The sequence below is a fragment of the Anoplopoma fimbria genome, chromosome 5 (genome assembly GCF_027596085.1).
Source record: "Anoplopoma fimbria isolate UVic2021 breed Golden Eagle Sablefish chromosome 5, Afim_UVic_2022, whole genome shotgun sequence".
NCBI lineage: Eukaryota > Metazoa > Chordata > Actinopteri > Perciformes > Anoplopomatidae > Anoplopoma > Anoplopoma fimbria.
The window spans coordinates 15,689,925-15,753,166 of record NC_072453.1 but is presented as its reverse complement, the minus strand read 5'-3'; the positions used below and the strand labels follow the sequence as shown (position 1 = coordinate 15,753,166).

General features: G+C 41.0%; 2 protein-coding genes across 2 annotated transcripts; both read right to left on the bottom strand.

Moving 5' to 3' along the window:
* Positions 1 to 13,054: 13,054 nt before the first annotated feature.
* Positions 13,055 to 47,378, bottom strand: svild (supervillin d). The gene is given in 31 exon segments (XM_054598859.1): positions 13,055 to 13,591; positions 13,983 to 14,138; positions 14,710 to 14,822; positions 15,027 to 15,170; positions 15,861 to 16,016; positions 16,120 to 16,253; positions 16,343 to 16,550; positions 16,711 to 16,813; positions 16,991 to 17,145; positions 17,449 to 17,749; positions 17,997 to 18,132; positions 18,341 to 18,516; positions 18,734 to 18,879; positions 19,135 to 19,149; positions 19,152 to 19,281; positions 19,412 to 19,548; positions 19,827 to 19,988; positions 20,725 to 20,897; positions 21,041 to 21,224; positions 21,535 to 21,621; positions 21,931 to 22,014; positions 22,654 to 22,801; positions 27,241 to 27,284; positions 27,287 to 27,372; positions 27,627 to 28,222; positions 29,508 to 29,607; positions 31,210 to 31,307; positions 33,002 to 33,057; positions 36,737 to 36,771; positions 41,069 to 41,589; positions 47,361 to 47,378. Coding segments are annotated over 30 exon segments (4,521 nt in total). The 5' UTR covers positions 41,440 to 41,589; positions 47,361 to 47,378; the 3' UTR covers positions 13,055 to 13,504.
* An 8,659-nt stretch (positions 47,379 to 56,037) lies between these two features.
* LOC129091452 (glycylpeptide N-tetradecanoyltransferase 1-like) lies at positions 56,038 to 62,678 on the bottom strand. Its single transcript, XM_054599076.1, has 12 exons — positions 62,607 to 62,678; positions 62,423 to 62,525; positions 62,020 to 62,164; positions 60,291 to 60,409; positions 60,075 to 60,166; positions 58,696 to 58,812; positions 58,378 to 58,548; positions 57,610 to 57,718; positions 57,262 to 57,432; positions 56,953 to 57,120; positions 56,640 to 56,777; positions 56,038 to 56,214 (listed from the first exon to the last, which is right to left on the bottom strand). The coding sequence occupies exons 1-12, from the start codon at positions 62,645 to 62,647 to the stop codon at positions 56,191 to 56,193; spliced, it is 1,398 nt and encodes a 465-aa protein (XP_054455051.1). The 5' UTR covers positions 62,648 to 62,678; the 3' UTR covers positions 56,038 to 56,190.
* Between the last annotated feature and the right edge of the window lie 564 nt (positions 62,679 to 63,242).

Genomic DNA, 63,242 nt, shown 5'->3' with positions numbered 1-63,242 from the left:
CGGATGTGTTTTTACAAATGGGAAAAGCCTGTTAAGGAAAATCATTTGAGTTAATTAGAGATAAAGATCATAGATACCCTTTTTTCAAACAAATACATCAATTTCCTCTGGTAAATATTCAGGTCAGTGGGGACACCAATCAATGTCGGATTACCCAAATTCCTTTTTCCCCCTTGGTGCGATGAGGTGTATACAAAAGCCCCTCTGACTCAAATTGCAGATGCGGGCGTTGGCAAACATCTGGAAAATAGCCTTTCCGCTGCTGCAGATTGTTGCAGATTTAAAAGAGATGGAGAAGAGGAGCAGGAGGGAGAGGAGGGAGGGAGAGGAAAAGATACTAACATATTGAGAGCGAGAGAAAGAATGGAAGAAAAGATAGACATGGAGGGAATAAAGGGAGGGGGAGAAAGGCAATGGAGGGAAAATGAGGGAGAAAAAAGGAAAAAAATGTTTTGAAAAGTATACATTTACAAACCTGCTGCAATGCAAAACACCTGCAGTGACACTGAAAGCCATCTGCAAAGAGACTGACTGATAAATATAAATGTATGGTAATGTGTGTGTGTGTGTGTGTGTGTGTGTGTGTGTGTGTGTGTGTGTGTGTGTGTGTGTGTGTGTGTGTGTGTGTGTGTGTGTGTGTGTGTGTGCAGGAAGCATGAGAGGAAAAGGTAAACACACCTATAGAAGCAATTTCACAGCATCTGCGTAGGAGAATGAGTTTGTATAAAACATGAGGCGCACAGATTTTTTTTTGAAGATTGCTGTAACAGCGATAAACTAGGAATACAGCCTTGCAGTTGTATGCCTTCTGCAAACCAGTCAGTTGCATTTTACATCCATGTCTGTCAAAAAGTATATCACTTCCAGATTTTAGCCTATTTGTGTGAAATTGTCAGAATTAGCATATTCATTTTTTAGTTAGGACCAAAAACGTGTTTTGTTTGGTCACATTGACCTTTGACCAACAAATTCTAATCAGTTTATTGACTAGAAGTGAAAGTTTGTGCCAAATTTGAAGTAAGGCGTTCCAGAGATGTGGCTTTCACAAGAATGGGACAGATGTTTAGTCACAGTGACCACTATCTTTGATCTTTGATCTTTAACTAAATAAAATGGTGGACTTTAATGCCACATCTAAATAAATTTCCTCCAGACTTCCCTGAGATATCTTGTTCACGAGAATTGGACAGGACGGATGCACAACGTGAAAAAACATAATGCCTCCAGCCACAGCGATTACCGGTGCAGAAGCATAAAAATAGAACCTGGCCGGATCCTCTGGGGTAAAAACCTGATCTAGTGAAATATATCACAGCTCTGAAGTACAAAACAGATGACTGAAGGCCAAAGCCCCCACCTCACTCTAACAAGCATACACTGTGACAGCTTTACTACACACACACCGCTCACTATCTTCTTTCCCCACTCCCTCCATGTTACTGTGTGTCACTGACCTTGATGAAATCTAGGTCCAGTATGAGCCCCTCATCAAACCCTCAGGTGCAGATTGTTTTTTAGAGAGGTTCAGAGGAATTGGATTTGAAGCGTTTCGATTCAAATGAGATGTGCGCTACTTGTGTTTTCAGTGAAAAAGACTAGAAAAATGTCTGTACAATATATAGACCTGGACAATCGATTGCTTGGTAAGGTTAATAACTATAGAGTCAAATATGAATCCCAAATATTCTGGTATATGTTAAACAATAGTGAACTCAAAGTAGTTTTGGGAAATACACAAATTCACTTTCTTACCAAAAGTTAATCGATTGATGTCATGTTTGTGCACTAAATAGAAGCAACAGCCAGCAGACAGTTTGTTTAGTTTAGCTTAGCACAAAGACTGGAAACAGGGGTAAATCGCTACCTTTGCACTGTCCAAAGGTAAAAACCTCTAAACAGCACATGTGACCAAATATATACCTAAACAACAACATTATAATGTGTTGCACATCATGTGTGAATGCACGCTGTGTATATCTCCTTGATCAAAATCACTACCTTAAAATATGATTGTTTTTTTTCCCAAGTAAAATGCTGCTGTGAAAGTCCCAGCCCAACCGACATCAGCAGTGGAGGTAACCACTCCACCACCTGTCTCCCTCTCCCTGTAAGATGCATAATCCTGATCAGAGGCAATCATTTTGTGTTTGTGTGTGTGTGTGTGTGTGTGTGTGTGTGTGTGTGTGTGTGTGTGTGTGTGTGTGTGTGTGTGTGTGTGTGTGTGTGTGTGTGAGAGACACTGTACATTTAATAACTCAAGACAACCTTGACGGCTAATATCTTCTCTGCTCCAATCTCCAACAGCTGTCTGCTCTGAGCGCATCCACCATCACACTCTCTCTCTCTTTCTCTCTCTCTCTCTCTCTCTCTCTCTCTCTCTCTCTGTCACCTGACCACAACAAACATTAAGCTTCTCTTGTTTACAACGTAATATGTCAACATGATAATTGCACTTAAACCACTTGTGTTTTTTGTCATTTATAAACAAATCATATAAAGATTGAAAATGTAAGTTATACAAGAAATTGCATCATTTCGTTTGATAAATAATCCACTACTTCGACAGTGAAGAAGTATTCATTTGAGGCGGAAATTAAGATAAAAGAGACAAAATAAGCAGAAAGTGAAGGGTAACTGAATGCTAGAGCACTAAGAACTTCCATATAAAATTGCCACAATTTTATAATTTTGAGAATGTTACTACTTCCCACACAGTTTGCTCAAAATTCTTGCTATTGGTCAGTCAGACAATGGTGAAGTTCCATTTTGGAGCAAATCAGTTTATATCAAAAGCATGAGAGAAGGTCATATATGGAGATTGGAGCATCACAATGGTAGGACAGAGACCGTGCCCTCACAGACCTAATTCTGTTTTCCTTGCTACAGAGAAGGTCACACCTTATCAAACAGTGGACAACCCTATTTAATTGCTGCCAAAGAACCCGATGGGCTTACAGCAAGCACAAAAAAGCTGACTGGCTGTAATAAGTACAACCAGAACAGGGTTAGCTGAGTCCCATCACCATACTGAAATCATGAAATGATCTAATTATAAAGTCTTCTCCTCCTGCTAAAATCTTCAAGACACATATAGAAAAAGCAGGTTTCAAGGCTGTAACTGACGCAATAATAATAATAATGATTATATATTTGATTTCAGCGCTTACATAGACGTTTATCATGTTCTGTCCGACTCATTATAAAATAAACCAATATAAAAACATTAACAATGGTGGGAGACTGAATGCTTGGACAACTGAGGTCCCAGTAACTAGAAGATATCAGAATAAAAATGCAGAATTTTGGAACAACAATTAAAATCGTCATTACTAATCTAAATAGATAAATCCTTGGTATAAATACAACAATTTATAAGTGAAATAAATAGCAAAATCAACACAGATAGCCAGCATCGTGAAACATTGTCGCAACCATCATCACTGATATCATAATTATTAACATTGTCACCATCCTCATCATCAAGGACAACACCACCACCAACAACACTCACACAAGAATGGATCAACAATGTTGTGATGGTATATATGAGAGAATATGAAAAAGCTGACGATACAAAAACCTTACCTCTGAAAAGTTTTTCCTCTTTCTTTCTTTATATTCACTCTTTTGGAATCAATCGTCTTTGTTGTCAGTTCTGTCTCTACTTTTATCTTTTGTAAATCAAACATTGAGTTCTACAATGGTTTTTGAAAATGTCTGCCTTTAGAAATGTGTCATGTTTCTTTCTTTTTTAAAGTTTTTTTTTCCAAAAGCATAAAAGACTTTGTTGCAGACTCGTATATAACAAGTGATATTTTCAGGCCACATTGACGTTGATTTATCACCAACCAGTGCAGGTCGATGTTTAAAATCTTTTCTGCAGATTTCTTTTGCATCATACATATTTTGCTCTAAGCTCGAACTCAACTTTCTTTATCAAAACTTTTTCATGACTGACGTATTCCTTTATCCTTATCCTCAAGCCATTCTACAGCTTTGGCCCTGGCATTTCTTTCTAATGGCTGTCTGTACTGGTGATCTTGAGGTCTTAGTCTATTTTGCTGAGGTGCTCAATGTCAGTTTCTCTGGATAAGTGCCATTACATTACATTACATTACAGTCATTTAGCAGACGCTTGCCATCTACCTCTAAAAATGTTCAGCTAACTTTGCAGACAGTTTAGTGATTTCCAGTGTTCCCATTAATGAACTGGACTCTGGCAGCCCGCCATGGTTTCATAATGAACCAAAAACGTTTGAACACTTAATCTCCCTGGCACTCTCTGTGCACATTTCCTCCACAGTGGTGCGCGGCGACCGGCTCTAGTTTGGCCGTGAAAGTGAAGGGGAAAGTGGTTGCGGCTCAGGCCTTGTCAGCCTCACAGCGCCCCTCGCCCTGACCTTGCCCTGTCCCTCCCCTCTCTTCCTTCATGGGAGAGTGACAGGGCCCCCTATGACTGTCGCGATTGATAACCGTGGTGGACTATCCTCAGTGCGAGATCTGAAGAGATGTCAACAATCCACCTGAATGGTCTTAAAACACTGACCCAGTGTTTCAATGCAGTGTCATCACCATTCATATCTATACAACCAAATATTATAAAATATTTACCAGAGCACAGTGTAAAAATACTCGGTCACGAGTCCTGCATTCAAGTTCAAGTACAAAAGTATTAGCATCAAAATATACTTAAAGTACCAGAGGTAAAAGTAGACTCCTTATGCAGAAAAGCCCATTTCAAATGATATATTTGCCGTAGGCCTTCATCAATGGATTATAACTGTTGATGTATTAATGTGTTTATGACTTTAATGATGCAGCCGAACAAATTGGAGCTAATCTAACTACTTCGTATTGATAATTGGCTTTATATACGACTTAATATGACATCATAGTTTATAAGTTGATTTATACAAATAAAATGAATAAATGTATTTTTTATTATTGCATTTGACTTTCTTCAAAATGTACTAAATATTCTTCTGAGGGAGCTTTCCCCCGGACACTGCTAAGGGGTCTGAGGTCCACCAACCGTAGTGTCAAAAAAAAATTGTCAAGAGTTTATTATGTTGTTTGGTACACTGCAATACAGAGCAGACAGAAATAAAGCAAAAAAATATACGCCAAAATATTTATGTAAATAATAAGTGAGTTAAGTAAGGGTACACCATGGACAGGTCGCAAGGCTATCACATGACTGACATATATTGACAGACAACCATTCACACTCACATTCACACCTACAGGCAATTTAGAGTCAATTAACCTCATTTGCATATCTTTGGTATGTGGGTGGAAGCCGGAGAACACAGAAAAAACCCACGCTGACACAGAAAACAAAACACACAAAATTGAGAGGAACTGTGGCAGGTCAGAAAAAAAAAACCTGCCTGTAATTGCAAAACATATTTGCAAAAGGAATGGATTCAAAATCCAAACTTCTAACACCGTCGGCTGAGACTTGAGATTCAATTCTGTGCTTCTCTTAACCTCATTCAGATACAGAACTTTTGGCATTAGATTGTCAAGCAGCTCAACTACCACAATAATGGACGTCTGCTACCCGGGTATTACATTACATTACATTACATTACAGTCATTTAGCAGACGCTATTCAGAAAGACAAGGTCAAGTACATGTTACTTTATGTTAATTCAAGCCAAACAGATTGTGGTCCTCTTGTCCTCTGCATGAGTAGTCATGCCAGAGCCACAGCAATATTTTGTCTAAAAAACCCCTCTGGGTGACTTGATGGCCAGGGTCAGTCTAAATGGTTTTCTCTCTCTCTCTCTCTCTCTCTCTCTCTTTCCAGCAAATGGATTGAATAGCAAGAGGATGATAAACAGGTTGAAATGATGGATGCGTGAGGGAGGAGGATCTTTCAATCAATCTGTCATCCGTAGTTCCCCTCCCATCCGCAGGAAACAGGACTGATGTCATGGTCGATACAGGCAGGCTTTTGTCCCTGGGAGAGATGTGTGTGTGTTTATGCGTGTGGTGTAGGGTACCTGCTTTTGTGGGAACTAAACAAAGTGAATGGGAAGGTTAGGAATCAGTTCTGGTTTGTTTGTTGTTGTTGTTGTTGTTGTGGAGGTGTGTGTGTGTGTGTGTGTGTGTGTGTGTGTGTGTGTGTGTGTGTGTGTGTGTGTGTGTGTGTGTGCGTATGTGTGTGTTTGAATGTGTTGTGCTGAAGTTAAGTGGGCAAACTATCACCATCTGCTGCCTGGAAACAGCCGCTGACATTAAACATCAGACAATATAAATGGTCACTGCGGCTTTCATAATCCAAAACATGTGTTTGCTTGTTTGATCTCATTTTCTTACAACAAGATCACCTCCCAAAAGACTCTTAAGATTCTATCAAGAGAAAAAAAGCACACTTTAAAGTTTCTTTTTTAATTATTTGTCCTTTTTAACAGAAGATATTTTGACATGTCACAGTAGGAGCAGCACAAGTGCACATAATACAATGAATAATGGCTCAATTCTATTTAGCTGCCTCAGTTTCAGGCTCCAGGTGTTGTATTGTTTTGTATTGCCATGACTACCACTTGAATACAACAGAGCCAGAGTTATTGTTATTAGTGACACCGGTGCTCTTCCTACTTAGAAAAGTCAAAATGTCTGCTGTAAAAAACTTCTATTTACATATTTGTCCATTGGGGAAAATATAGTTATAACTAGAGACCATCAGCTAATTGCCCCTTCCCCACTTCCTACCCCTCTACTTCTGGCGTCCTTGCTCAAAGTCGGCCCGGCGTCGGCCATCAGACCTCTGGAGCTCGTCCAGAAAGCTGCAGCACGTCTGGTGTTCAATCGCCCCAAGTTCTCCCACACAACTTCCCTTCTCCGTTCTCTACACTGGCTCCCTGTAAGAGCTCGCATCCAGCTTAAGACTCTGGTGCTAGCCTACAGGGCAGTGAAAGGAACAGCTCCTTCCTATCTCCAGGCCTTGGTCAAGCCCTACACCCCCGCCCGACCACTTCGCTCTGCTGCCTCGGGGGCGATTGGGTCCCTGCGCTGATCCACCCGGTCACAGCTTCTTTCTGTCCTGGCCCCTCAGTGGTGGAATGAACTCCCCACTGACGTCAGGACAGCAGAGTCGCTGCCCATCTTTAGGCGCAGGCTGAAAACTCACCTCTTCAAGAAGTACTACCCTGAGCCTTCCTCGTAGCACTTATTGCACTCGTATTAGTTGTTGCATTACTGTATTCGTATCAGTTCGCTGCACTTATTGAATTTGTATTTGTTTACTGCACTTATCCTATTCGTATTAGTTTGTAGCACTTACTATATTCGAATTAGTCTGTTGCAATTATTGTTTTCGTAGTAATTTGCCTCTGCACTATACTTTTGCTCTGGTTTATGCTTTAAGATGCTTGTTTAAGAAAGGAGATGCACTTATGACTTCTGGTGACTAGTAGTTCTCTTGAATACCTATGTTGAACACACTTCCTGTAAGTCGCTTTGGATAAAAGCGTCTGCTAAATGACTGTAATGTAATGTAATGTAATGTCCTTCATTACGAACTCAACTAGACACCCGTACAGTTTCGTAACTGCATCTGGCCCTGTTACTATGCTGGCATGGCAACAAAATCTCTCCACAAGCATTCAAAACCACTTCTGTGGTAGTTCCTGCTACAGTAAGTGTCTCCAGACACATTTTACCACAATCACAGACACAAACAAACACGTACTCACACACACCCACAAACAAACAAACAAACACACACACAAACACACAAACACACAGACTCACGAGGTGAAACAGTCTGTCTTCCTAAAGTTGTCACCTGTTGCATTAAGAATAAATTAAATAACTTCTAACACTAAAAGCTGCATCTACACCTGTTTGAATATATATTTTTTATTTTCAGATTTATTGACATCAAGCTTGTAAAAATGGCTTTCTTCATATCCAAGGTCATGTTGAAGAACTATTCTGCTGAATGCACCACAAGTGGGAAATCCTACATTTCATTTGGGGATGAGTTGCAGGTCCAGCCTTCAGACTGCTGAATTGAAAACAGCATGTGTGAAAAAAAGAATCCAAACTCAAAGGCTCATGTACTAGCTTTGTAAGAGCTTTCCACCGCTTCTCACGGTCTTTGTCAGAGATATTTGTTATTGTGTGACCACAGTTGTGTCACCCGACACCAGGACATCTGAGCCAGCTTTAGTCACTGATGGAGCATGTCCAAAATCCATATTACATACTAAATCTAAGCAGGTTTTGAGTGTGTAGTGTGTTTACACTAGAAAAGAGTCTATATAAAAGTATACTCAAAGCAAACAGTGTGCATAATTAATACGGTTATTGAATGTACTGTTGACGCAGTCTATTCTCCAACAATGCAATGCACAAAGGAAATGGAGGAGAACATTTCATTTTGGGTGGTTAATGGAAAACATTTTTTTCAAAGTATTTTGAAAATTCAGTATACTAATTGCTAAAACTATGACGATTTGTATTTATGTAGTAAATACAGTGTAGAATTAGCATGTACTATTGGATTTGGGAAACGGTTATGAGATGAGCTGAAGTTGTAAGCCTAGAAAAAGGCACGTCCGTGGATCTTTGAGTTTAAGTTATTTTGTCACACAAAAGAAAACTATTGTCTGGAAACTATAAGTGCCATTTAGGACTGCTGATTGTAAGACAAAATACTTTGTGAATATGGTTCATGGGACAATGATCAGAAACAGCACCAGCCTCAATACAGGAACTGTCACATTAAGTGGTGTTTCTATTTTAAGTCAAAAGCAAAAAAAAGTTTCCCTGATGTGATTCATACCTGATGGATCAGTATATATTCTCAACATGTATTCCATCGCTGTAGCTCGTGAGCAGTTCTGGGAGATGTTGGCGAGCAGGAATCCAGAGCCAGAGTGCTGCTGGGAGGAAAGCAAGAGAGCACCATTGATTAGCAAAATGATCACCTTCGTTCCTACCGATTCAGGACACACAATAGTTAAAATAGTTTTTTCTGTCTGTAAATATTATATTTCTGTTATTGTTGTTTTTCTACTGTTTTTATTGCTTATTTATAATACTGTTTTTATTGTTTTTTTTAATTTTAATTTTTCATTTTTATCTTGTCTTTCTTTACTATGTCTCTTGTGTGCACTTTAACTCTATGCTGCTGTAAGCCTGCACATTTCCCCGCTGCGGGACTAATAAAGGATTATCTTATCTTACAAACACAAATACACAGACATCCAAGGTTATTGCAGGTTTGTTTCACTTCAATATTGGCTGAAACACTCAGAGTGTACTATGAATTGTTCAAGGCCTTAGATTTCCCACATAAAGCCTTTTTCTTCCTCTCCAAGTGAGCCAGGCACTATTGCTTTGAGAGTTTTTGAGTCTGAAGGACTCACTTATCTTCCTCAAATGTTCGTCTCTGCCTCCAGCTAATAAACATCTTGCAGTGAAAGAAAGCTCATAAAGAAAAAAGAAAATTGATCGGCTCTCTCTGAGCTAATCAATGCTCCTAAAATATCTCTATTGGATGTGGCGTTTATTATATATTTATCTTTTATTATCCTGGTGTTTTGTTGATGTATTCTACTCAGCAATTATGACCTCATCACATATTTCGGCATAAAAAAGAAAACACAAACAAAAAAGCATTATACTGGTATTCATGTGTAATGGTTATATGTGTTTTTGTCTATTTCAAAGTTTGGAAATCAGCACAAAGGAGCGCTCCTATTCACCAGGGAATAGGAGCGCTATGACAGTTTTGGCAAAGTTGAACGGCTGAGGTAAAATGCAAAAAACAACAAAAATCTCCTGGCTACTGCTGCCTAGAGTCAAATGTAGCAAACACACGTGACGTTTCATGTTGTAATGGTTGTGTCCAATGAATAAGAAACATTTGCAGAAGTCTCTACCTAATTCACCATTTAAAAAAACTGCTTTTTTAAAGACATTTAAAAAAAGTAGGCTTATTTGCTTTCATGCTGAGAGTTAAATGAAGTCGTATAACATATTTCTCAAAATGTCAAACCAATCATCTGTCTGTTAACAGTGACGGCTGGTTTAACTTTAGTAAAACATGAACCACTTTATCTGAAAAATGCAACCTGTAACTTCAGTTGTACTTGTGTCATTGTACAACATACAAGTTTGTGCCACTTTTGTAGAATTTAGAATGAGAAAATCTTGATTTTTAAATTGGCTTTAGTTTATAAAATATCACTAAGGGATTCAGGCTGAGTTGATGACACCTTCAGGTTCATGCTCAGTCAAAATCTGGACCCTGATCAAAGACTAAACTATTTTTCCCATCCAGGGCTGCCCATTCGGCTCCATCAGTTATTACTCAAGGTGATCTGCCTTGGATTGGCAGCTTCATTGTTTGCCTGCATGTCAGTTGCATTGTGGGCCGCTGTGGCACCTGAGCCAGAAGGCAGAGGGATGCAGATGATGAATGCTCACAGGAAAGAGAGTCGTTAATAAATAAACAAACAAGCCACCCATTCGCTGTTCGAGGAAGCGTCGGCTACCTCCTGCCATCTGTTGTGGAAATAACTCTGCTGCTGCCTGTTTGTTAGCATTAATGTGACAGGAGAATCTACAGTATTAGTGATAGACCATTTTACGTTTGAATATGTGTTTCCTTTATTAATAATGCATAATTAATACACCCTTAATACACACCTATCTCTATGTGTTAACAGTACGTCGGTGACCCTGAGTGTGTGATGCACAGATGTGCTGCATCACATCGTTGAGTCATGAAGAACCTTTTGGATATTATGACTGTTTTTGACATAATTGTTTGAGAATTTTTTTCAAAGACCGCCAAAAAAATGTCTATGTTTGATTTTCTACTCATCACTTATTGATTATGTATGACCCAAAAGGCTGCACAAATATAAAGGGAGAGCTTTACAGAATGGAGAGGACAGACAACGCCGCCTGGTGGTTAAATATGAACACCACTGTCACCGTTTACTTAGTGTAGTAATAATAATAATAATAATAATAATAATAATAATAATAATACTTTAATTTTATATAGCGCTTTTCTAGATACCCAAAGACGCTTTACATAGGGCGAAGACAAACAAAACAAACAAAAAAAAAAGAACACAAAGGAGCAAACAAAACAAACAAACAGAACATTTAAAAAAAAAAAAAGAAGAAAACTGGAGAAGCTGTGCGGAATGAGTCATGTAGTGGAGGGTCGGGAGGGAAAGGGAGCAGGGGTTAGCAGGTGAAGGCGAGTTTGAAGAGGTGGGTTTTGAGGGCTTGTTTGTAGTAGCTTACAAAGAAGCATTACTGAGTCGGCTTCAGAAGGTAATAAGGTAACTTTATGGGCAACAAATGAATAAAGGATTCATTATTTCCCCTAATGTTATTCATGGAAGTGTGGGGGCTTTGAATCAGGATTTAAACTTTCCTGTTAGTAGAATAGAACTTAAAAGGGTACTCAAACTAGTTAGGTGAATGACTAAAATGTCACAGTGGCTATTTGTAGGTGCTACTGGTCACTTCTAGAGACGAACCTATCGAAAATATCACACAAAGCTGTCATGTCAGTTCCCCTCTGTTCGTTTTCATAGTTTTACAACCCCAAAAACTGTAAGCCAGCCCTGTGGTGGGCCTGGAGCTGGACAGTCTGGAGTCAGTGGGTGAGAGGAGGATGAAGGTCAAACTCAGAGCCATCCTGGACCATCCCTCTCACCCTCTCCATGAGGAACTGTGGCAGCCGGGCAGCTCATCGGCTCATTCCACCAAAGAGCAGGACGGTGCCCACTGCCATCAGACTGTACAACCACAGCGGAGAGCACAGTCTGTCATCCTGCTGACCAGGCCAGAAGTTGGTGGAAAGCTGAGCTAAAAGGATACTAAATGACTTACATTTCATAAAGTGGACACAAACGTGGCTCTAAATGACTGCCAATGTTGCTCCGCATCTGCTGGGTGTGTAAATATTGCACGTTTGTTAACAAGTTGCCACCCAATTTGCTAACAAGCTAATTTGTCAGCTTGTCTCCGCTTCTCGTCAAAGTGGCCAACAAAAGCGTATTACAGCTGCTCCATTCTTTTTTTGAATGAAATCCAACACATAGCTTTTAAAGCTTCTAATGAAACTACATTATATCATAAGGAGACATGTTCTCATAGTGGACATGTTGACTTGTCTGACACAGATATTATTGATAACATAAATACTGGTTGTGTTCAGTTCCAGGGCTCTGCTATTGTGCTCACTGGCGGAGCTTTCTGACAACATGCTGTGTAAAAGACAATCGGAAGCAACTTTCTTAAAATATTTTATTTAAAAGGGAATCTTGAGCATTATTATCTCATTTCCCTACCACCAATGTTTACTGTTATGTGCCATGAAATACAAGCTGGCCTGGAAGCTGTTTCCACACGCAATGACGATTTTACGTATCACAAAAAAGGATGCATGCTGCAACAAATTAAAAAACGGTTGTTAAGAAAAACTATTTTGTGAACATCATGCAGAGAATTTCCTTATTCAGACATCACAGGCAGTCATATTAACAGTATAGTTTAGCATTACATCACATTTGCAGCACACACTTTTGGTGTCAGCTCCAGCTATAAAGGCAGTTTATACTCAACAGTTTCTCTCTCTTACATACCCACACACACTTAATACTTTTAAAGTTGAACATTTACACACTCTCGCACACACCGATACATAAAAACATGTATAACAAGACAAACAGATTTGGTCCCTGACAACCAGTTGATCAGAGGGCAGTTATTATTATTAACCATGAAGTTTTCAGTACCAAACTTGAAAAAAAATGTTACGGGCCGGTTTTAATGATGCTGACAACATTCAGTCTCATCAATGTGATGGTTGCAAAGTCACGGTTAACGGTTCATGTTTCAGTTTTCTTTTGGAGTTGATTTTTTCACACCCACATACAAATACATGTACAATTAAAATAAAAACAGAATATATTTGCTGTTCAAACTATACGAGTCAGACGTCTTGGTTTAAGACCACGGTTCTTTTCAATCCTCCACAAATTATAGGGATTGTTCTAAGAACTTCGACTTGTCAATATTTTTGCTGAAGGATTAAATCCCATTACACAGAGCTTTCTTTTCCCATGAAATATAAAAATCAATGAACTACTCCCTCAGTTTTAACACCACAGGCAATTCTCATACAAACGCAGTTTCACATGAAAATTGACACAGTATGGTGTCATACATAAAAACACATTCATTAATAGTATATTACATATTTATAATGCAAGGGTAACTATTTTTTACCATACAAGGAAAACATCTTGCTATCAAAAAGATTAGCAATTGCACATAATGATTGGCAATTTGTTTTGGAAGTTATTCAAAATAGATCAATATTTCAACAAAATTGTATATTTGCTGATCTTATACTTTACAAAATGAGGACATCATTTTCTCTCAAATGTAAGAAAAGCTGCTGAGAACAAAAAAAAAAAAAAAAACAGGCAGATTTGTGTACAAAAAGATGTGTTTTTTAAAACAGGCCCTTGCTTTTCTTCAGATTCTTTTGCTTCCAGTTTGGCAGTGCGTTGAACTCAACTCGACTCATCTCCAGAAGTGTCTGAAAAACATCAAAGTAAGAGGATAACAAATGTTACATGAGGCCTGATATAGTAATAAATATGTGACAGCATTTTGGTCCAGGTGGGCAGAGTGCTGTGAGAAAATGTTTTCAATTGAAAGTGTTTAGCACTATGAAATGTGTACATGTATATTTGCTGTATGATGCATGTATATTCCATACAAACACGTGTGAATGTCTGATATTTTTATCATTTTAACAATTTCACTTTTTTTATTTGATTAAATGATGAGTGCTCAACAGTTTTGTTTGATATCATTTTTAAGTTTGAGTGAATCAAATTTCTCAAAAACTGCAATCAAATAATTTGACCTAACAATGCATCATTTTTAAGCCTTAAATCCTATTTGAGAGCAGCCAGGTGCCCTACCTTGAAGTCCGGGTCGGACAGGTAATCCTCCAGCCGTAGAGGGTCCACTCCCTCTGGTAGCGATTTGCTGGTCAGCTCCTCGATGGAGTACTGCTGCTTACTGAGCTGAGACAGTGCATCCTTTACTAACATCACCTTGTTCTTGGGGCTCTCCGTCTGCGCACACATATCATTTACAGTAAGTAAACAAAAGCAAAACAGAACTTTTGTAAGTTTCCAATGCCTCCATTTGTGTGACACAGAATTATACATGTTACATAACAGATTTAAATAATATTAAAATATAGGCAAATGGATAATCCCAGCAGGAAATAATACGGCGCTGTGGAGTTTACTGAGGCTGGGCTGACACTGGTTTCAATCCAAGATGGAGGATTTATGCCTGCTTGCCACAGACACAAGAATTTAGGCATTTACACTTTACATAACTATTCTTTTCATTTAAAATCTTTGTTTTGCTCTGTTCACTGTCGTCTGTATAATTTCTTCACTTTTTTTCTCTTCACTGACTTTACACTAAACATACATACGAGCTTGAACTAGAACTATCTGGGTCATGACACTATCTGAACAGATCTGGTTGAGTGAGATGATTTGGATTCTTTCTAGTGTCATATACTGTACATGGACAACACTCTCCTGTCTTAGTTGTGAAATACTGGGACAGCTCTCCTAACCCCAACTAAGACATCACAATAAATACAAAAAAAATAAAGAATTATCCCACCTTTGAAGTGATACTGGTGTCCTTCTCCCAGTATGGGAAGATGTTGGTGAAGGTGAGAGGTTCACAACCTGCTAGGACCAGATATGCCAGAGGGGGGCGCCGAGGGTTCTTCTCTATAAATCATAGTTAGGAAAAATATGTTTTTGAGTTCAGTTCAAAACTCAGATATCTACAGTAAGGGGGACGAGTAATGTGTGCTCAAAATACCCATGGCATTAAAACAAAAGCATTAGCAGCATTTTTTTAAGACAAAATGTCCGGATCAATTATTGTATATACAGACTATTTAGCTCCAGTGGTTGTCTGTGAACTCTGACCTTTGCAGTACTGCAGCACAGTCTCCATGGCACACTTCCTCTCGCTGTTCCAGCGGATCTTTGCAGAGCCGGTGCACTCTGTGTCGTCAGGCTGCCAGCCCTGCCACAGGTACACCTCCATACGGTTATCCAGCAGGAACAGGGCTGGAGAAGTGAAGACGACAGAGCACTTACATGTACATCCAGTAGCACTGAGAGGTAACATGGTCCAGGTAATGTTAGGCAGACAGTAAGAACAGAACATATCCACCAACAGAGAAACCTGTGAAAGAGTCTTTGAAACACACAGGCACCTTATTGTTATAGTTTCAGTCCAAGGCCCAAAAGGGAACAATGTGTCACTGAATGTTCCTGTAATTTGTTTGGTTATGCTTCTTTTTGTGCGCCCTTGATGAGAATCCAGCCAAGGCTCTTTCATTTTTATTTTTTTACAAAATATCTCAGATTCACATTAAGGGTGGCTATAAAAAAAAAAAAGAACAAACACTGTATTCTTCAGGAAAAATGACTCCCAAGTGGGCAACACTTCAAACTATGGGAGTTACAGCACAGTCACTGACAACAAACCGAACAAAGAGAATATTCTTTAGAAAATAGGTTTAGGTTGCTGGTAAATACATTCAATTAAGTACATCTTCTTATTCAGGCAAGGACAAAACATCTTTCAGATACATTTCTTTTCGAGAATTGACTTCAACATGCTATTAAATCTCATTAACATCTCAGAAGTGGTTTTATTCCATAAAGAATTTCTAGTTTCATAGAATGCATCAGACAAATAATTAACATATTATTCACTGAAATGTAACATTTCTACAGGTGTGTGTGTGGTACCTGGCTGATGTGCGGAGTAGAGGTTCTCCTGCAGGAAGGGCATCGCCATGACTCCCTCCGTCACTCTGGCTGGATACAGCCGCTCCTCCCCTTCGAACACCCCGGAGCTGGCGCTCAGCCGGAACAGCCGCGGTGTGAAGTTGTACTTCCCTGGATCTGGAGACAACACATACACACATCTTGTCACACATCAGCTCACACACCGAACACAAGCTGCCAATAAAGATCTATTTATCTATTCATTGGTGTGAGGACGCACCTTGCAGCATACAGTCGTAGGCCTTCTTTTCCTGCGGGCCCAGAGCCTTTTTGAACTCCGCGGGTTCAGATCCTTCCTCCACCTCCTCAACATTCAAGCTGCTGGTGCTGCTCAGACCCAACTCTGAGGGATACCTTGAAGACCCAAACACAGAAATACTGTTGGTCCACGACATTATGTCCATCCATAGATCATCTATTAATCCATCTGCCTTTTTTCTTACCTCTGGGTTATTTTGTCCGCAGCTCTTTTTGACACCTGCCTGGCCCCCGCATGTGCTTTACAGCCGTGCCACAAGTAGAGAACGCCATTCTGAGCATTAAGAAGCACCAGGCTAGCTCGAGAGCGCAGACTGGCATGCTGGCAATCTACCTCCACCAGTGAGGCCTCCACCTCTGCCTCACCACGGACACAGAACAACCGCCAGCCAGCTGGAGACGTGAACCAGACATGGTTAATAATTCAGTGTGTTTATTTGGCATTAAGAATTGAAAAGTGATCAACTGTTTGATATAGTATTTTATAAAAGGAACTAGCAGTGATACAGTACATCACTGAAAACAATCAACAACATTTTTTAATTTTTTTTACCTGTGTGGTTGGCATTATCTTCTCTACTGCCCTTGTGGATGATCAAACCTCCCTGGAAGAGCTGCAGGAAGCACGGAGGCTCTTTTCCCTCACTGACCAACACCTGGACAGCCAATCAGATACAACAAATCAGGTTTGATCACACAGCTAGTCATCTTTTTATATAAAGTTAATAGACGAATGGAAGAAACACTAGCTAACTGTGGGTTTTAATTGAGATCTTTACCATTAAAAAGGACATTTTATTGAATGTACGTAGCTGTGATGAACTGATACCCACTTGTGACCCCCTGTGGCTGCCCAGCTCCACTGTCATCAAAGCAGATGTTCCTTTCTCGCTGATGCTGGAGTGTCTGCCTTGCCAGAAAAAACAGGCAGTCCTCTCTCTCCCCGGAGCACCGGCACTTAGCTCCCCGGGTTTCTGTCGCTTACCCACTGTCAGAACAAAACAGGAGTTAACCCAGTGCATACAAATCAGGATTTCTGCTTCCTTCAATGTAAAGCTAAAGAATTTCTTCTTTCAAACCTTGTTAACCACACTTAAATGTGCTTCTTCCCTCTAAGCACAAACGCTGTTCTTTAGTTGCACTCCATCACGACTAAAAAGTGAAGTCAGGCAGATCGATGCCGTTAATCTTCTCACCAGGTCTTACTACTTTGTCACCATATTAAAACCTCCTCTTTAACACGTCTGCTGTTTGTTCTTTAGGCTACCTCTGTGCCAAAGACACGACTCACCCAGTGTGGTGATGGAGTACTTCCAGCGGATGATGTAGGTGTCACACTCGTGCAGTTGGCCCACGCTCTCAACAGGCAGCTCCTCCTCCCCGTGCTCTTTGATGTGCCAGGCGTCTACAGCGACCGTAGCCAGCTCCGCCTGCCGCCCGTCATCCGCCCTCACCAGGCCGTGGCCCCGCTGGACGTTCACGCCCTCCAGAGCCGTCTTCACGGGCTGCGGCTCGTTGTTAAGCAGGGCCTTGGCGTCACACGGCTGCAGTTCCAAGTCCAGTGAGGGGCGTTCAATGGAGTGGACTGGGCTCTGAGCAGACAAAAACATTCTTAGTTGGTTTCCAATGTGTTGCATTTGTCAGGATATTAATGAATTTAACAGCAACAGAAGAAGTGTTTCTTATATATTCCTTTAAAACTGATTGTCAGATACCTGCAGATCAGCAGCCAACAAGAAAATAAGACATGCAGATGAATGAAAGCTGTCACTGATTCACATATAACATGAACGCAGAGTCACCGCTAATTTAAAAATCCCAATTCCTTATCTCTTCTACCTTGATTTCATCTGCTTGTGCCGCTTCCTCCTTCTTCCTCTCGGCCCAATCCAGGAACTTCTCTCTGAACAGGGCGGTCTCATTGTGCTCTGACAGCCGGCCAAACAGAGTCCAGCTCGGACGACCTTCCCCCTGCCTGGAAATCACACAAAAAAACGTCTCCTCTATGCAGCTGTACCGGCAAGATAAAACCACTAGGGGCTACAATAACACAACAAATCATTTTACAACTTTGCTCTCCGATAAGGCTCACTTTATAATCAGATAAAACTGCATTTATTAAGTAAAAAGCTAGACAGATAGATTAGATAGATTCAGACAATACAAAAACATGTGACACTCACTGAGGCACATCCGAATTTGCGAAGGAGGCATCTAGAGGGTTGACCCTGCAGCTGCTGTAGTCGAAGCTGCCGCTGTAAAGCTGTTTGCCCAGTTTCACTGCAACTTTTCTGTCACCCAGAGGCACGTCTTTCCCGTGCCATACGTACACTTCGCCGCCAAAGTCAAACACTAAGACCTGGTGTGGGGTGTTGGCAGCAAGGGGAAGAGAGAGAGGAGACGGATGGCAGGTATTACTACATGCAAAAACTGATACAATGTGTATTCAAATGTCTGTCTGGACTATCATTTCTACCTTCTATTTCCACACTTTCTAAACAAGTCCCAGACTTTTCCAGGTTTAAAACTAATCAAAATTTCACATGAAGTCCCATTACTGCGAGTAGGCATGTTACCTCTTTAGAGTCGAGCAAGGTGACACTTGGAATGGAGGCCCAGGCTTCTTCATGAGGCACCAGTTTCTCTCCGTGGAGTCTGTACACCCCATTAGAGTCCAAGACACCGCATTCATACAGTTCATCCTCCTCTGGCTCCCCGGCCCCTATAACACACACAGACAGCACAAAAAGCAGAGTAAGCATATGTGTAGGGCATCAGGGTTAAGAAATGAAATCCTTCAAATGCTGAGGTGTTCTAAAGTAAAACAATAGCATTATAATATCAACACGTATTATAAGACAAGGGCTGCAGTTTAAAATACGTTAATTACTCATTTTGTGGTAATATGTTTGTGCCTGAGCTAAATAAAAACAGCTTGTCATGATGTTGGAGAGACAGATTATGTTCGAGTATGAACCTCTGTACTGGGTTTTCCTCCCAGCAGGCTCCAGAACTCTTTGGCCCATCTGCTGTCAGTGTTGATGCCCTCCTCCAGCACCGTCACCTGGGAGGCCTTACAGCCGAGGTCCCTCTTGGCCTGGACATACGCTGCCATCTCCGACGCCTGGCCACACAAAGCGTATTGCACATGTCACATCTGTATTCTAGTGGAGAGTTCATCGTTCTGCGTCATCACCTGTGTGAATATTCTAATCCAACAACTGGTTCTGGATTCTGTATGCAGGGTTCTCTACCTTCGCTTTCTCGATCACGTTGGCAAACTCTCCGCTCCACATATAGCAGTGCTTCGGTGTTATGAGGAGGAAGCAGTCGCCGCTGTTTAAAGAGTGGGCTGTTGGCTCCACCAGGCGCACCTGGACGTGCCTCCGACCTACAGACAATGACAAGGCAGTTTATACTTCCAGACCTCAGTAGCTTTAATCTGAAACATAAATCGCCGGCATAGATCTTTGCCATCTTTGCTATCATTTGTTTGAGGTTCATTAACTTCACATTCTGAAGGAATAACACTTTAACAGCAGTTTTAAGTGTTATGCAATGTGCTTTTCATCATAAATGGTTATGGCTGATATAGCATCATACATCATACCCCCTTCAACAGATATTTACAGGAAACAAACATGTTATTTGCATGTGTTGCTGGCTGACCTTTGATGCGAATGAGCATGAGCTTGTTGAAAGGCAGCGTGCTGTTGTTGGTCACAACATCGGTGGATTTCACGCTGCGCAGGTTGACCTTGCGGAAGTTCTCCTTGCTTGCGAGGCCGGCCAACGCCACATCAGCCAGGTTTGTTTTGGAGTGTTTTGCCACTTTGAGGAAGAGAAAGGAAGAGGACGGTGACTTTGAGAAAGAATCACAGTTGAATTGACACACTGATCTTTACTATTCCTTGATCTATCTGACAATCTAGCTATTTTATAACAAATAAAGACCAAATTTAAAGCATAGATAATAAGAGCTGGAACCTGTTTTTTTATTACTTCTTTTATGTGAGCAGTACTAGACAGCTTCCTCTTCTTTATCATGTAACCTGTAAAAGGTTCACTGAGGCCAGACTGGTCTGTGAATACTATCTATTGAGAGGTACTAAATACAGGAAATACGCAAGTAGTAGAGTAAACTGAAATTTGAATATCAGTTCTAGAGTACAGCTTATTTGCATCCAGCTTCATATTTTGCTTTCATGCATTGAGTTCACTGATAATAAACAACATGAGCTGTGTTTTAGGGGACAGGAGACAAAGTTTTTTGTTTGCAATTGAACTGAATGTAAAATGTAAGTCACATTAATGTCTGAGAGATGTTTTACCACTGAAACTAGTGAGTATTTTTGGTAAAAAATACACAATAGTTTTTGCTATTGTTTTAGCCTTTATGTTATTGGACTTTCAGACACCAGCAGAGCACACTGCATACTTCATAAACCAAGTTTTGTCGTGGGTTAAACTTTTGGTGATGCTTGAAAGCTGTCGAGCCAAATAAGAGTCTTAAGTCTCGCTTTGGTGAGAACATTCATAGCGCCAGAGTCAGTATGAGCAGTCTTACTCCTCTCCACTTGGATCCTCTTGGTCTCCAGTGAGGCCACGTTAAGCCTCTGCTCAGTGTAGACCTGGCGGATGTCGTTGCGGGCGGCCAGAGCCCGAAGAGGATTCCTGGAGCCCTGGTTCCTTCTGTTTGGTCGTACTGCTCGCTTGTGTTCTGCTACAGCTGAGGTGAGTCTAAAGAGATACAAACACAAAACAGTGGTCATTTTACATTCAAACGACCAAGGACCTGAGAATGACTCCTGAAAAAAGTAAGGAGTCATTCAAATTGTCAAAAATAATGTAATTCATTATTTTAATGATTTTTATAAACTAACTTTGGTGAGTCGGCCTGAATCAGGCTAAAGTCCTCCTCCGTCAAAACCAAACTGGAGTCATGGAGTGTGGATGGTGACATAGATTTGTAGAAATTGCCAAACGTCTCATCATCATCCAAGGTCATCACTTCTTTTTCCGTCTCTGCCGTCACCTCCACGGTGGAAGTCCTGCTTTTGCTCACACCTGACCCACCCATCATGGCAGGAAGCAGGAAGGATGGAAGGTGACAAGGTGATAAGGTGACTCAGACATGTGCAAAATGTTTTGGATATCCTGTCCTGTGAGTTGACGGACTCACGTGCGTAGGCTCATCTATAAAATGCTTATGTACACACTATGTCTATGCGGCAGTAAAAGAGAGTTAAGATTGGATTTAACAAATATGGATCCACACATTTGTAGACAGACATGTATAATAGATACTCCACAATAATGCAATGTATAAACAAATATCATCTTCTGTGGAAAACAACAACAAACAGGGGTATTGTACCTTTGTTGTGGAGCTTGTCGAGGAAAGACTCGAGCTTGTCGAGCCTTTTATCTCCTTCCACCTTGACATCAGTTCTACTGGATATTTCTGTCCATCAATAACAAACAGAGGTTTATCATAGTTAGGAACACTAGTGTTAAAATGCAAATACTTTGCCATTAATACTGTTTTAAAAGGCCTCACATGCCTTTAAAATTACTAGAAAGATTTCATTTAAATATGTCATCTGGACTAAGCAGCACCTTATGACACACACGGCCAAAGGAACAGTTCAAGTAAAAATATGTTTTAATATTCACAACATCTGCTGTAACAACAGATGTTAGGGTTCATATGTTTATTGATTAACTGAATGACTCACACACTGATCGTGAGTTGAAGGGGAATGTTTCCTACCTTCAAGTGGCTTCACAGGCGTGGCATTAGACTTCTTGAGGGAGATAGGAGGTAACTCTTCCTTTCCGGTGTCTGTCACAAGACCTGGAGGAAGACGAGGGGAAGATTTAGGGCTGCAACTCATAATCATTTTCATTATCAATTTATCTGCTGGTTAATTGTTTTATCTGACAAACAGTCCAAAGTGCAAAGATAATCAGTATACTTTCAAGTATGAAAAAGACAAGCATAAAATTCTCACATTAAAAAAAATCTAAAAATCTATAAAAAACAAAAAAGGCATTTTGCCAGAAAAATAACTGAAACTATGTGAGATTCAAATTTGTCTTGTTTTTTTTATGTTCATCGATGAATCGTCATTGAAGAATCATTTTTAGGTCCCGTCTTCATGGGACCCCCATATACAGGATCAAATGTGATGCAGCAAAAGTGGCATATATGCAGTTATAACACAAAATCACATTGGTTAGTGTGTTATAGATTTATTTTTAAACTTTGTGTCAACTTTGTCAGTTCCATTAAAAAAAAAAAAAAAAAAAAAAAAAAAAAAAAAATATATATATATATATATATATACACTTTTGTAAAGCAAAGTGAAGACCTGAAAGATGCATTTGTCATGAAGCAGCACGGATAGTTTGCAAGACTGACTGACACAGCAGGATAATAAGCATTCTCAACTTGTGTTAGGGGCCACCCTGAGTAAACACACTGCAGGTTCACCTTTCTTGGCCATGCGCCCAGCCACAGTGAACTGGACCGAGTCGTTGGCTGCTCCTTTGCCTCTGCTCTTCCACTGCTCCTCCTTGTCTTTAAGCACCTTCATCCGGTCTGCCAGTGACATCTTAGGCCCCAAATCTACATTGGATTTCTGTTGGAACATTAATTCAAATACAACTTTAGATTTTGCATTAGGACTTTTTTCTGTTTTTAAAGGGGACGTCGGTCTTGATCTATACTGTCAATTCATTTCACACAGGAACAGAGAGTTATGAGGACACAGTGAGGTAATCATGGGTGAGCAAGAAAGGTTGCATGAGGCTACAAGTGATGGTGAAGAAAGATAGTGAAGCAACCAGACATTCATTTAAAATGGAATTATGAAAGATACCATTACTTTCTTATTATTTCTGGGTGAGCGTGTCTTCTCCCAATAAGAACTACCTCCACAAGTTCTTGCTTACAACTAAAAAAACACAAAGAATTTGAGCTCCTGACAATAAAAAAACCCAAACTGTAGTGAGGCCATCCATAACCAGCTATTCATTAGAGCTTTCTTTACGTGATTTACTCCTGCTGCCATTTCTGCACCTGAACTCCACCATTAAAAATGAATTAGCAGAGGTTTACTGCCCCCCCTGGTCTCACTGGACTCCAGGAGCTGTTTCAAAGTAATTAATGATATTCCACTCCTACATATTTGAAGCGTTTTACTGCCCTGCCTGAGTTTTTACTGGCTGCCACCCCTTATTCCCTCGCTAATAATGAGCAATTCACTGCGTGTAATGTACCATGAGTTGCACACAGGATAGTCTCACAAAGGCAGACCTATCTCCAGTCCACAGTTTGACTGCACAGGAGAAAAATACCGAGCGGATTAACAGCATGAAGAAAAGTTATTGTCCAAAGCTTTCAAAGTTTATTTTCTATAAATTATCTCCAGGCCTGTATTGGTTGTTTACATAGTATTACAGTTTTCTGTGTTTCTTGTTCAAGACAACAAGTTAAAATCTCTGAACGATTGGTTTGAATTTTTAAAAGAAAACTGCAAGTAAACTGCACGTGTTTTGGCACATGAAGGACAATTGTCTACAATTTGGGCTTGTTGATGAGTTGTTTTTCAGTGAAATTTCCTTGTCTTCACAATATCTAAATATTCTTTCCTATGAGCCATCAAATGCAAAATGAACCATTCAATCATCAGAATATGTCAGACATACATGTATATTCCATAAATATATATGACATGGTGCAATGTAATGCGAGGAGGTGCAATTGGTTTGTTTTCCTGAACTACCGCTGTTTCATTTCTAGATTCATAAGGGCAGGCAGTGATGTGTGAGGGAAGCAGAGTATCTATTTGGGTCTTTAAAACCGACAGTGGCATAACACATATTTACAGCCTACTTTATTGTTTTCTCGTTTTTTGTATTTTTATGTTTTTTCTCATTTATTTGGGAAGGTGTTTTTTTTTTTAACAATCGGAGGAGGGCCTTAAGTTACAAAAGGGTTGACAACCCCTGCACTGGCATGTAACAAAAAGAATAATAATACAAAAAAAATGTGTGCCTGTGGAGTCCCATGTGCTATTTGTCCTGACTTAATGTGACACATGCTACAACAAGAGAGAAACCTCAAACCTCCTTCTGCACACACAGTTGTTTGTACTTTAATCCTAAACATGGTGCACAGATTGGTCAAATATTAGCCTGACATGAGACAAAAGTTCAAAGAAATGCGTTTAATCACACTGGCATGCACACAGAGACGACACACTGGGTCCAAACATCAAAGCCAACTCTTGCTGATTTCACAACATAATGATAGGAAACACCTTCTGACATACTGAGCCCATTCTGCACATGTCTTAACCAAATTAGACAAACTGGGACTGAAAAATTCCTCTTTTAGTACTTTACACTATTAATACTCAAAAGAAATGCTATTCACATTAGTCCCTTAGTATAATAATCCTATACAATACAATATCTGTGATCTCCCACAGTCCTAAAGTATTCTCAAACACTTACAGACTGACACAGCCCCTCCAGCTAGCAGCTCATCTCTGGAGTCAATCAGAGAGGGGAAATACCTTTGCCTGACAGGACCCTTGAGAGAAGGCGAGGAGGAGGAACGGACCGGGGCCTCAAACCCCCACAGGAAACCATTTTTTACTGTACAGTGCAGGCAGCACCTCAGCCAAACCACTGACACAGATATCGACTGACTGACCGGCCATCCACATTCATGCACCAACAGCAAGGGTGTTGACAGCTCTGATTTATCAGCTGGGGATTCTCAGAGAGTGTGTGAGAAGTTGTCCAGAGCACAGGTAGAGAAATAAGGGCCACAATAGCATTGAGATAAAGTCCATGCAAAGAGGCACTACACACACACACACTCACCTGAAAGGGCTGGGAAAGGTTGACAAGTAGGTGGCAAAGTCAAAGAAAGGGGTAGAGTCCACAGGTGAGGACAGAGGAAAAACTGGAAAGAAGGGTTAAAGGAGGAGGAGGAGGAGTAGCAAGAGGAGAAAAAAGGAAAGGGAAAATGATCAGAGGAGAATGGAGGAGAAAGAGCACAGCAGGGCAACGTTAGACTGCAACAGCTGGAGAGGGCGGGTTGTGTGGGTCATTTAAAGTCAAGCACAAAGTTTAGGAGGGAAATAGAAAAGGGAAATAGAGAGGGCAGGTACCAAATGTTGAAAGCAATGAATTGGTATGAAACCAGCCTTATGGTTTAGTAGTAATCACGTGAAAATGTCTCATACTGTTGATACAATGTATTACCTTGTGTTTTAAATGACATATTTTAAGGACATCCTTCAAACCACTCACAAGTATTGAACATAGTACACTCATCTTCAGTGGATTATCTGAATATAGATGAACAAAGCAGCAGTTTTCTGTAAATTGATTAATGATGTTGTTATGATTAACAATCATTATTTAAGAAAAGACAGACCCTCTTTAAATTTAATTCACAACAAGGCCTAACTTTACAACACAGCTGTGATGTAGGGAACAGCTTAGCAAGGCTTAACAGGAAACATCTGGAGCTGGTCGAATACGACCATGGTGTGTACCATGGCGTGTTACATTCCCTGGTCTCCCACATATCAACTAAACAGCAACAACATCTGCTCCAGATTGGCAGCGTATGAGGTAAAATGACAAACCTAAACATGAAAACCAACGGCCTTTCCTCGAGAGAGAGAGAGTAATGCAACAGGAATAGACGCATGAAAGGAAAGGCCCCATAGCTGATGTTGAAATGGCATCAATGCCAATCATTTTTCCAAAGCATGTATTATCTACAGCTTTGATGTGAGTTAGTTTCACAGAGCTCCACTGTAGCAGCCAACCAGCTCGGCAGGTTCCAGACCGATTCACAGGCAGAAAGCCTCAGATAGAAATGAAAAGAAGAAATCCGCAGACGTTTTGGACACCAGTCTGGCCCTCTTTCATGCCTGTGACTGTTGAGGATGCAGTTTGGACTTTGTGTTGACTTATCGTAATGAAGACAGACCATAAAATGACATCAGTTTTCAGTGTTTAATTGAGTGGGGATTTCTTCAAATTGCTGGCTGTCTGTACGTACTTATTAAGTGTCTTTTTCCAGACTAAGTGTGGATTTATTTGAAAGGTTAGCTCATCCTTGGATGAAGGATGAGCCCAAAACCAGAAATACCCCCCCCCAAGAGGATCATTGATCTGGACCGACATCAAACCAAGAGATGCTCCGTAGAAATAAACATGACATCACCTCAAACTCAGGGTCCAGTATTGACTGTTTTGGGGATATCCATGTGGCATTCATTGGGTTTTTCCACTGCTGTTAAGTTCTTTACTTATCCAGGGAATGGTTATCATGTTGTTTTTCCACTTTAAAACTCAGCAAGGGTGGTCTTGTTTGAACAGGAGAAAAGCATGTAGAAACCTGCATGCACTTCTTTCAACACTTCAAAAATATGTCAGTTATCTTAGCATGTGTTAAACATTAAACCCCTCGAAGCTGACCCGTGTTAAACTGTATGACATCGATGTTTATGTACATTTGTGGGACATGGAAGTCTATAAAGAAGAAAAAGCTTGCTCATGGAGGGAACTGTTTGTTTTTTTTGTACTTTGCAGACAGGGGAATAGAGCAGAGAGCAGAGAGCAACAAAAGGAAGCAGACCTAAGCTTGGAGGGTTTACAGGTGCTTGGTCATGGTGTAGGATTGTATTTTCACAAGAGGGGAGGGGCGTGTCTCTCTTTCTCTTTGGGAGGCCAGCTAAGCCCTGGATCTCTGGGCTTTTGGCGTCACCACACCCAAATCTGCTGCACCCCTCCCCTCCCACCCACACCCTCCTAACCTCACATCCTTATGGCAACAAATCGGGGAAATAAGCTGATTCAGCAGAGGAAGAAATGTGTCCGCAGCCAAATCCTTCTTTCCCTGCACACAAAGCTGAGGGGAAGCCTCGATCTGTGGCAGTGAAAACAATGCGCTCCAACTCAAAGTCCTGTAAACGCATTATTCATACTAACTAACCAACTACCAAAGATCCCAACAACAAAAGAGTCTGCTCTATCAGTAAAAGCCTACCTTTTTCTGCCAGGCATTTTCAGCATCTTGGAGCTGGCCGAAGCGTCGGCCAGTGACGTGCGGATCGACTCGGATGGTTTGGACTTCTTCAGTCTATCCTTCTTCTCCCCTTCACTACTGAACTCCGCCAGTCTGATGAATGGCAAAAGATTAAAAAGTTATTCTCCCGTTAAAATAAACTGTCTAACTTACTTTTGCCATGCATTTCAGAAAGACCTTAATGGAGCCTTAAGTCTAAGTATTAAAGATATTTGAAGTCGGCTTTTGCATATGCAAAGTCCATTTAATATATGGAAAGTTCTCTTTTCTTTGCATAGAAACAAATATGCTCATTTGGGCCTTATAATCAATCATAATGCCTGTTGTGTTTGTGTACATCCAATGACCTCTGTTTGAGTGAGGAGCCCTGGCTTCCATCCAAACTGCTCTCGAGGTCCTCCACATCCTCCGACACTGTGGATGTTTTCTCCAGGCTCTCGTCAGGCGAGGGACTCCGCATCTCCTCAAAGCTCCCTCCACTGCTGCTTCCCTCTTCCTGCTGTCTGTCGATGCTGAAGCACCCTGCATCTGTGATGTCATCTGTCAATGACTCATCCTCTCTGTCGTTTTCCCCATTGACCTCTTCCTCAATCTCCTCTTCCTCAATCTCCTCCTCCTCCTCCTCAATCTCCTCCTCCTCCTCCTCCTCCTCTTCTTCTTTCTCCTCCTCCTCCTTCTCCTCCTCCTCCTCCTCCTCCTCCTCCTCGCTCTCGGGGTGGCTGAGGGTGACACTGGTTTGTCGGGCTGTGGCGCAATCCGGCGCCGAGCCCTCGCTGTGGTCCGACTCCATGCTTGTGGATCGGCTTTTCTTTAGGATTCCCTTGATGCCACGAGACCCAGAGTCTTGGCGCTGCAGCGAGGCGAGCTGGCAGGGAGGAGAGGGGGGGGACGAGTCTCTGTTCTTGCTGAGGGGGAGAGCTCTGTCGGAGAGGAGACTGGAAGGCTGATGTGGAGAGGGAGAAAGAGAGAGAGAGAGAGAGAGCTTTTTTTTATTACCAGCCATAATATTTATAAGAGCTGGAAAAGCGGATTAGAGTTGCAAGACTACTTGCAGTGAATTCTGTGGTCCTTGATTATGGCGTGTAACTCGCTCTGACCAGAATGACTTTTTCCAATGTCAGCTCCTTTGCAGTTTCCACACAAACAGTGGAAACCCTTTTCTTTCCTTTTTTTTTTTTTTTTTTTTTTTTACATACACAAACACATCTGGACGTAAGTAATAAGAAAAGAAGAAGACTGGAGAAACAAAATAATTGTTATAAGAAAAACGGATAAATTGAATTGTCAATAAATCTGGGATGTCACTCATGTTTGCTGTTTTCTTAAGAAAAGAAAAAAAACCTTCACAAGAAGCACATGCTGTGTCAAGTCAAGTTATAATTTTGAGCTTTTTTTTTTTTTTATTAACAGTTTTAAGGATGTGACCATGCGTTTAAAATACATTGAGTACCGTAAAGCTATTTAAAGAGTAATAGTTTCAAAATGCAATAAAGACACACAAACATGCAAACATGAACATGAAATGACTCATCTAAACACACCCTTTTGTGTGTGTGTGTGTGTGTGTGTGTGTGTGTGTGTGTGTGTGTGTGTGTGTGTGTGTGTGTGTGTGTGTGTGTGGTGTAATATGCTACTTAGAAGATACAACAGCAGCTGGAGCAACAGCAGACGTCCTACTGACAACAGGTCAAAGGTTATGAGGGAGTGCTGATTTAGGAGGAGATGACGGAAGAAGCAGTTTGTGAGCCAGCTGGGTGTAGAAGTGCAATGAAACCAGGTGGTCTTTTTAAATAAAAACACCAGAGTGTATAATGCATGGGGGGCATTAGTGATTGGTACAAAATACATACATACATACTTGTGAAAATTTGAATGACGAAATCGCATTATATCCAGTGTAAAAGTCAAAATGTGTGTGTGTGTGTGTGTGTGTGTTTGCATTCAAACTGTACCTGAGTGACATGAAATAAAAATCTACAAGTCAACTTGAAAAAAAAAAAAATCTAATCTAAACCAGACGGCGAGGTAAAGAGAGCCAGCGTTAAGGTGAGTAAGAGTTTTGGAATTGGATCGCATGCGGCGCAAAAGCCATGTTCAAAAATATAATCTTTCCAAAATACAATCCAGAGGGATGACTTTTATATTTCAGCCTACTGAGTTATGGAAACCATGTGGCAATTTAAAAAAATATAAGACGTAATGTATAAAATGGAAAAAAGAAAACTGACCTTTTCTTCCACAGTGGAAGCATTTTCATGCTGCTCCTTCCACGCAGGCTCGTCTATGGCTTCCTTCTCTTCCATTAACTTGCTTTCAGTTTTGGGAGGGCTGAAATATGAGCGCAAAAAAATAAAAGATGAAGATGATGGAAACAGAGAGAAAGAGAAAAAAAACCCCAATATTTTTTTAATATGTTTGATGTAAAAACGACTCAGCCATTACATAATGGAATTGCAGGAAAGAGCTGGCTGCAAGGTGACTTCCTACCACAAACATGTGTAACACTCATTAGTCTGCTGTCCCACCACAACATCTTCTTTCTATTATGAATATATCACTATTGGTTCGGGACAAAACCGAGTATCATTTGTATTTATTAGGTTATACAATAAATGTGCTAAGAATACAACAGTTGACAGCCACCCTGAACTAAATGTTACTTGTAGCACTTATTATATTCGTATTAGTCTGTTGCAATTATTGTTTTCGTAGTAATTTGCCTCTGCACTATACTTTTGCTCTGGTTTATGCTTTAAGATGCTTGTTTAAGAAAGGAGATGCACTTATGACTTCTGGTGACTAGTAGTTCTCTTGAATACCTATGTTGAATACACTTCCTGTAAGTCGCTTTGGATAAAAGCGTCTGCTAAATGACTGTAATGTAATGTAATGTACTAAATCTATCTGAGTAAAGTTTGTGCCAAAAGGTGACTTCTACACAACTGCAGAAGATTTCGTTTCCCTTGATCTTTACTAACACAAAGGGCGTTGCCAAAATCAAGAAACACCACTGATTTTGTCACTTTGTAATTCATATAGGGACTGGGCATAATGATAAAGACACTGAACTTAGAATTTGATAAGACATCACTGAGCTCACTGATCTTTTGAACCCTTGAAAAGCAGGGATGCTCCGCTGCGTTCACTTTTGCTTTGAGGCTACTTGTCGTCTCCTCAGCAATGCCTTTTTTTGTGCATTCATTAGATCATATCTTCTTGTCCTAGGCTTCACTATCTATATGAAAATGTTTGGTTTGTTGCATGCAGGTCAATGGAGCTTTGCTGAAAAGGTCATCTACATCTCTACATCAAAAAGGTTCAGTTACAATGAGTCAAATGTACTGATATCACTTCTGACTTAGGAGGAAACTGAAAGCAGTTTATGGGTCAGTTCAAACTCCATGTGGACAGAAATGAACTTATTGTACATCAATCTTGCACGCACACACACACACACGCGTAAACAAACATGGGAGACATTTCTCATAGATTGATAATACAGATACACACACTCTCCGGCTCAGTCCAGTCTCCAGTGGTTACAGTGCTAAGTACAGTTTGGCTCTCACTGCTGCAGCTATTAAGTTCAGTCTGGTTTGGTTTGCATCACCATGGCTACCTCACAGCCCTGTTGTGTGTTCATGCGTGTGTGTGTGTGTGCGCACAAGAGAGAGAGAGAGAGAGTGTGCTATTAAAGGCTAGCTCTGCAGGTTTATCTGGTTTATCTCTGCAGCTGTTTACAATCTGTGACAGCCTTTCAATCGGTCTGTAATTACCTCTGTGCTCCGCTCTGTGTGTGTGTTTAAGTTGATTTAAAATCGGTTTGTTCCATCTGCTCGTGTTGTGGCATATGTATTGTACCGCAGGCCACAACATCCATGACCCCCCGATATGTGAGAAAGAAGACTCCATTCAAAGTTCAGATCCTACCTGGTGGAGGACTCCTCTTCGTCGCTGCTCATCAGCTGACTCTTCACCCTGTCGTCGGCCCGTCGGCCACTGCTTCCATCCTCAGACCCCTCCTGGTCCTACAGGCAGAAGGAAGGGTGGCCGCAGCCTAAAGGTTAGGATTGTGTTCGCAAGAAATTCCTGCTTACGTCCTACACTAGCTGTAAAAAAAACAAACCTTGATAAGGGGAGTGAATGAATGAATGAGGCTCCACCCAGACACCTAAGCAAAGCAGTTAACCCTTCAAATGGGCAGTGGAGCATTCCCTCAAGGGTTTGTTCGAACTTTTTCTGTCACCATCTTTAAAAGGTTAAAGATCCCTTCCATACATATTATATGACGTGTAAAAATATGCTGCTTTATGTACACAATTTGTGTCTGGTATAGTTTAACAACAGTAAACTCCAACTTACCTGGTTAGCAATTCTTGAAATGACATCTCCTCCTCCCTTATTGAAAAATCTTTTAACTATGCACATGTGTGAACGTTCAAAAGTTTGAATGTGTCCTACTTCACGGAAAAGTCCGTTCTCAGCGTATGTGCGCTGGAGGCTTTCAACATCACACCTGTGTAAATTGCATATTGCACTTTATCAAACATGTGGCGTACAGTGCAAACTATCCAGCTGTGCTAGACGTGTGTCAGTAAATACTTCTCTTCAGGCCCTGGTGGGACCTGAAGAGAAGTAGATCTCCAGCTGTTAGCCAAGCAACGGAAATCAAGTGCTCTTTTCTCACAGAAATCACATAGCAAAGCTTACAATATTAGAGGCCTCTTTCAAACTGACTGATGCTCACTGATTATAAAGAAGGAACTCATTTTCCACCCAGCATGAAGGCATTGCCTTCTGAAAAAACACATTTTTCCTCTGGAACTTTAAGACATAAATGAGCTGCATCTTTCCCCAGAAGTCAACATGCACACATTTTTATTGCCTCCATCCGTGCTGGAGAGCAGACATACTTTAAACTAACTCCTACTCTGTCTCTGCTGCTGGAGACACTGACTCACTGGCTCTCAACGGGGATTGTGGAGGAGAAATGCATGATAAGGGAAAAGTGAAGACAGCGAAGGGCTATCTGTCACTGCTGATGACTTTCAAGTGAGACATGTGAAAATAACAAAGATCTAGATCAGAACAAAGAACACAGAGACCAGAAAAAAAAAAAAAGAGAAAACAAAAAGTAGTGTAAGGGTGAGATAGCTTCTTTGTGGGAACTTGTTTTCCCAGCAGGTTTTGCTGCCATCTGGGTTCACTTGGCCAACTTTGGCACTGCTGCTGGCCTGAGAAGGCCAACTTAGATCAGCCGTTTACATCAAATATCATGAAACCTAACCACTTCTGAAACTTAAGCAGCCTGGGAAAGACGGATTCATTTTTAAGCACACGTGTATATCTCCCGTAGGATTTTTAAGCTTTTGTTCCTGAATGGATCTTTTCAATCTCCAGACGTCATCTTCCAGCCATTGCTCAAACTATGTGTGTGAAGTCATGACTTTGGCCAAGTGTGCATCCAGGTGCGGGACAGCTCTGTGCTGTACTGAATAGCTCAATTTGTTATTAATGGAGCAGAGATCCAGTGGGATTGAAGGGAACACCAGCTGCGGTGGAAAGAACTGGGAGTAAATCAGCAAGGAGACTGAAAAGATTTAACCCTAGACTGTAGAAAAATATCACTCATTAGTTTTAATACACGCACACACAATCAATCCATCAACAATATGAAACATTTGGATGAAGGGAATTAGAAGACAAACCTAAAATACCATACCTTAAAAAGAGACATCTTGGAAGTCCTCTTGGCTGAGTCCACAGGCTTCTCGTCAACTAGAAAGAACACACGCACACACAAAACACATATACGGACAATGAATACAACAGTGAGAGGACATTTCTAATTGCTTCCTGCCAGTGTAGTATCATGTGATCAGTCAGGGCGTCACCAGAATGAGTGTTTAAGGCGGACAGCGTGTGTTTGTAATAATAATAATAATTAAGCCTTTATTAGTCCCACAATGGGGAAATTATTTCTCTGCATTTAACCCATCCCGGAGGAGCAGTGGGCTGCAATGAAGCGCCCGGGGAGCAACTTGGGGTTAGGTGTCTTGCTCAAGGACACCTCGGCATGTTGCCAATAGAGGGGTACCTCATGTGCCACAGCCGCCCCGTTATGGTATCCATAACATAACACGTTGTTGATGGACTGGGAGACGGCGAGGTCATAGACGGTCAACAATATGCTCGCTTTTTGTAAATATAGGATTCAATTGCACGCAAAGACAAAGCTGAGCAAAGACATAAACACATCAGAGTCTTTCCAGGACAAGTGGAAGTTTTCCTCACTGGGGATATCAGCTTGAAAAATGTAGACAGGAAAACGGAGATGATGTAATCTCATTGGCTTCCCCAGTGCTCCCCAGGTGTCTCTGCATCAGACAAAAAAAGGAATGTTCCAGTGATATTTCCCGCGCCTCACGATGAGTGCATTCAGAAATATAGTGAAGGCAAAATCATCATCATCGTCGTCAGTGAAGAGTTAAAAGAAAAAATAATGTTTTTAGATAAAGGAAAACCCATTACCATGTGGGGCATTGGCTGCAAGAAATAACTTATTTTTTTATGTGAGTGGTCTAATCAAAAACAGCCCAGGGAATATTATCTTCTAATACGCAGAAAAAAGAAAACCATTAAATTTAATGATATTCCAAAACAACACAAATTTCTTAAGTCAGCCCAGTCGTTTTTTTTTATTACAATGAGACATTTCTAGCTTAAATTGTTCCACCTCCAAAGAAAACAAATGAAAAAACTAATCCAAAAGTGATCCCTGGCAAACTCCCCATTTCCAATAAAAAAAAAAAAAAAAAAAAAAAAGGCTGCTCTGTTGAGGCCTTATACTCTAGATGTATGTTCCCAAGCTCCTTCTGCTGTGGAGAATTTAACATGATTTAGTTCAGATGATGACACATCACACAATGCAGACCGGTGGTTCCTCGCAGACTGTACTCTCTTAGTTTTGAATCCGGTCCAATCTTTTCTCACATCAGCATCCATCAATCGTCCAAGAGAGACAGAGAAAAAAAGAAAAACTCAAGAGATGGGGAAAAAAACTCCACTTTAAGTGCACTGACTTTTCCATAAGTGTTTTCATCCATCTCATTAGACTGCGTAGTCATAGCTGCTGAGAGCTTATTGGATGGCATTTGACCTCGTAATGGCCGAAGGCGTCTGCACATAGTGAGTATGAGCCAAGAGACTTCATCAAATCTGCATAATGTTTGACAGCAGAGTTAACTTCCCCCACTTGTGCAGTGGAAACACACTTCTAACTGAAGGCTTCTACAATGTGTTCACTTTAAACCAGTTGAATATTTAAACGTTGGTTTGAGCTGAGTCATCGGGGAGACCCTTGATGTCACCACACGAGGCGTTCTGGCTGAGAGCCCAGAATCCTCTGCCAGCTCGGACAGGAAGCTCCTCCGCCGTGTGAGTGTGAGAGCAACGCCAATGCTCTCACACACTCTTGCTTTCACACACACACACACACACACACACACACACACACACACGCACGCACACGCACGCATATCTCAATTACAGATGAACACTGACTGGTCTTTGTTCCTCTTTTTTGCATCTTTGGTTCTTACAAGTTCATTTTTAACTTGAGAAACAAATCGGCCATGTTGAGAGATATTTAGTCATTCACAGAAAAGGAGATCATCAGTATTCTGTATTATTTTGTTTCCAAATTAGTCAGGTCATTACATATTCTCTAATTGAGAACATTCTCCCCCCCCAAAAAAAAAACAGTAGAAAACCATTAAACTCAATGAGGTTTACGTGGGTTTAATTTTTTTGCAATGTCATTTTAAATACTTGATCAAAAACATTGTCCTATTTCTGTTAACAGGAAAGGCTAAAAACAAATACATCAGTGAGCAGATCATAAGTAGCCACTGCCTGTCTTCATGTTGCGTTTTATATTTCATATTCTCTCATCATAGATCAGACCCAGTTTACTGAGAAGAAGGTAGAACCTGTGCTGATGTAGCTCTGCCATCTACTATGAATGCTTACTGTGCACATGTACACGGAGAAAGTCTCTGTTTAAAATGCAACATTGTATTAATGATTGGACTGAAAAACTAGTAAATACAAGAGACCGGACAGCAGATCTGCTTCACCTTGGTTTAACTTTCGTGTTCTTCTGCATGATTAAATATCAGTTTTGATCAAACGTGAGAACCACTAAGACCTGGTCTACCACACTTCCTGATTTACTTCGTAGGTAAAGTTCACATTGTTTACACGACACTGCGTCACACGTTCTGAGATTCTGAAACCTGCGACCTTCCCATCACCTCTCTCCGTCACTTTCTCTCTGTCTCCCGTGCAGTAGAGCGCACACACGCACACACACACACACACACACACACACACACACACACACACACACACACACACACACACACACACACACACACACCTTTCAGCGCGGAAGTTTTCATCTCTTGTTCACATGTGATCTTGTAAAAATGTATTATTGTAAGAAACCTGAATACATCCAGGTGTTTGAAGGAGATTCTTCACAACAGCATAAATAGATGATGCAGATTAATTATGACCAGATTACAAAACTTCTAAACATTTTATAATACATCATTAAAACTACTAATGACAAGATTTGTTTTAATCCATAAAAATACAATATTTTATTTCCTTATCATTTGAATTACGTCTTTCTTATATATAAAAAAACACACTATGGATAACTTAAACAAAGTAAAAGGATACCATTTATTTTTTGGGATGGTGGCCAAAAAAATGAATAATTGTCTGGAGCCTTGTAGACCAGCTGCTATAATCAGACAACAAAGTGATCTGTATCTACCAATATGGATCATCAATGATCGTTAATTAGTATCGGATCAGGGATCTCTAAAAAGGCATGAGGCCACTGACAGACAGACTCCGGATTTGGGCTCAGGTGGCTGAATTACAGTGGGAGAAGCAGCCAGCGGGCCATGTGTAAACTTAGCTGTTTTCTCTTCCCCGCTCTAAAATTAGCTGACATTGCTAGCTGGCACAAACAGGCCTCCAGTGCACTTGCATATGATCTCACATTTGCACAGAAAGAGTGTCAGCGCACAACCACTAAGTCACGTTCTTTTAACAAAACTCGGCAGACACGTGCCGAACATTTCCTCCCTTTATTTTTGGTAAAAGAAAACCATCGCTTGGGGCAAAACATTCTCTTTATATTATAAAGTGAACAAAACAGAGCCAGAGACATCAGTCAATCTGTTTTCTTTTACTCCTCCTCGGTGGCAGCGTATTAAACAGCCAGCAACTATAAACCAGGTAGGTGATCTGTCATCAGCAGTGAGCTCAGTATCCCTTTAACGCTGAGTAATAGGGAGAACTTGAATGAGTTCAGGGATAAAAAGCAGTCTGTGGAACGAAAGAGGATCTGAGTGGAGTGAATGTGAGGAGTTCGTCTTACCCTTTGGCTCCTCTGTAGTATCGGTTTCCAGCAGACTAGGAGAGAGAGAGAGAGAGAGAGAGAGAGAGATATGAGGTCACTCTCTAACACACTGACATGATGACAGAAATTATGTGTCGGGTAAAACTGAGGTTTGCAAACTAGACAGAAAAATGAGAATATTAAGTCTTACTTACACAACGATAATCCAAAAATATACACTCAAGCCACATAAGAAGGTGTTATATAAACCAAACTGTCATTGGAGCTGCTCGCGGACACTCACTGTGCTGCGTTTGATATGCATCTTACAACAATTACTCATGCCGCTCGTCCAGTCCCTTGTTGACAATGATATAACAGCGCTGCCTGCGTAGCCTCCAAAGATGTCCATTCATCTCTAAGTAATGGGCGTAAAATATGGATGGGGACAGCAGCTGCCTGTGGGGTAGCAGCGATGATGTAACAGGAGGAGGGGGAGAGGACCGCTTTTAACACAATGGAGACTCCTGGTGGACATCTGGGAGGGGTCAGAGGTCACTGAAGACGAGGAGCTGGACCCAAGCTAATCTGCTGGTACAGAGTTCGGACTAGAGCTTGGTCGGTTTCTGGTTTTACCGGTCCGGTCTGCTGTACAAGTTTAGACCGATTTGATTTTATGCAAACCGGCTCAACGGTCATTTTGTCATTATTGTACTTTCTGGCAAATACTGGGGTCGCTACACTCATTTCTCAGTTCCACTCAGGAGCGGCTTGATATCAAACTGGTTTGGAAATTTTAACCCAGCCCAATCCTACCGGCCCAACACTATTTTGGACCAATGTAGCGTTTTTTAAAGGCTCTGTATTGACTAAATACAGTGGTATCTATTTCTGATCGGTGTAGACCCAACTGTACTCTGTTAAATTGCAAACACGCAGCTTTGTGAGCTATGGATTATGGATTGTAGTATTTTGAAAATACTACAAAACATAAACTATTACAGTAAAGATCAATGAAAGCTGTGATGCAGTTTTCATTTCTCGATGCGGAGTTATTCATCAGAGAGACATATTAAACATATGATTTAATAACTTTTTGTATATAGGCATATTGTAGAGTTAGGGCTGGGCTATATGCTAAGAAGGAGCGAGCTCATATGACCTGTTTACCGACCTCTTAGCCGGAAGGCCAAAGTGTTTGTACCTGTTATGTTTAATACAAACATTACAAAGGCTTGGTTTCTAAAAAAGTCTGTTTTTAAACCACGGCTATCTCAATGACTGATGACACCTAGTTCTCAAACGCAAGCTCTTATGCTGCATTCACAGAAGATCATGCGACAAAAAACATGCAACCTCACAGAATCCATGTAGTCAGCTGGTCCACAAACGCCTGGGAAGTGTTCTTTACCGTCATACTTTTATAAAACTTTCTTATACCCGAGTTGTTTTCATCCCCTTCCCGTCCATTCTGCTTTAACTTTTGCGCTGCCTTTTTCTAATCTACATTTTGTGTCACAACGCAAACGCACACGCACTACCCTCACTAAATTGAATAGAAGGACTAGCATTTTCCCAACACTGCCTGACCTGATGTGAATGCAGCCTAACTCCCTCCTCTGCAACCACAGGGCTCAGGAATACTTAATCATCCACTCCCACACTTTGACTTCCGGATAAAGGGGAAGAGCTGCACACGCCGGTCCTACGCTGCCATAAAAACTAACCAGAGGAGAGGACAAGAAGAGCAACAGCAAAACAGAAAGGATTTCTGGGAGAAGTTAAAGAGAGGAAAAATTAAAGACACATTCAAATCTAGACCGGGGAGTCATTTAGCAAACACAGTAAGCTTCCTCACTCTTGATCTACTAAATTATATCATACACACAAAGCATTAAGTGAAACAGGAAGAGAAGAGGATGAAGTAAGAGTACAGAAGGGATACAATCAGGGTTGTGGCATTGTTAAAAGATTTCATTTTGATGTCTCTAATTTGCGAGCTTAAATGTTGGGAAGCTCAGTTCTTCGAATGGCACATTCTGAAATGTGTAATGGTTCAGCCATGTAAACTATAATTAGTCCAAATCTCATTCAGTCCTGAGTATAATCTAAGGTGTTTAGCTCACCCAAATGTGCCAGGAGCACAATTACTGGTGTTTAGTACACATAATACCACATACTCTTCACCCTCTGGGGGAAAAAATCTTCTACGAATCAACTGCATTTTTGTATCCTATATGTAACATGCATTGATGTAAAAACTGTTTTATGTTTTTACATCAATGCATGTTACATATAGGATACAAAAATGCTTTTATCTGGTAATATGTCCCCTGTCCCACAATGTTACAGTTGGTTATAATAAAACTGTGATGTGTGCACAGTACCTTTAGAAAAGAATCACATTGGCCTATGTACCTAACATTAACTACCAAATCCAGGAACCTGATGTTACTGTGTTGTCTCTGAAATGAGATCAAGGCGGCAAAAAGATGAGATTACGTGAGAAGGTAACAAGTGAGGTGGATAGTAGAGAATCTGTACTTTCTTAAATTACTAAAGGGGATTTTCCAGTAACAGATAATTGTAAATGTTTGTGAATGTCACCCTTCCACTGTAACTTCACGAGGAGAGGAATCTTGTGTGTGGCAGATTAACCGGTTGACAGACAGTTTCTATCATCGCGGGAACAGCTGAGTTCCAGTTTCCTTTGTGCTATTCCTGTGACAGAAACAGGCCAACATGTTGCCTACAAAAAGGTGGTGAAAATGTGAGAAGTTATAGTCATAAAGCGCTCGCATGTCAACCAGGAATCTTTAAAATATTGTTTCATATACAATTCATGATTATCTGTAAGGATGCTTAATGAAACCCAAAACAACTCCAATTACCCCCTAGAATTTAAGGTGAAAAATAAAAAACAAAAAAACTTACAAGTTATGGTTAATAACAACAGCTTCTATATAGCGTTCTCTGTTCAACTCTATATGTCGCATAAGAATGCCTACAAGCAAGAGGGCCCAGCTGGACGGTGAAGTGCAGCGAACATCATAACGAAGCCGACAAGATTAATAGCTGGCGTGACAGGCATGCGAGGCAAACACGTCAGCGTGTCAGCCCGCTTCCACGCTCTCTGTAATTACGAATCTTGTCCATAACTCTGTGTGTGACTGTATTTTGCCAAATATTCTTTCTTGTTTGGTAAGCCGAAAACAATTTATTTCACATTGCATAATGTGCCATAAAAAAAATGAAAAAAAAATCCTCCACACCCACAATTAGAAACAAAACTCACTGAATTTCAAGACAAACTTTTTGCACTAGACACATGTTTGACATAAGCAGGGTCATTAAACATGCACATAAAAAGCTTTGCCATCAGGAGACGATCAAGCAGAACCCTTGATGGCTGAGATTTGCTGAAACATGCATTTATTTTGGAAGCCTATTGCAACACATGTCTTTCCCAATCTTAAAAAAATAATTGGTCCATAACACCTAACAGGCCATCACTCACAGATATCTCCATGTCTTGCTTCATTAAGCACAGGGCATGAAAACTTGGCAGAGACTAATAACCCCCCCCTACAAGCCCAAATCTCTGACATTATCTTAGCACTCTGTCCATCTCACTGCTTCTCTCTCCATCGTCAAACCCCCAGGCTGTTTTTTTTTTTTTTTTTTACAAAAACAGACATGTCTGGCTGTTTGCAGCAGAATCCCCCGGCTTGATTGACTGTAATGTAATGTAATGTTGATTACAGCTCAAACATGTTTAACTCCATCCATGCACAAAATTCTTAGAAGAACATTCCTGGCAACCAATGAGAAAAACTCCAAAAGTCTTTCAGGTCACCCTGACAATAACGGTTTGTTACTCTCAGACATTCTAAACATGTGAGATCCCCCAAATGACTGTTTAGTGAACCAAAACAAGCAGCTTGCATTTCATAACGGCAAAACATGTCAAAATAAATGAGGCAGTTCTCTGCTCTGCACACATGGCCAATTTTGGAAATGTTAGCTGCCATGTTTACTTCAAACATGAGATCGAAAGTGTTCTCGAAATGTGCCGACTTGTTGCCTCCTCTTCTCTCATTATGAGAAAGGAGCTACTGTACTTCATTCAACTCAATTTTGCTGGGATCAAAACAGAATGTTCCAAGTTTAAGCTTGTTTACTTGATTATTTATTGAAAACTAGCCTTGGTTCTACTTCTACTGGCCTCCTGAGTCTCTATGCCTGGACGGCTTTGTGTTTCATGTATCACGGCCAAGTTTATGTCCCGTTGAGAACGACTCGATTGCTGGTCTAGCACAAACAACAGAAGTGTGCAATGTCTTTATTTTGTCAAAATGTGGATAAACTCACCTCAGATGAGAGGACACCTTTACGGAGGAGACGGCTTCGGATTTGGAGGATAGAATAGTGTCTGATTTGAGGTCAGCGGGCTCATGGTGAGTCTGCTCCTCCACAGGTTCTACTACTTTGTTCCTGAAGCCCCTCCTGGTATAAGTTTGCTCTGATCCATTATCCTCATATTTTTCCTTCTCTTTGGGTTCTGAAGACACCGTTTCGGACGTATCTCCAATTTTCCTGTCCCTACGGACGTATTTGGAGGTGAATTCGTCTGTGTTGCCATAGCGCTCGGCGAGCTCCCTCCTCCTCTCTGCCTTGTATCGAGCAATCCGCTCAGCCTTGGTCTCTGGGGCCGAACTCTGCAAGGTGTCTATTCCATCCATTTTTGAAGTTCAATTCAGTTCAGGGGTTCGAAACGCAGGTTAGAAGATTCCAGGTTGCTGCTTCAGTCGTCCTTAACCAGATACGTGGACCTGCTTTCTTGTAGATCTCCCTTGACAGCAGTGTCTCACTCCGTTAAAATCATCCCAGTGCTGCAAACAAGAGAGGCAGAGAGGAAGGCATCATTAGTGCGTCATGATCTAAGAGAACAATATCAAATGACAGGCACTCTTAACCTGTGTAGAACTGTGTGCCAAGCCAGGCTTACACTGCTCCAGCGTTCATAGGAAACTGGCTCAGCTGTAGAGCTGCGAACCAAGCTCTGCCCTGCCCCATCTAACACCAACCCCCACCCACACCACACACACACATACACACACACACACACACACACACCACCCCCTTTGTGAGAAATGATGTCAGCCAGCTCCGCTCAAAGAAAGCCGACCACCGCAGCGAGACTCTCATATAACCTCTGTTCCATCGACTCACTTGGAGCCAGTTGGAAAGAGGGAGGAAGAAAAAAAAAGTGAAAAACAAACATCAAATAACAACTTCATCCCATTTTATTCTTTACCTAGTGGAGGATTTGTGCCAGGGCCAATCACCTCTTCAACATTATCCCACCTCACACGGATTCTGTATTTACTACAAACAAAAGCACGAGAAACTCTAAATTGAGTGTGGATGTGTTTGTATGACTATGTTTGTATGATTTGCAACCTATGAGTGTACCAGTTTATTCGCAACCAGTGCATGCTGGGACAGGCCTCATGCTTCAGCTTCCCTGGAAAAGATAATGCGTTTCACATCTCCTGTTCACATCTAGCCCAATAAAAAAAAGTGAACTTTTTAAATAACTTAAATTTAGGAGGTGAAAAATCAGGTTCAAGTTGAGTTGAGCTCATTTTTCTTTCATTAAGTTTTCACACAGAGCAGAAAACCACACATATGGCTCGGATGCAGAGGTTTAAAAAAAACTGCCCTCACATGAATGCATCATCAGCTGACAACAGCAATAATAAAATATGAGTGCACCGTCTCTGATTGCACCAAACCAAACACAGAGGCTTTTCCACTGACGTCTCTAACAACGCAAGTGCACGTACGATGCTTTGGAGCTTCTGTTCAAGGACAGCCAAGGAGAACAGAAATTATTTTTTTAAAAAAAGGAGGTATATTTATATTAGAGAGGGGCAAACGTTTGAAGTAGCCCCTGGTATCCCTCAAATTTCAGGCCATTCGGCACATTGGTTTTCACATTACAGCCAGGAACAGGGGTAGAGGGAAGAATAAAAAATGAAAAAGTGCTGTGTCTGGACAACGTTAGCAATGAGAGAAGAAATAGGGAAGGTGAAGAATGGGGCAAGACAAGAGGGAATAGAAAAGTGAGTTTGGTCATAAGGTGGAATAAATGAGCTGCCTTCTCTGTAATGATGACAAACTTGAACCAATCTCAAGTGCACCCCCTCTGACCCCGGGCCCCGACCACCTGCTGGGCCATAAAACGAACCCAGAACCAGGACTCTCCGTCCTCTTTAAAAAATATGGCTTTGAAATATTACACAGGAAATAAGTGTATATGTCAGGGGATGTGTGTGTGTGTGTGTGTGTGTGTGTGTGTGTGTGTGTGTGTGCGTGTCTCCACGTTGCCCTCTACTATCCCTCCTCCACCTATCATAATAGTGCTTGGCTAAAAACAAGCCTCCCTTGTGTAGATTTAAATTTAGTCTGACCATAAAATGTAACTCTGCAGGACGATTACACGCCGTCTTCCCCTCGTTTGAGACCATGTCCAAAACACCTGCACTCTGGGAAATGTATGCTCTGCGCTATGTTGCCATAAATTCACCATCTGTTTGTTAAATTAACATTACATTACATTACAGTCATTTATCGGCACCAAGCACTTGTCGCAGTGCAGCGACAAGTACCCACAGCCAATTAAACTCAGCCAGAACACGTACTAGAATATATTCTAGGGAATGAATCCAGGATCAGATGCAAAAGCTTTTAGACGGATGTTACTTTATAATATGAAAACCGAATGGCCCTATCAAATATGCAGGCAGAACCAATCGGTAGCGGTAAAATCCACTTCTACCCGGCCTCAAGCCTTCAAGAGCTCCACGGCCCAAAAGGAAAATGATGTTGCTGGAATTGTATTACATTTCTGCTCTCGGGTTAAAAAGCTTAGCATTTCAAGATAAGGTTTGCTTTGGCTGTGTAGTCCATGAAATATATAATGATAACAATATCTAACATATCTAAAATAGAGGCAGCAGCCGTTTTCCTCATCTAAATTGAATGCAGATGTGTTTAACTTGCTTTGTTTTGGGGGGGTTTAAACTGAATGTCACTCCAAAGCCTGCGGGTTGCCTTATGAAGGCAAAATGGTCCTGAGGTAGGATGTTGATTACAGGTCTGTGCACACGCTTACATAATTCACTGAGGTCACTACCTATAAAAGGAGTGCTAAACAGAACGCTAAAGCTATGTCCGTGGAGACCCAGAACACCGAGGCTGCTTTGTTTGGAAGCTGCTGCTGTTATTTTAAGCAACAAATGGAGGGGGGGGAGAGAGAGAGAGAACTGAAAACACAGTTGTTAGTAACACAAGAAAAATTATCATCCCCAATCAGAAAATGTGAACTCGCTCAGGAATTTGTTTTGGTTAGGCGTTTTTTTACACTGCCAAAACACCCCGGGGTGTCTTTAACTACGTGTGGTTATTTCTTCAGAAATACGCAGCAGTGGAGCGAGCAGAGACGTGCAGCCGGACACAAACACACAACAAGACGGCTCTGAATACGCTCCAACGTGCTAGTATTGATTCTAGAAATTGATAATGAAGGTTGAGGGGAAGAACACTGACTGCACTCAGCGTCACGGGGTCGTTGATGAAGAGAATGGGAAATAGATTTCGAAGCACTTGCTTTTGTTTCCCTAACACAGTGTGTATGTCTTAGCTCAGTGAGTAGTTCTACTATAGTCCTTCCTGCTAATTCATACAGGCAATATATGCTTTCTGCTCTTTTAGGGCATACAAACAAACCCAATCCTCAGTTAATAAACACTGAGGTTTTCTCTGACCCTTTTGTTTACCGCTGGGAGTCGTTCCTGGCGACGAGAGGAAGACCTGTCTCAACAAAGGCCAAATGTGTCACTTCCTGACCTACATCCTCCTTCATTAATACGCGAATAATCAGGAAATGTTGCTCATGAACTTGGCCAAGATGTCCAAAACTCTTGAGGGAAGGGATGGGTGAGGAGCAGTGAGGAAACTTATAATGGGTTTCAACAGCCAGACATCCCATTTGCTTCCAACAGTATATCATCAGTATCACGATTCAGTGTCATCATTTCCCCTCATAAGTCTAACTCTATGATGGCCCCGTTTTTAAATATTTACTTCTCTGCAAAGACCTCCAGTTGATATATGCAGTTACTTTAGATTACATAATAGTACTGTTCGAGGAGAACGACAAATGCAATAAACCACAAAGGCAGAAGTTGCAAACATTTGTTCAAAGACGATTTAAAACGTGTGAAGAGGATTGTTGACCTTTTTTCTATTTCAGGTCAATAAACCCCCCACAGACCAGTCCAAATGTGTTCAATTGAATTCATTTTAACTAAATACATTTTTTGATGTGATTAAAAAGTATTAATTATGCAAACAAGAGTGTATTCATACACTTGAAATGTCAATGTTTAGATCGATTTGGTTAAGTTTGCAGTTGCACTTAAGAGTAGCGGGATCTGGACATTTCAAATGTTAATCCATTATTTGTAGCTAAGTATTGCAACTCTTTAGACAATAAACTGTTCAACTGTTTATCCCTTTGTTTTATCCTTTGAGCTAAGGGTTTAAACCTCTCTGCAATTCTGGGTTTTTTCAGAATGTCTCACTGTAGTTTAACAGTCTGTTGGTGTCCTGTCATGTGTCACTGTCTGGTGCTTTAATTCATAAGAACACCTTAAAAGGTGAGTCAACTAAAAAAAAACGTCAGATGTCATTACGTCATTGTTACTCAGAGCCCACTGATGTCATGGTCTATCATCCATAGGGAGCACGTACACATTAGCTCACTGATTCATTCCGAGACAAGAGCCGGACAGAAAGCTAACCTCAGAGGCAAAAGCTGGCCTGTGTCTCTTTTCAGAATTCACATATCCACACAGGAGGACGGAGCAGGAATGCAGTCTACACCCTACTCATGAGCAGTGGATTTGCATTGAAAGCAAAACAAATTCAGGGGCTTTCTCTTCGGGAGAAGCTTGAATAAACAAAGCAATGACCAGTCACCTCATTGGCCCAGACCAAAGGAATGTGTTACATGTCAAGATTTCAAAAATGTTTCAGTTTAACTCCACTTAATTACCCAATGATTCCATTATCTTCATCTTTTCCTTTCTCTTACCTTGAAACTCTGAGTACTCACCACAGAGATTCACACCTGGAACTGCTTGCATCTTGACAGTTATGTTTAAAATATACGCCTCACGAGGTATCTGTGCAGCAGCAAAGCTTCCTATGAAGACATGTTGCCACTGTAAACTCTCAGGACTCCTCGTAAAGTTACTGCAAACATCAGCAGGGCTTTCCTTCCACACAAAGCGAGGAGGCGGTTAAAGACACAGCCAACTCCTGACAAAACACATTCATTTGAAGGGAAAGAGAGTGGAGAGTGGAAACTCTGCTCCACTGAGAAAACCAAGTGCCAGTGTGTGGATTGCAAAGACAGCAGTCACAAACAGACTGGCGGGCCGTTTATTGGGGGAAAAGTTTTGTCAACTGGTGCAGCTCTGGGGAATTTTCAGACAAGGTCAGGGACCGTAACGGAGCGAAACAAAAGGTGGAACTGTCTTCAATGCCGAGGAAATCTGAATGACTTTGGAAAGTGTTGTTTCCTTGTTTTGTGGTTTGCTCACACAATATGTTTCAATATCCCACATGTTAGCACGGATGTTGGAGTGTATAGAAAGCCACTATGAAAATGTTATTCAGGGTTGCAGGAAAATCTTTCCAGACAAGTAACAGACCAGACTACTTTTAACTAATAATCTAAATATTGCCAGGAAGCATAAAAAGACATGTGCCCTTATGATGTGTACAGTCTACAGTATGTTGCATGTGTGTGTGCATGGATGTGTATGGCTGCAAACAGGTCATGTGACCGACCATTGACAGCAGACAGGTCACCTGAGTACGGGTCATCAGTCACTAATCCGATAACTCTGGCTCCTAACCGATCTATCCAACCGGACAAATGCATCAGAAATACAGCCGGGGAGGGGCCACCCTCATACAACAATCTACCACATACTGAGTGGCCAGTGTGTTTCTCATTAAAAAGCAATCATTCAGCACAAGGCGGTTTAAGTACTTTGCCTTAAAAAACACTGGCAGAGTGAAGTCTTAATTGCGATTGTAGAGGCTCTTTATCCAGTTGGAACGGGCCTCCACTAATAGAGAGCTTCAAAGGTCGATTCTGACAGAAGGGCCGTGTTTGTCTAACAGCCCTCATTCACATGACTCAACTCTACCCTGACTTTGAACTGAAAGAAAAATTACAAAGGGCAGAAAAGGGGATGTTGCGATACAGTCATCATTCCCAAGAGGCTGAGTCGCAGGATATTATGCAGTACACATTTGAGCCACATGAGGGAGCCTGAATGATCGTATTGTTCCGATAGTTGAAGCCTTCTTATAACATTGAGTCTTCTATGAAAGGCTAGCTTACCTTTTATTTGTTTTACTGATAAGAGTTTTAAATGAACGAGAGTCTGTTAACTCCGCCTAAATGCATGTATTTGTTCTCATTTATCAAGAATTCAAAACGTGTATGATTTCAATAACGCATGCAAAACACAACGCTTTGATTTATCAAACGTATGTCGGTTCAAAATGACTGGCTTACCTGTTCAAGTTCATTTAGGGTGATGCAGAAATTGCTATAAAAATGGTCAAGAAATTCACTCTATTTAGGACGCAGAGAGAAGGCCGACTGTGAATTGTGTTGCAATGTTTTTCACTCAGAAAAGAAAGTTATGGAAACACTGCGTTAGAGGATGCAGGGGTGGAGAAGGATGTACGACCAAAAAGAAAGGAAGGAAAGAGAAGGGTGGATACAACAAAGAGAATGAAGAGAACTGCAGTGATCAGAGGACGGGGAGAAGAGGAAAGAAGATGGAAAGGACTGAGGAGAGAGGGGGCTTTTTTTGTGGGGGTGGATGTGATGGCTTTGTGGGGCATGTGTCTCCAGGGTGCCAAGGGGCCCCAGTCTGGTGGTAAGTGGGTGGAGGGAGGACAAGATCTGCTGCTGCTGAGGAGGAGGAGGAGGAGGAGGAGGAGGATGGGGCAAATGCCTGGGCCAGAGACTAATCCATCTCTCCCTCCCTCCCCTCTCTCCCCTGTCTTTCTCACACAGACACAAACTCCCCTTAAATCCCTTTTACCAGAAGTCCTGCTGACTGTAGCCAGTCACCCGAGAGGCAGTTGACATAACAACCCCCTGGGTACTCATGCCTGCCCTGCACTCTGCTTTGCCTAAGTAACTGACACTGTAAAAACTGTACTGACCTGCTTGAGGCGGAGCTACCATTGTCCTCGCCAGGCAAAGAAAGTGTGCGCTCGCTTTCCCTACTTGAGATCTTTGTCAAATTGGGACAACTAGCACGTGTCGATAAAGCTCAATACATCTATGACATTTAACACAGAGAAGCATCTGTGTTTTCCTCTATTATTATTATTTTTTTTAACAGGCTAGCTCTTTGTCCAAGCCTTTCCGCCTTTCTGTTTGCCACTTTCAAAGGAGCCATTAAATGTGACGTATGGGAAGGCAAACAAGTAAACTCACACAGCGCAGTGCACACCGACACTCAACTGGAGAATCACAATAACAGAGAGGGACAGGAACACACACACACACACACACAACAACGCTGCAATCATGGAAGCTGGAGAGGGAAGGGTGGGGTTTATGGGGCTTTATCTTGCTCGGGGATCGTATGCGTGCATGCTCACACATACAAACCACACTGTGCTATGTTGGATTCCTTTCAGGAGTAAATACGGGCCAGAAACTTACACCCACACAGTGTTTTTACGGGATGGATGCACTGTAACTAGCACCTAACCTCACACCTATTGCTACCCTTTGTTTCACTATCACATATCCAAAGCATTGCCTCACTTAAGCAACACTGCCAGGGCATTCCATTTGCCGATTTTTGACGGAAAGAGTGAAAAATGTGCAAACTAACCTGGACATCAATCAGCACACTCAATCAAAGCTTCTTTGAGTAGAACTGATGTTTTGTTCAATGCATTATTCCTCTTCTATGTGTACTTCTAGCATTTATTTGACTAGTTCCTGAATAAGAATGCATGACAACAATTATTCCACTCACGATAACGTGCATCTTATTTACATACATGTTGTGATGGTGGTTCTACTTCTGTGTCAGGTCGCTATGGAGAGACTACAGACCCGTCGCTATGGAGAGACTACAGGTCGCTACGGAGAGACTACAGACCCGTCGCTATGGAGAGACTACAGACCCGTCGCTATGGAGAGACTACAGACCCGTCTCTCCGTAGAAACCCTCCCATGTGATTTTCCTGCTGGTCAACAACTTATCAACATGGACTTCATCCCCAGAGCGGCCGCCTGCAGGATACAAACAAGACTGAACAGAGAGGGCGACATTAGGGGCGGGGTAAGGGAGGGTGAGGGGGGGGGGCAGTTTGGGTGGAATGTCTCATCCTGTGAATCCTGCTGGTGGGTTTTCTCTCTCTCTCTCTCTGCTCTCTGGTGTCCACTGTGCAGAGCAGACACCATCTGGCCAGCTGGAATGCCCCTGAGCAGGGGGGTTGAGGGGTTAAATGGGTCCTTGCAGGGGGGGATGGGTCTCCATGGGCTGAGAGATGGAGTATTAGTAGTAGTGGTATTAACCATGTAATGGCAACTAAAAGGAGGCCATCGGAGGACGGAATCATTAGCTCCCACCCAGCAGTGTTCTACACATTCTACAGTACTTTAATACATCTTACAGTATTTAACTGTTCATGGAGATTACAGTAGGGACACTAAAATAACAGCATAATGGTTTTTCTATCCAGCACAGTACTGTTTTCCTTTTTACAGCATTAAACTGTTGTTGTAGATTATAGTAGGTATACTGTAGATAACAGTTGAATGCTGGAAGCTGTAGCTGCCAGCAGTTTACTGTAATTTAACAGGGAAATGAGTTATAGTGTATATGGTGCTATGGCAAGAAACCAGTTTGAAATCATAGTACAATACACAGACTTGTGCACACAATCTACTGGGAGAATAAGATGAACCAGGGCAGAATTATTGAAATACTTTTTGCAACTTTGTCCTTTAAAGATAAACTCATGGCAAACGTTGGTAGATTGCATTAAAAGGCTGCTGCGTTTAAACATAATGCTTTGACTATGTCCCTTCATAAGGTTTAAAAAGATAAATGTGCTGTGTATGTTTTATTAATGGATGTTACATAGCAACATCTGTCACTAACGAACACAAAAACAATAAAAAACCCAGTTTGCCATGCACAGAAAAGGTTGCCCATAAACTCGCTTGTTTTGATCGTAGATTCAAAACACTCTCTCGTATTTTTTCCGAAGGATTTATTTTCAGTCGACGATGGTGTCAGATGAAATTCTGCTCTGGCACGGAGCTAAAACAAAGTGAAATGTAGCGTGGAGAGAAGCCCGGTGCTGCCCCTACACATGGAAACTATTATGCGAGCGTAAATCAAACGACGGTCTGAAGTATAACCATATGTTTTTGTGCGATGCAAATATTACTCTGGTTAAAGACGTCATTGAATAGGGCCTCGGCTGTGCAGTCGCTGACCAAATACTGTTAGCGTCTTGGTGACGGAGCTGGAAGCGGTCCACCGTAACTGCCAGCTCGGTTTATAAATATGTCTTAGTGGAGATTAGCCTGAGGGTAACCCTCTAGCACTCTTTTGTGGAGTTCCTATTGCTCACTTTGTCACTTCCCCTCGGCTTTATATAAATATTTGTACTGCTGAAACTTTTTGGCTGTGCAGCCGACACCAAACCCTTCTGAGAGCTGAGGAGAGCCCATGGGTCAGACTGGGGAGACGAGGGGAGAGAGAAAGGCTTGAGTGGGAGGAACTTGTGCAGTTTAGTTATTTAACTGTCAAGTGACACATGCAGGTGAAGCTTAAGACTCAAAATGCTATCTTACTAAACCATGTGGAACAATATCTCCTCCAACAAACGCATGCTTCACTTACTTGTGCAAGACATCTTCATAGTTTACGGAGAGCCTTTAAATGAGGGCCACTGTTCCTGAGATCCACTGTGCCACCATCACAAACATTGGGCCACAAATAGAAAAATGCAAAATAAAACATTGAGAAACCTTGTGCTCCTTCACTTCTGTTTGAATCAGAAATAAAAAAATCTGCTTTATTGACCAAGCACGCGTGCATATATAAGGAATTTTTGTTTTTTGCATCTCAATTAAGGTACTACAGAAATAGAATTTACAGCTAGGGGGAAGGACAACAAAGCAAGACACCATAAAAGGTAAATAATAGAGAAAAAAAAGTGGTGTATAATGGCAGCAGTGGATATTTTGGTGATAGGATGTTTTTGACAGTGTATGACTATTCTTGTGTCTGGTTGTTTTGGTGTACAGAGTTCTGTAGCAATAGTTGCAAGCGCAGAAATGTATGAGAGGAGAAGTTTCAATAAACTAACAAGAGGGACATTTTCTATATGTAGGAAAGCAATCAAAGCATCACACTGCCAATACAAAAATAGATATACAAGTAAAACCTCACTCATTTGGAACCAAACTGAGGCAATCTGAGCACACAAGTGTACTATTTTGTGTCTTTCCCGCTTAAATACTTGTTAAAAAAAAAAGGTAATTATCCATTTAAATCTAATTTACAATCCTAATTTAACAAGAGGGTTGTTTACATCGCTTCAATTACTTTTCAGCGAAGCAACACTCTGTGGGAGGAACAAAAACATTCTTTACCTTACACCTTCATGACAGAAGGTTGGCAAAGCAGCAGCAGAACCTACCAAAATAAAAGCCCTGTGAAAGACCATGAACAGACGGTATAGTCCTAACAGAAGCCAAAAAACCACAACACAATCATTCAAACCCCTGCATTCCCTGCTAAAGCTTTCTTGTTATATTAGCCATTCAGGAATTGAAAGTGGATAGTTTCACTCTTGTGCTAAAGAATAACAGAATAACAACAGCTTGATGTTTGAGTGCAGAACAAGACAGGTTTCTGCAGCAGGAGCCCTCATCCACATGGCTCTTCTCCATCCTCCAAAAGCCCTCTTTCCAATGTTGCGTAACAAGATCCCTGCATGGGAAACACAACGCCGCCCCTAGACTGACATGAGGCGTTCAGGTGAATGCTAACAATTACCATAACCACATAACACAGACACACTTCTGCTTAACAACAATGGAGGATCTGTCTCTTTGTGTGGGGTCTTTACATGGTCCACGGAGGAGGCAGGATTATATAAGACATAAGCATGACAGGAGCCACGCCCTGCTCCGACAAGTTCTCCTTCAGGCGCTTAAGTATGCACAGGCTGGTTATTAACTTTCTGTTACTTCTCAGCAAAACATCCGTTACACAAAGCAGCATTCTCTGTTAATAATGAGTGAAGAAATACCACAAACATGTGCAGTCTGGCTCATTACCTGACACACACACACACACACTGTATCTCTTATCAAGGCATGCATACTTTTCCTCTATCTTGATCAACACCAGCTGCCTGAGGAAGGTCTTGGTAAACCTGTTGTGACACATGCCACGGAGATGGCGTACAGCGAGAAAATGACTATCTGGCAAGCTTCAAATTCCATAGCCGTCGGATATGAGGCTTGAATTGGTTTCATTGTATTCACAATTCAAATTAAAAAAAAAAAAAACTGTTTAAATGATTGATAGCACTTATACATAGTGCATTTTGAAGATACGGTTTAATGAACGTCAGGTGATCTCATTTCTATCACTTAAATGACATTATTTTGATCATAAAACCTCTGAATTCACAGACTGAAGACAAGTAATGAGAGGCAGGCCCAGTTAAAGTCACAGGGGGAGGAAAAAAAAGAACATGCTGTTTGAAATTCACACTGAATAAACAAAGGTTACACCTCACAAAGGGTACAGCCGCCATATCTGGAAGGAAATCAAACAGGTCTCATCCATCTCAGAGTACACACACACAGAGACGTTACCCAAGCAGCTTGCAAGTATTTGCATAGCCATGGCAGATTGACACAGATAAACATGACTTTGATTTATTTTTTTTTTTTTTTTTATATAAATGTTGTGCCAAATGACATAATCTTGTCTGCAATGGCATCACTATGAGCCTTCTCACTGCAGAAGAGGTTAAAAAAAAGGTGACAGTCACTTCAGCACTCATACTTTCTTCTCACAGGTGTTTTTTTTTGTTTTTTTTAGCAGAACTCAACACTATATGCTCACTGCACTCTGTCACTGTTGGCTCAATGAGTCTCTGTCCAAAAGTGGGACATTCATTGGGTGAAAGGATTAAAAAAAAGAAAAAGAAAAACCAGCCTGCATTCAATATACTGAGGTGTATGTCATGCAAAAGGCACAAGGCTTAACAAAACGGTACAAATAGAAAGTAAGGGATGCCATGTGCAGTATTAAAGAGTAATAAATCAAATAAAAACTATTTCCTCATGCCTCTATTGTCAACGTGAGAACCAGGCTGATTGTTTAAGGAAGGGAAACTACCCTGACAAATGCAATGGCAGCTGTGGAGATGGTGACACAAAACTATGCATCACATCCTTGAATTGTAACATTTTGTAGCGTTTAGATGTGACAGTCACAGATGTGCATTTCCTGAATGACTTAAACATCGCTTAGAGGAAGCTTGCAATTTTTGCGGTAATGCCCAATGTTGCAACAAATGAACTCATTACAAAGTTGCAACTTAAACTGCGGTACATACCTGCGATCATGCATCAAACGACGGAGATCTCTCCTTTGAAAGACAGCTGTTCAAACTAAACACCAAACTATTTCTGCAGCATTCAGTGCGGTGTTTTTGGAAAAAAAAAAAAAGTTGCAGACAATGGAAAACAATAACTAGACCTGCACAGTTTAACCAGCAGGACCGAGTCATCGACGCAAATGAAAGTAAAATAGAGATTTAAAAAAAAAAATTCTTTGTGCTTCCTCTACTCATCCTCCAGGGTGTGGGGGGGGAGACGAGGCTCTGTCCTGCCCGGGCAGGGTGCACAGGCGGCAGTGAAGGTTGCTGACAGGTCCAGTCACTTACTTCAAACTTGAAATGCCTTCTTTCTCTGATTGGTCCAAACTCAACACTGTGCTGCTTTCAAGGACCTCTGGTAAATGCCAGGGGCTCAAAAAAATGCTTCACTGAAGAAGTATTTCTTATTTCAGTAAATGCTTCACTGAAGAACATTTTTTACAATAGTACTTTTTTATTTCATCTACTTCAAACCTAAAATAAAATGTGCTTTTTTTTTTTCTCAATTTACCAAATAATATAATTTGCATAATGAGAGGGGCCCAAAAAGAAAAAAAAACTATCCAATATTTCTGACATAAAATGCATGGATGAGAAAAAAAAATCCCCAATTTATTTGTTATCTCTCTTTGCTGTTTCAATAATCATCTTTTGACAACCTTTAACTAATCATGTGACATTTGGGAGAGGACCAATTTGGGAACAACTAGCCCACATCAGTAGATTAGTAGCAGCAGCTACATTAATGCTTCTTCTACACTGACAATACTTTAACAGACAGAAACAGGACCTATACTTTCTTATGTTCTTCCATTACCTATAACTGTGTTACTTGGACTATTTCCCATTGTAATATCCCTCTTACTTTTACTTTTTCTGTAAACGTGTTATTGCTTCAACAGGACTTGAAGGCATCACATAGCTGGGTTTTAAAGCATGTTATCAATCCCTCTGCATGTCTTTGTCTTTAGGTTTGACACTGGCCAAGAAAACACACATTTGATTTATGTTTGTGTTTTGTTACGCATTCAACAATGAAATGCAAAGCAGGTGAAAGTTGCTCACAATAAAAGGCTCACTGTAATGTAAATGCTGCAGTGCCCCCTTCTGTTCATATCTAGTATAGCAAGTTATCAGTGGATGCTGTGTGGTCCAAAACAGGGGCGTTTTTAGGACTTAAGGACATTGGGGGCTTTATCCTGCAAGGACCCTCCTGCTCCTGCTACCTTTAACTTATTGCATCCGTATTAGTTGTTGCACTTATTGTATTCGTATCAGTTCGCTGCACTTATTGAATTCGTATTCGTTTACTGCACTTATCCTATTCGTAGTAGTTTGTAGCACTTATTATATTCGTATTAGTCTGTTGCAATTATTGTTTTCGTAGTATTTTGCCTCTGCACTATACTTTTGCTCTGGTTTATGATTTAAGATGCTTGTTTAAGAAAGGAGATGCACTTATGACTTCTGGTGACTAGTAGTTCTCTTGAATACCTATGTTGAATACACTTCCTGTAAGTCGCTTTGGATAAAAGCGTCTGCTAAATGACTGTAATGTAATGTAATGTAATGTAATGTAACTAAGCAAACAATATTAATACTTCTTCTTTTAACCCTGTCGATAATTTATAACAATATTGTTACATGTACTTGGCAATAAACCGTTTCTAATTTCTAATTTCTGACGTCCAGATCAGGAACAAACACGAAATCTTACAGATAAAATATAACCCTTACACAACACCTTGGCAATGTTAGCCTCCAGGGTTTATAGATATCAGTCTCTGAGATTTTGTTGCTTTAATTTCATTTTTTTTTTTTTAAGAGTGCTCTTTTTCAAACTAATGTTGATCATACGGGTTAAGTCTCTGAGGGTTCAGGGTTCAGGGTGGACATGAGAATCAGATCTTGAGATTTGGGTCTGGCAATACTGGTGAAACAACACAGATTTATATGGAGCCCGAAAGCTACCACCACAAGTCCACCATGTGCATGCAGCTCACAGCACCACTGTGTCTCCGTACAGCCTCCCAGAGCTGCTAGTGGGCTTTGTAGACTGGTGTCTTTATATGATAGATAGGCCTGCAAGTGCCAGGGTTTATAGATATCAGTCTCTGAGATTTTGTTGCTTTAATTTCATTTTTGCTGCTTGAATAAATGTTTGACTCGACAGCAACTTGCCTCTGTGAAGAAAATGTCCCTATACAATAGATACTCCATCTAATGTCACCAGAGGTTGAGGTGTGAAATTGCCTGTTGAAATACCCAAAGACAAACAGACATCCTCTCTCTCTCTCACACACACACACACACACACACACACACACACACACACACACACACACACACACACACACACACACACACACACACACACACACACACACTCACACTCACACACACACACACAGGGTTACTCAGTTTTCCATCTTGCCAAAAACAATAATTTCCTGCATGAAACGCTGAATGAAAGAAGTGACACCCAGATGATGAATGTATTTACAAATACAATTCTCTTTATTTTCTTTCATTGATTTGTGAGTTTTCTGTTTTACGGATTGTCAGTTGTTGTCGTTTTATCTTAATGCATGCTGGTGGCGGTGCAGTTTGATGCCCACTGTGCTGCCAACCACTACAGTCTTCCCATCTTTACCACTCCAGCACTTCTTAAGTTAGTTGGGGAACAACAGGCCCACCTGTAAAACATACAGCCATTACTGCTAAGAACTATGACACAAACCTTTATTTCCCACTGCTGTGCTTTGTATTTCAGCATTTTACCCAAAGTGTTACAGTTCTAGTGAAGGTCACAATTAGCTGCTAATGCAGAGTGATCTTTCTGCTATATGACATCATTTCCACCAGCTTTATTGTGTGGCAATAAAAGAAAATGTAAATCATGAATCTGGTCACATACAAACTTCAAGATATTACACTTAAATGAACTGTTGGAATGACAATTGATTACATGAGTATACATATTAATAATCAAGAGTTTCAATCATTTTCTAAGATACTATATGATAAACTTAAGATCTTGATTGCCATTTTCAGCAGAGAGGAATGGTGCAGAGGACTTTGAGCTTTGAATACACAGAATAAGAGTGACAGTATTAATTACCTTGTCTGGGCTCATATTAGGACACATCCAGTTGTACAGGTAGCAATGAAGACTCTTGTCAATGACGCCGAACTTGAGGTTTTCCAGGAAACTGTTGTTGTCCATCACGTTGAGAGCGGAGAAGACGTCAAAACCTTTCTGTCAGTGAGGAAAAGGAAGCATTTATTTTGTTATAAAATCAACATATAACCCTGCACATTTTGTTCTCTGGTTCATTTTTAGACATTGATTATTAAACTGCAAGTATGTAGTTTGGAGGAAAGGGTCTTAAGTCAAACACCTTTAGGCATATTTTTTATTCTAACGCACTCACAGACTTAGCCAAGACCAGTGTGTCCTCCATTAGGTCGACCGGGTCTGTGGCGGCACCGGCAACATAAAGGAGATGAGCTGCTCTCAGGCCAGTGTGGACTGGGTGATTCAGCACCCTGGAGGAGACGCTGTAGAAACTCACCACGTCTGTCAGTGTGCCAGCATCACCCTGCGTGTCAGGAGGGGAATAAACTCTTAACTACTGCAGCATAATAAGCTTACATTGTACACTGAATGGTGAGGACTGCTCTTCCCTCTCCAAAGAAATAAAAAAAAATTGAATAAACATTAACAAATTGTAAGGCCAAACCTCTACTACATAGGTGTCAATCAAATTCTCTCTGGGTAACAGCCAGTGCTCTACTTCCTGCAAAGACCACATGGAGCTGAGGTGAAACTTGCGGAGGTTTGCCTGCAGCAGTGAGTGTATCCCCACCACATCTTCTTTAGTCGCAGGGCGCAGACCTGGAGTCTTTGTCACCTGGGAGAAATATGGAGGAAAAAACACTTTCAGTTAGCACTATGGAGTCGCCTGCATCTTTAAATATTGTGTATACACTCTTTTGGTCAGTCAGTTGAATACTCAGTGACGTCAGGGCAATGTCAGACTATATTGACACTAAAGGGGTTAAGCCTCTAGGTGGCAGCATAAACTAACCTCAGGTAGACGGTAGAATTTGAGAGCTCTCTGCAGGTTCATGTTCTGCCTCAGACCCGGGAAGGTCAGCTCTGTCAGCTTTCGGGAATTCAGAGGGCGATGCCAGTACCTAAAATATTAACTTTGTTAATTTGGTAGGGACACTGTAGATGGAACGCTGCTTCATAAGAGATAAACCACAGATGAGCTATACAGGGTACATAACTGAAGCTTATTTGTAGTCCTCATTGTAACATACTCGTTTGGAAGAATTAGCATGAGAACTGAACTGAGAACAAAGACAGCATGTTTGCTAATTAGAGGAACGAGAGTGAAACCCATAACCAGATCAAGAAGTTTCATGTTTAATTTAAATCTTCACGGTGTTAAAGACCCTGAACGTGTATTTCTCCATTACATGACACGTTTTTGACTAAATAAGCCATTAAGACTTAGTTTCACACCCAGAAACCCAGCTAATCTGCTTCACCAGGACTGGGTGGGTGTGGTTTGATCAGATTTGATTAAGTGTGACTTGGCATCTCTCTCACCTTTCTCCAAATGCAATCTGCTGCTTCAAAGTAAGTAAACAAAGCAAAGACAAAAAAAGAAATCTGCCATGTCAAATGACCAAAATTCTTGTGACTTTGGCAGAACATTTTGTGTTCAAGTCAGAACCACTCTCATATTACAGCAAGAAGCGTATCGAGATTTACTAAGGGCTTTAAAAGTTCTAACTGTGGCTTCGCTTTGCCTTTAAATCAAATGTGAATCAACCCTGTCTACTACCTGCAGGAGCTCAGTGGTGTGGGCAGCACTATGCCAGCGGTGTAGACAGCCTGGTAGATGCCCTGCTGGTTGACCCGTCTGGTGAGCTCTCGGATCAGAACTGGAGTCATCCGCTTGAGGCGCAGCTTCTTATGAACACACAGGAATTTGACCTGTGCCATCCGTTTCTCCCTGCAGGAGAGCACGTTTTGAGCATTTGCTTTGAGACACTTGAAAGTGAAATTGCTACAGTTTTGTCTGCAGGTGCTCTGAATACTAATATAGCTCGTCAGATTTGACAGAACACACATCCCTGCATACATTTTATGAGCTACTCACGTCTCATAGATGCGGACATCTGCAGGAAGAGCGGCAATGAAGCCGACTAACTTGTTATTGGTGTGTACTCGCACACCACAGTTCCACTGGGCCAGCCAGTTAGGAGGTTGTAAAGCCCTTAAGAGGGAAGAGAGGGAAATTGTCTGCAATATGGCTCTGTGAATGCATGCATGGGTAGTTCAATAATGTCTGATTAAGGACAATTTATAATAAAAGTATTGAGCATGAGATGACTCAGCTGAATAAATAAACCAGCTTTCTTTAACCTCAGGGCCAGAGACCTGTGCCAGTTCCTGGAATGCTAATGTTAATTATTCGTATCAAGTACAATTTTTTTATGTTTTTCCCCCGAATTATACCGTTTATGCAGATCACAAAGGAAAAAGGAGGTAAAGTGAAGTGATGAGATTAGAGTAGCCGCCTTGTAACTGATAACGGTTTCTCAGAGGGTCAGGCTGGAAAGTCGTCTGGGAAAAACGATGTCATCCTTTTTAGACTATCAATGTCATCATTCCTTAATTGCAACCTGTAGGCTTAATTTATGTGTTGCAGTTTTAATGTGAGTTAATGTAAGAACAGAGGTGAACATGTTTTAATGTGAGTTAATGTAAGAACAGAGGTGAACATGTTTTAATGTGAGTTAATGTAAGAACAGAGGTGAACATGTTTTAATGTGAGTTAATGTAAGAACAGAGGTGAACATGTTTTAATGTGAGTTAATGTAAGAACAGAGGTGAACATGTTTTAATGTTTTAATGAGTTAATGTAAGAACAGAGGTGAACATGTGTGAGTTAATGTAAGAACAGAGAACATGTTTTAATGTGAGTTAATGTAAGAACAGAGGTGAACATGTTTTAATGTGAGTTAATGTAAGAACAGAGGTGAACATGTTTTAATGTGAGTAAGAACAGAGGTGAACATGTTTTAATGTGAGTTAATGTAAGAACAGAGGTGAACATGTTTTAATGTGAGTTAATGTAAGAACAGAGGTGAACATGTTTTAATGTGAGTTAATGTAAGAACAGAGGTGAACATGTTTTAATGTGAGTTAATGTAAGAACAGAGGTGAACATGTTTTAATGTGAGTTAATGTAAGAACAGAGGTGAACATGTTTTAATGTGAGTTAATGTAAGAACAGAGGTGAACATGTTTTAATGTGAGTTAATGTAAGAACAGAGGTGAACATGTTTTAATGTGAGTTAATGTAAGAACAGAGGTGAACATGTTTTAAACAAAGTTTGCTGATTCAATATCTAGAAAACAGAGGTGAACATGTTTTAAAAAGTGACTAAATGTTCATGAACATGTTTTAAACAAAGTTTGCTGATTCAATATCTAGAAAACAAAAGTGACTAAATGTTCATGCCTGAAGCTTACCATTGCAGATACTCCATCGAGAACTCACATCTGATGGTGTTGTCATCCTCGTCCATGTAGTTCTCGTTGAGCAGAGTGCAAAGCTCTGTCATCTGCAGTGACAGATGGAAACGTGTTGTGAGTCAACTTTTTTCTTAGATTCCCACTAATAAAAGTACTTGGATTGGATCCAGTTTTTAACTATGTACACAGAGTAACCTACAGTAAGTAACTTACCACAGAAGGGCTGCTCAGGTCCAGAGTGTCCCAGGAGAAACCTGAAGGCAGAGAGTAGGGCTCCTTACGGACACTGGCTTCACCCTCTACTATCGGGCCATGAGTCAAACAACTGTCACCTGAGGACACAAACATAAGGAATTAAATGAGATAACTTTATTCTCAATGTTGTAATTATTTTGAATAATTATATGAATGCTCTGTAATAATGACAATACTAAATAGGATAAAAGGGCTTCTTCTTCTTCTTACCATTTATAAGCACACATAAAATGGGAATTGAACATTACCGTCTATGCGACTGAGAAGTGCGTCTCTATCTATTTACAATCCATGAAATCAGTTAAGTGGCATAGAGGCTATAATCACCAGTGGATTCAGAGGTATCTGGAGCAATGTTTTGATGAGCATCTATTTTTTGTGTCGTGTTCTCTGCCAGCGTATTCCCTCAGGTGCCATATACACATACGCAACCAGGAGGAATATAACCACACATCTGCCCACATATCTTGTTTGTAATGTGCTGTAAAATGTCAGAGCGTGCCAATAAAATGAAAGAAGTAGTTTGAATGTTGATGTGAACAATGAAGATTTTAAAATGATCAAAGGGAGGATTTGCAGCAGGCTTGACTTTCTGCACAGGGAGTATGACATGTTTTTATATTTAAAGGAACTGTTTAGTATTTTGGTAAATATGCATTCATGCTTTAGGCAGAAGAGTTAGATGAGAGGATTCATACCATTCTCGAACAGCGTGCCTGTTCAAGGTAACACAATCAACCTACCAGCACCTCTAAAGCTCACTAAATAGCATGTGATAACTCGTAGAAAAAGCCAAGTGTAAAAATGACAATTTGCCATTTTACAGTGAGAAACTTGAAGCTGCTGCAGGTTGCCTGGAAACTGCTCAGAGCTATGAAATAATCCTGTACATTATATCCCCAAAACAATAAAATCATCATATTCTCACTCCCATCTTCTCACGTGGCGATGCCCCCTTGGCATCGGAGATCAGCGCACCAGGTACCCCTCTACAGTTAGTTTTTTCAACTTCAGTCAGGAAAAGAGTCTGGTTGACGTTAACTTGACTGACAAAGGACTCATGACATTAGTGAGTCACAAACAAGTCTACTCACTAGTGACTAAAGGGACAGATGACCCGTCAACGATTCATTTCAGTCTCAGATGAGACAGAACAGAACGTCCTGTTTCTATCTCACACCACCCTTACCATCCACCTGTCCTAAGTAGTCTATCAGGGAGTTTATACTAAGTCACATGATCTTACTGTACACCATAGACTGTATTTCAATTTACAATTTCCGATGCCGAGGGACTATCAACAAATGTTTTTGATGAGTACGCTGTAGTTTTTGTACTGATTAAACTAACAAGACATAATGTGTTAACTCTAATGTGTTAGACATAATGTGTTAACAGACATAATGTGTTAACTTCTAAGCTTAAGAGGTGTTCGTAGATGTTTTTTTACAGTTGGACTGAGCCAGTTTAGCTGTTTGTTCCATTTCCAGTCTTTTTGCTAAGCTATGCTAACTTTCTGCTGGCTTTCGCCTTATATTTAACGGACGAATGGTATCTGTTTTCTCATCTAATCTCATGTAGAAAGAGAAAAGGGAAAATCCCCAAATGTCACATTTTTCGCTTTTGTATAAGTTTGAGCAAATGCTTTATTTCAACCGAAATAGCTGGAGCAGGAATAACGTCTTACCCAGTTTGGGGACAGGCTGCGTGTCCCAGAAATGGTAAGTGTGTTTTTGGGCCTGCTGCAGGGTCTTGGGCAGACTTGGGCCTAAGGAGAAGAGGTGGAGGGCTCTCTGGATCTCCTGCTGCTTCGTCTCTGGAAGAGAGTCCAGCTAGGGCAGAACAAGACCAGCAAGGACAAATCACTATAATATCTCACAGGAAGATTGATGTTTCACCGCCAGACAGCAGCATTACTCAAGTTGATCCCTACAGCCAAAAATCGGTAATTTCAACTGACACATTTACCTGTTTCATGTGTGATAGGCATACAAGACCCCCATGGGCAAGTTTATGAGGATTCCACAAACACAAACCAGCACACATACATCACTGCATGTATGCACTCACACTCTCAGGAAGACACAAACCATAGCAAATGGATCCCTGGGTCCCTCTGGTTTCCAGGCATCTTCCTTTTTTTGCTTCTTTTTGCTCCTTTTTACACTCTCGTCCTCTGTCAGCTTCTTATCACTAAAAGACATTTTCACGCACAGACGTTTTTGTATATTGTATAACGGAAGAAACATCACTGAAAAATACTGTCGTACTTACAACAAGTTTGAATCCGTCATTGTTAACAAGTGCGAGTACATGAAGCCATGGGTGTTTTCTAACACATTTGTGGTTTTCAGCTCTTATCTCTGCGAGCAGCAATGGGAGGAGAGCGACCGCCTCAGTCACCCAACCCCACTCCCACCCAGTGATAGATAACAATACCAACAATTAAATAAACTTCTCACGGCCTTCATATGTCAGACAGCTGCTGGATAGAGCACTGCGGCAGATTAAAGCTCCTAGCAGCTTGATCCCGGCAGCAGATTTAATTGGTTGAAGTTGACTAATTGCAGAGTTCCCATACAGTCTTCCACTTTAAAGTCAGCACTTTGTCCAGAACTTTTTATCTCCTGTCGACTTCATAATCATTGCCTGTATTCAGTTTAATGCACAGTAGGTTTACTCTGACTCAGCAATTTGACCACAGGCTTATTGACCACAGGTTGTTATTTTATTGTTATATACAATGCAAGGACAAAGCTGTACAATAAAATAGAAATCATAAAAATGGTCACTTGAATTTATTTTCTGAGAAGATTTCACTCAACAAGCTTTCTTGTTATACTGGCTCCTTTTGCAGATGCAATATGGCTAAAAGTACATTTACATATTTTAGCTTATGATGATACATAT

Bases quoted from the DNA above. Each gene is read 5' to 3' on its own strand.
- LOC129091452 (XM_054599076.1), bottom strand. From the start codon at position 62,647: ATGTACTCGCACTTGTTAACAATGACGGATTCAAACTTGTT. The intron at 62,526-62,606 runs GTAAGTACGACA...AATGTCTTTTAG, and splicing joins ATGACGGATTCAAACTTGTT to TGATAAGAAGCTGACAGAGG. The intron at 58,813-60,074 runs GTAAGCTTCAGG...TTCCCTCTTAAG, and splicing joins TCGATGGAGTATCTGCAATG to GGCTTTACAACCTCCTAACT.